Here is a 72,089-nt window from a genome sequence, read left to right as displayed (position 1 = left end):
AATTGCTCATGAAGAGAGATATGCTTGGTCCCTGATTATACTACACATCATCATATGTCCAGGTAGAGGGAGGATTGTATGTCACCAAATCCAAACACCAAAACCCAGATTTTACTCAAGTGTGAGAAGGGATTTCTAGCATGGTTTCATGTTTCCTTTTCCAAGGTTCCCATGAAACCCATTTTGCATTCAATCTCTTTTCTGAGTTAATTGAACACTAAGCATGAAAATCGAAATTCCTTCTAGCAAATCAAAGAGAAGATGAAGAGAAGAATAAAATTCACTATCATTAATCCATCAAGTACAATAGAACTCCCTCTCTCAATGAGAGGGAATTTAGCTACTCATAGCTCAGAGAGAAAGTACAAAAGATGGAAGAGATGAAGTGTGAAAACTAAACTCTGTGACTTGCTAACCCCTTTTCCAATACTTCCAAGGGTATTTATACTACTCCTAGATCTAGAAAGTAAAAGAAGATTACAAAAGTGAAAAGAAAATTACAATTTGGAGGGAAAAGAAACTCAACAAACATGATCTTCCAGCTGGCGTGTGACTGGCGCTTCTCTGGCGTGTCACGCTCCTTCTGTTTCTGATTTGGCGTGCCACGCCTCTTCATTCAAGTGGCACGCCGTCCTCTGTTTCACCCCTGGCGTGCCACACCTTCGAGCCTAAGTGGCACGCCCAGGACATTTTAAAGGGCAAAGCAACCTGGCGTGCCACGTCTTCAAACCAAAGTGGCACATGCAAGGCATTTTAAAGGGCAAAAAAACCTGGCGTGCCACGCCTTCGATCCAAAGTGGCACGCCCAAGGTCACTTCACTTATCTCTATGCTTCTGGAGATTTGTACCAGCGTGGCACGCCCAGGGTCTGGCATGCCACGCCCCTCTTAAAACTTCAACCCCTTGCCGGCGTGACACGCTTCGTCATCCAAGTGGCATGCCTGAGTTCATTGGCTCCTCTTCTTCCTCTCTGGAAAATACTACCAGCGTGTCATGCCTTGAGACTGGTGTGTCACGCCTTGTTGCTCAAGTGGCACGGCCATTCAATTGTGGATCTTATAAGCTTGGCGTGCCATGCCTTAGTCCTCAAGTGGCACGCCCAAGTGAACTCTGGGGTTGGCGTGCCACGCCTTCGACACAAAGTGGCACGCCATAGTGATGGCTCTTCTAGTAACGAGTTCGCGTGCCACGCTCCGCTCCTGGTGTGCCACGCCCCTTTGATGGTCTTCAATTTTGCTCTCTGGAATGTTGTACCAGCGTGACACGCCAATACACTTTTGTGGCATTTGTTCCAACTGGCACGCCTGCTTCACACGCCCCACTTGTTTTGTTGTTTTCTTTCCCATTTTTTGATTGCTTCTTCACCTGAAATCCAGCACAAATTCATTTCAAAGCAATGTACTATGATATTCATCAATTAAGGCATGAATTGCAATGATCAAATGAGATTATGCCTCTTTTATGATCCTTTTTATGCAAGAAAAAGGGTAGATGATGTAAGTCATCACAACACCAAACTTAAGCTTTGCTTGTCCCAAGAAAATCAATGTGAGTGGTCTTTTTGGTGAATTGAGACTTGACCTTGAATGTATGCACTATAACTAGGAATTGGACTAAGTGCTCAACACATGCATGAGTACTTTGAATATCGCAAAGAGCTCCTAGATCCTTAAGGGTTTTTCTAAGTATGTGTCTTAGGGGTCCTTTTCATTGATTGTCACCTTGAAGTAGTAAGGGATAACTCTTTCTTTCTCTTTTGTGCTTCTTTTCTGTTTATTGACCACGACTCTAAGTGTTTTGTCTCAAGACAACCCTTTAGTTAGGCTTTCAATCAACACTCCCAAGTCAGTTGACTTTAGGGTGCTAGGTGTTAAAACACCCCTGAGAATTCACTTGCCCAGGCCTCTTCTTGACTCATTGGTGGACGAAATTGTGATTCATTCTTTTCACTTCAACAATCCCAGGTAATGGCTCCAAAAACTTGGTGTCAATGCCATGGTTCACAACTTTGCACAACTAACCAGCAAGTGCACTGGGTCGTCCAAGTAATACCTTACGTGAGTAAGGGTCGATCCCACGGAGATTGTTGGTATGAAGCAAGCTATGGTCACCTTGTAAATCCCAGTCAGGTTAAATAACTAAATTAAGAGATTATAGGATTAAATTAAATAAACTGAAAATAAAGATAAAGTTACTCATGTAATCCAATGGTGGGAATTTCAGATAGGCGTATGGAGATGCTGTGTTCCTTCTGAATCTCTACTTTCCTGCTGCTTTCATCCAATTCTTCTTTCTTCTTTCCATGGCAAGCTGTTTGTAGGGCATCACCGTTGTCAATGGCTACATCCCATCCTCTCAGTGAAAAAGGTCCAAATGCTCTGTCACGGCACGGCTAATCATCTGTCGGTTCTCAATCAGGTTGGAATAGAATCCCTTGATTCTTTTGCGTTTGTCATCACGCCCAGCCTTCAGGAGTTTGAAGCTCGTCACAGTCATTCAATCCCAGAATCCTACTCGGAATACCACAGACAAGGTTTAGACTTTTCGGATTCTCATGAAGGCCGCCATCAATTCTAGCTTATACCACGAAGATTCTGTTGGGGAATCTAAGAGATATGCGCCCGGCCTAAGGTAGAACGAAAGTGGTTGTCAGTCACGCGCGTTCATAGGTGAGAATGATGATGAGTGTCACGGATCATCACATTCATCAAGTTGAAGTGCAACGTATATCTTGGATTAAGAATAAAATTGATTTGGATAGAAAATAATAGTAATTGCATTGAAACTTGAGGTACAGCAGAGCTCCACACCCTTAATCTATGGTGTGTAGAAACTCCACCGTTGAAAATACATAAGTGAGAGAGGTTCAGGCATGGCCGAATGGCCAGCCCCCAAAACGTGGTCACTGGATCAAAATACAATCCAGGGATCAAAACCAAGATGATAATATGATAGTAAAGAGTTCTATTTATAATAAACTAGCTACTAGGGTTTACAGAAGTAAGTAATTGATGCATAAATCCACTTCCGGGGCCCACTTGGTGTATGTTTGGGCTGAGCTTAGTCTATCCACGAGCTGAGGCTTTTCTTGGAGTTGAACTCCAAGTTATAACGTGTTTTGGGCGTTCAACTCCGGATCATGACGTGTTTCTGGCGTTTAACTCCAGACAGCAGCATGTACTTGGCGTTCAACGCCAAGTTACGTCATCAATTTCCGAATAAAGTATGGACTATTATATATTGCTGGAAAGCTCTGGATGTCTACTTTCCAACGCCGTTGAGAGCGCGCCATTTGGAGTTCTGTAGCTCCAGAAAATCCATTTTGAGTGCAGGGAGGTCAGATTCGAACAACATCAGCAGTCCTTTTGTCAGCCCTTTTCAGAGTTTTGCTCAAGTCCCTCAATTTCAGCCAGAAATTACCTGAAATCACAGAAAAACACACAAACTCCTAGTAAAGTCCAGAAATATGAATTTAACATAAAAACTAATGAAAACATCCCTAAAAGTAACTAGATCATACTAAAAACTACCTAAAAACAATGCCAAAAAGCGTATAAATTATCCGCTCATCACAACACCAAACTTAAATTGTTGCTTGTCCCCAAGCAACTGAAAATCAAATAGGATAAAAAGAAGAGAATATACTATAAATTTCAAAATATCAATGAATATTAATTCTAATTAGATGAGCGGGACTTGTAGCTTTTTGCTTCTGAATAGTTTTGGCATCTAACTTTTTCCTTTGAAGTTTTGAATGATAGGCTTCTCTAGAAACTTAGAATTTTGAATAGTGTTATTGACTTTCCTAGTTAAGCATGTTGATTCTTGAACACAGCTACTTATGAGTCTTGGCCGTGGCCCTAAGCACTTTGTTTTCCAGTATTACCACCGGATACATAAATGCCACAGACACATAACTGGGTGAAGCTTTTCAGATTGTGACTCAGCTTTGCTAGAGTCCCCAGTTAGTGGTGTCCAGAGCTCTTAAGCACACTCTTTTTCTTTGGAACTTTTTTTTTTAAATATATTTCTTTTTTTTGCCAATTAATTTTTTTTTTTCACAAGCTTTTGCTTTTTCACTTTTTTTTTTGCTTCAAGAATTAAATTTATGATTTTTTAGATTGTCAATAACATTTCTCCTTGTTCATCATTCTTTCAAGAGCCAACAATTTTAACATTCATAAATAACAAGATCAAAAGACATATGCACTGTTCAAGCATTCATTCAGAAAGCAAGAAGTATTGTCACCACATCAATATAATTAAACTAAATTCTAGGATAAATTCGAAATTCATGTACTTCTTGTTCTTTTGAATTAAAACATTTTTCTTTTAAGAGAGGTGAAGGATTCATGGAATTATTCATAATCTTTAAGGCATAGTTACTACATACTAATGATCATGAAGTAGAGACACAAAATATAGATAAACATGAAGGATAAAAACCAAAAAAACAGAGAAAATAAGAACAAGGAATGAGTCCACCTGAGTGAGGGTGGCGCCTTCTTGAAGATCCAATGGTGCTTTTTGAGCTCCTTTATGTCTTTTCCTTGCTTCTGTTGCATGATCCCTAGTGATTTTGGTGTTTTTATCCTTATTTGCTCCTAATAGTTGTGTGGAGGATAATTTATCCCCTGAGGTATCTCAGGGATCTCTTGATTTGCAGTCAAATATTCTACCACTGAGCTATAAACTCTTTAGATGAGTCTTTCCATCTCCCATGACTCGGAGGTGGAAGCTTTTTGTCTTTCCTTTTTCTCTTTTTTTTTTCTTTTTTTTTTGAGGTTTCTCTGAATTGTTGATTTTTAGTTTCTCTTGACTTCCTCTTCAGAGTCCTTTCAGGTTCATGATCTGCTTCAGTAAGAATGTTCTTGTCCTTGCTCCTGCTCATATAGGGAAGAAGAGAACAAGAAAAGAAAGAGGAATCCTCTATGTCACAGTAAAGAGGTTCCTTATTATTAGTAGAAGAAGAAAGGAATAAAAGTAGAGAATCCAATCACAATGGTGAGGATAGAGGCAGTGATTGGAGATGAAGAGAGGTGAAGAGAAGTGTTAGTAAATAAATAAAATAAATAGAAAGAGATGAGGGGGAGAGAAATTCGAAAATAATTTTGAAAAATGGGTTAGTAATTTTCGAAAATTAAAACTAAAATTTGAAACAATTAATTAATTAAAAAGAATTTTTGAAAAAGAGGGAGGTATTTTCGAAAATTAGAGAAGGAAAAGTAGTTAGGTGGTTTTGAAAAAGATAAGAAACAAACAAAAAGTTAATTAGTTAGTTGAAATAAGATATTAAAATCAATTTTGAAAAGATAAGAAGATAAGAAGTTAGAAAAGATATTTTAAAATTTTTTTGAAAAAGATAAAATTTTGAAAAAAATATGATATAAAAGATATGATTTAAAAAGATATGGTTTTGAAAAGATAAGATTGAAATTAGTTTTGAAAAAGATTTGAATTTTAAAATCACAATTAATGACTTTACTCACAAGAAATCACAAGATATGATTCTAGAACTTAAAATTTGAATCTTTCTTAACAAGAAAGTAACAAACTTGAAATTTTTGAATCAAAACATTAATTTTTGATGCAATTTTCGAAAATATGATGTAAAGATAAGAAAAAGATTTTGAAAATATTTTGAAAAAGATTTTTGAAATTTTCGAAAATGATGAAAAAATGGAAAAGATATGATTTTTGAAAAAGATTTTAAAAAGATAAGATTTAAAAAGATAAGATATTTTTTTATTTTTGAATTTTTTTTGATGAGAGAGAAAAACACTAAAAATACTCAATGCATGAAAATTTTGGATCAAAACACATGATGCATACAAGAACACTATGAATGTCAAGATGAACACCAAGAACACTTTGAAGATCATGATGAACATCAAGAACATATTTTTGAAAAATTTTCAATGTAAAGAAAACATGCAAGACACCAAACTTATAAATTTTTCATGTTTAGATTCTATGAATGCAAGAATGCATATGAAAAACACCATACAACACAAAACAAGAAAATATGAAGATCAAACAAGAGGATTCATCAAGAACAACTTGAAGATCATGAAGAACACTATGAATGCATGAATTTTTCGAAAGTTTTATGCAAGAAAAAGATGAACATGCAATTGACACCAAACTTATGACTTGACACAAGACTCAAACAAGAAACATAAAATATTTTTGATTTTTATGATTTTCTAATTTTTTTGTATTTTATTTGATTTTTCGAAAAAATTATAGAGAAAATAAAATAAGAAATTCAAAAAATTTTTAACAAGAATTCCAGGAATCATGCAATGTTACACTAAAGCTCCGGTCCAGGAATTAGACATGGCTCAATAGCCAGCCAAGCTTTAGCATCTGGGTCAGACATACAATAGCTAAATCATCAAATTAACTTGCCTCTATACTGATGGTTTGGAAGCCTCAGTCCAAAAGAATTTAGACATGGCTTTACAGCCAGCCAGGCTTCAACATTTTTCATGAAACTCCAGAATGCATAGTAGAAAAAATTTGAATAATTTTCGAAAATAGGGAGAAGATTTTGAAAAGATTTTCGAAAATTTTTTTTTTAAATAAAATAAAAATTACCTAATCTGAGCAACAAGATGAACCGTCAGTTGTCCATACTCGAACAATCCCCGGCAACGGCGCCAAAAACTTGGTGGACGAAATTGTGATTCATTCTTTTCACTTCAACAATCCCAGGTAATGGCTCCAAAAACTTGGTGTCAATGCCATGGTTCACAACTTCGCACAACTAACCAGCAAGTGCACTGGGTCGTCCAAGTAATACCTTACGTGAGTAAGGGTCGATCCCACGGAGATTGTTGGTATGAAGCAAGCTATGGTCACCTTGTAAATCCCAGTCAGGTTAAATAACTAAATTAAGAGATTATAGGATTAAATTAAATAAACTGAAAATAAAGATAAAGTTACTCATGTAATCCAATGGTGGGAATTTCAGATAGGCGTATGGAGATGCTGTGTTCCTTCTGAATCTCTGCTTTCCTGCTGCTTTCATCCAATTCTTCTTTCTTCTTTCCATGGCAAGCTGTTTGTAGGGCATCACCGTTGTCAATGGCTACATCCCATCCTCTCAGTGAAAAAGGTCCAAATGCTCTGTCACAGCACGGCTAATCATCTGTCTGTTCTCAATCAGGTTGGAATAGAATCCCTTGATTCTTTTGCGTTTGTCATCACGCCCAGCCTTCAGGAGTTTGAAGCTCGTCACAGTCATTCAATCCCAGAATCCTACTCGGAATACCACAGACAAGGTTTAGACTTTTCGGATTCTCATGAAGGCCGCCATCAATTCTAGCTTATACCACGAAGATTCTGTTGGGGAATCTAAGAGATATGCGCCAGGCCTAAGGTAGAACGGAAGTGGTTGTCAGTCACGCGCGTTCATAGGTGAGAATGATGATGAGTGTCACGGATCATCACATTCATCAAGTTGAAGTGCAACGTATATCTTGGATTAAGAATAAAATTGATTTGGATAGAAAATAATAGTAATTGCATTGAAACTTGAGGTACAGCAGAGCTCCACACCCTTAATCTATGGTGTGTAGAAACTCCACCGTTGAAAATACATAAGTGAGAGAGGTTCAGGCATGGCCGAATGGCCAGCCCCCAAAACATGGTCACTGGATCAAAATACAATCCAGGGATCAAAACCAAGATGATAATATGATAGTAAAGAGTTCTATTTATAATAAACTAGCTACTAGGGTTTACAGAAGTAAGTAATTGATGCATAAATCCACTTCCGGGGCCCACTTGGTGTATGTTTGGGCTGAGCTTAGTCTATCCACGAGCTGAGGCTTTTCTTGGAGTTGAACTCCAAGTTATAACGTGTTTTGGGCGTTCAACTCCGGATCATGACGTGTTTCTGGCGTTTAACTCCAGACAGCAGCATGTACTTGGCGTTCAACGCCAAGTTACGTCATCAATTTCCGAATAAAGTATGGACTATTATATATTGCTGGAAAGCTCTGGATGTCTACTTTCCAACGCCGTTGAGAGCGCGCCATTTGGAGTTCTGTAGCTCCAGAAAATCCATTTTGAGTGCAGGGAGGTCAGATTCGAACAACATCAGCAGTCCTTTTGTCAGCCCTTTTCAGAGTTTTGCTCAAGTCCCTCAATTTCAGCCAGAAATTACCTGAAATCACAGAAAAACACACAAACTCCTAGTAAAGTCCAGAAATATGAATTTAACATAAAAACTAATGAAAACATCCCTAAAAGTAACTAGATCATACTAAAAACTACCTAAAAACAATGCCAAAAAGCGTATAAATTATCCGCTCATCACAACACCAAACTTAAATTGTTGCTTGTCCCCAAGCAACTGAAAATCAAATAGGATAAAAAGAAGAGAATATACTATAAATTTCAAAATATCAATGAATATTAATTCTAATTAGATGAGCGGGACTTGTAGCTTTTTGCTTCTGAATAGTTTTGGCATCTAACTTTTTCCTTTGAAGTTTTGAATGATAGGCTTCTCTAGAAACTTAGAATTTTGAATAGTGTTATTGACTTTCCTAGTTAAGCATGTTGATTCTTGAACACAGCTACTTATGAGTCTTGGCCGTGGCCCTAAGCACTTTGTTTTCCAGTATTACCACCGGATACATAAATGCCACAGACACATAACTGGGTGAAGCTTTTCAGATTGTGACTCAGCTTTGCTAGAGTCCCCAGTTAGTGGTGTCCAGAGCTCTTAAGCACACTCTTTTTCTTTGGAACTTTTTTTTTTAAATATATTTCTTTTTTTTGCCAATTAATTTTTTTTTTTCACAAGCTTTTGCTTTTTCACTTTTTTTTTTGCTTCAAGAATTAAATTTATGATTTTTTAGATTGTCAATAACATTTCTCCTTGTTCATCATTCTTTCAAGAGCCAACAATTTTAACATTCATAAATAACAAGATCAAAAGACATATGCACTGTTCAAGCATTCATTCAGAAAGCAAGAAGTATTGTCACCACATCAATATAATTAAACTAAATTCTAGGATAAATTCGAAATTCATGTACTTCTTGTTCTTTTGAATTAAAACATTTTTCTTTTAAGAGAGGTGAAGGATTCATGGAATTATTCATAATCTTTAAGGCATAGTTACTACATACTAATGATCATGAAGTAGAGACACAAAATATAGATAAACATGAAGGATAAAAACCAAAAAAACAGAGAAAATAAGAACAAGGAATGAGTCCACCTGAGTGAGGGTGGCGCCTTCTTGAAGATCCAATGGTGCTTTTTGAGCTCCTTTATGTCTTTTCCTTGCTTCTGTTGCATGATCCCTAGTGATTTTGGTGTTTTTATCCTTATTTGCTCCTAATAGTTGTGTGGAGGATAATTTATCCCCTGAGGTATCTCAGGGATCTCTTGATTTGCAGTCAAATATTCTACCACTGAGCTATAAACTCTTTAGATGAGTCTTTCCATCTCCCATGACTCGGAGGTGGAAGCTTTTTGTCTTTCCTTTTTCTCTTTTTTTTTTCTTTTTTTTTTGAGGTTTCTCTGAATTGTTGATTTTTAGTTTCTCTTGACTTCCTCTTCAGAGTCCTTTCAGGTTCATGATCTGCTTCAGTAAGAATGTTCTTGTCCTTGCTCCTGCTCATATAGGGAAGAAGAGAACAAGAAAAGAAAGAGGAATCCTCTATGTCACAGTAAAGAGGTTCCTTATTATTAGTAGAAGAAGAAAGGAATAAAAGTAGAGAATCCAATCACAATGGTGAGGATAGAGGCAGTGATTGGAGATGAAGAGAGGTGAAGAGAAGTGTTAGTAAATAAATAAAATAAAATAGAAAGAGATGAGGGGGAGAGAAATTCGAAAATAATTTTGAAAAATGGGTTAGTAATTTTCGAAAATTAAAACTAAAATTTGAAACAATTAATTAATTAAAAAGAATTTTTGAAAAAGAGGGAGGTATTTTCGAAAATTAGAGAAGGAAAAGTAGTTAGGTGGTTTTGAAAAAGATAAGAAACAAACAAAAAGTTAATTAGTTAGTTGAAATAAGATATTAAAATCAATTTTGAAAAGATAAGAAGATAAGAAGTTAGAAAAGATATTTTAAAATTTTTTTGAAAAAGATAAAATTTTGAAAAAAATATGATATAAAAGATATGATTTAAAAAGATATGGTTTTGAAAAGATAAGATTGAAATTAGTTTTGAAAAAGATTTGAATTTTAAAATCACAATTAATGACTTTACTCACAAGAAATCACAAGATATGATTCTAGAACTTAAAATTTGAATCTTTCTTAACAAGAAAGTAACAAACTTGAAATTTTTGAATCAAAACATTAATTTTTGATGCAATTTTCGAAAATATGATGTAAAGATAAGAAAAAGATTTTGAAAATATTTTGAAAAAGATTTTTGAAATTTTCGAAAATGATGAAAAAATGGAAAAGATATGATTTTTGAAAAAGATTTTAAAAAGATAAGATTTAAAAAGATAAGATATTTTTTTATTTTTGAATTTTTTTTGATGAGAGAGAAAAACACTAAAAATACTCAATGCATGAAAATTTTGGATCAAAACACATGATGCATACAAGAACACTATGAATGTCAAGATGAACACCAAGAACACTTTGAAGATCATGATGAACATCAAGAACATATTTTTGAAAAATTTTCAATGTAAAGAAAACATGCAAGACACCAAACTTATAAATTTTTCATGTTTAGATTCTATGAATGCAAGAATGCATATGAAAAACACCATACAACACAAAACAAGAAAATATGAAGATCAAACAAGAGGATTCATCAAGAACAACTTGAAGATCATGAAGAACACTATGAATGCATGAATTTTTCGAAAGTTTTATGCAAGAAAAAGATGAACATGCAATTGACACCAAACTTATGACTTGACACAAGACTCAAACAAGAAACATAAAATATTTTTGATTTTTATGATTTTCTAATTTTTTTGTATTTTATTTGATTTTTCGAAAAAATTATAGAGAAAATAAAATAAGAAATTCAAAAAATTTTTAACAAGAATTCCAGGAATCATGCAATGTTACACTAAAGCTCCGGTCCAGGAATTAGACATGGCTCAATAGCCAGCCAAGCTTTAGCATCTGGGTCAGACATACAATAGCTAAATCATCAAATTAACTTGCCTCTATACTGATGGTTTGGAAGCCTCAGTCCAAAAGAATTTAGACATGGCTTTACAGCCAGCCAGGCTTCAACATTTTTCATGAAACTCCAGAATGCATAGTAGAAAAAATTTGAATAATTTTCGAAAATAGGGAGAAGATTTTGAAAAGATTTTCGAAAATTTTTTTTTTAAATAAAATAAAAATTACCTAATCTGAGCAACAAGATGAACCGTCAGTTGTCCATACTCGAACAATCCCCGGCAACGGCGCCAAAAACTTGGTGGACGAAATTGTGATTCATTCTTTTCACTTCAACAATCCCAGGTAATGGCTCCAAAAACTTGGTGTCAATGCCATGGTTCACAACTTCGCACAACTAACCAGCAAGTGCACTGGGTCGTCCAAGTAATACCTTACGTGAGTAAGGGTCGATCCCACGGAGATTGTTGGTATGAAGCAAGCTATGGTCACCTTGTAAATCCCAGTCAGGTTAAATAACTAAATTAAGAGATTATAGGATTAAATTAAATAAACTGAAAATAAAGATAAAGTTACTCATGTAATCCAATGGTGGGAATTTCAGATAGGCGTATGGAGATGCTGTGTTCCTTCTGAATCTCTGCTTTCCTGCTGCTTTCATCCAATTCTTCTTTCTTCTTTCCATGGCAAGCTGTTTGTAGGGCATCACCGTTGTCAATGGCTACATCCCATCCTCTCAGTGAAAAAGGTCCAAATGCTCTGTCACAGCACGGCTAATCATCTGTCTGTTCTCAATCAGGTTGGAATAGAATCCCTTGATTCTTTTGCGTTTGTCATCACGCCCAGCCTTCAGGAGTTTGAAGCTCGTCACAGTCATTCAATCCCAGAATCCTACTCGGAATACCACAGACAAGGTTTAGACTTTCCGGATTCTCATGAATGCCGCCATCAATTCTAGCTTATACCACGAAGATTCTGTTGGGGAATCTAAGAGATATGCGCCAGGCCTAAGGTAGAACGGAAGTGGTTGTCAGTCACGCGCGTTCATAGGTGAGAATGATGATGAGTGTCACGGATCATCACATTCATCAAGTTGAAGTGCAACATATATCTTGGATTAAGAATAAAATTGATTTGGATAGAAAATAATAGTAATTGCATTGAAACTTGAGGTACAGCAGAGCTCCACACCCTTAATCTATGGTGTGTAGAAACTCCACCGTTGAAAATACATAAGTGAGAGAGGTTCAGGCATGGCCGAATGGCCAGCCCCCAAAACATGGTCACTGGATCAAAATACAATCCAGGGATCAAAACCAAGATGATAATATGATAGTAAAGAGTTCTATTTATAATAAACTAGCTACTAGGGTTTACAGAAGTAAGTAATTGATGCATAAATCCACTTCCGGGGCCCACTTGGTGTATGTTTGGGCTGAGCTTGCTCTATCCACGAGCTGAGGCTTTTCTTGGAGTTGATCTCCAAGTTATAACATGTTTTGGGCGTTCAACTCTGGATCATGACGTGTTTCTGGCGTTTAACTCCAGACAGCAGCATGTACTTGGCGTTCAACGCCAAGTTACGTCGTCAATTTCCGAATAAAGTATGGACTATTATATATTGCTGGAAAGCTCTGGATGTCTACTTTCCAACGCCGTTGAGAGCGCGCCATTTGGAGTTCTATAGCTCCAGAAAATCCATTTTGAGTGCAGGGAGGTCAGATTCCAACAGCATCAGCAGTCCTTTTGTCAGCCCTTTTCAGAGTTTTGCTCAAGTCCCTCAATTTCAGCCAGAAATTACCTGAAATCACAGAAAAACACACAAACTCCTAGTAAAGTCCAGAAATGTGAATTTAACATAAAAACTAATGAAAACATCCCTAAAAGTAACTAGATCATACTAAAAACTACCTAAAAACAATGCCAAAAAGCGTATAAATTATCCGCTCATCACACATCTTCACCATAAGCATCTACTAGGGGTTTTATCTCTTTTTTGAGTTTTTCAACGTTTCTCTTCCCTCCTTAGTAGTTGATGCTCAGAGCCTTGGGTCTTTGTTGCTTACTACTTCTTGGTTCTATAGATATTCAAGGAGCACCCCTCAACTTCTACTTGTCATGCCTTCTAGGACTAGTTACTTTTCATGACTCATTTTTTTTTCTTTTCACTTCATTCAAGGTTCTTCGCTTAGTCTTTTGTTCTTTAGTTCTTTTGAATAAGCTTTCTTGGTCTTAGTCTCATTTACTCTTGTTCACACTCACAATAACTCTTATAGAAACAAACTCTACTTTATTGATGAAAATAAAGACTACAGTTATCATTGCATTTTCTTTCTTGCATATCAAAGGACTCACAAAAGACTTCAAGTAGAATAAAACATAAACTATCCTAACATTATCAATTATTCTCAAACATAAAGTAAACAGATAAAAACTTAAGTAGAATTCAGAAAGTTGGGAAATGTCAACCATGGAACTCAACAACCTTATGCAGCTTCTTCAGTTCATTGGCCCCTTGCCTTTGTCCTTCTTCTTGGAGGGGGGAGTCATCTCCACCCTTTTTGGAGGATCCTTCTTGTGCTTTCTTGTCCTTGGGCTTCCAGAAATCCAGCCTTACCATATAATCTCTTTCATCCTCCTTATGATTAGCTAGGATCTCCTCTTATCTAGCACTCAATTCTTCTAGCCCTTGCATGAAAGTTGGGTATCCGGGGTTGATGGCGGCCATAGCATTACACAATTGATTTAGCTTTGCCTCTGTGTTGATATCATATTGTCTCCTTGAAATGGTCTGGGCATCATAGAGATGCCTGAACTCAGCAAGGTTCCTCTGCTGCCATTTGTTTTGCTCTACCACCTTGTTAAGTGCACTTCGCACCTCACCCCCAATCAAACTCCTCTTGCTGCTCCTTCCTTGCTTGCTCAAAAGTTTCTTGGAGGTTGTGTATTTTCTGATTCACTTGGGTCCATTGCTCCCTTTGGCTACTTTGAAATTGGTTGACATCTTCCCTCAATTGATGCAGATCTCCCTTCATTTGGTGCACATCTCCTTGCAGCTGCTTCCAGTTCATTCCTTCAGGAAATTATTGGTATTGTTGGTATGGTGGTGGTTGAAGCGCCAGAAATTATGGTTGCTCCTCTGCCTCCTCTTCCTCTTGTTGTTGTGGTGGTGGCACCTGAGCGTGAGCTCTATGCTCTCTAGACCTTTAAAGTAGATTGACGGCCAACACCTTGGCCATCTTCTTGGCAGTTATAGGCTTATCTTGCTTTACCAACACCTCATCAATCAGCTTCTCAACTCCAGCGTCATCACATAGCTCTTGTATGATGCTGGGGAATGCCAATCTTGTGTCCTCGTTAGTGCTTTTCAGTATCTTCTTGATGTTGTTGGCATCAACTCCCCAACATTCACGTCCTCTCCCTTTATTATACTGTATATAAGTACAGCCCTCTCCTTGATCACCTCAGATGTGTTTGATGTAGAGATCAAAGATCTTCTCACAAAGTCTAACTACCCCCTAGCTTGGGGGCTCAAGTCCCTTCTTCTCAGCTGGTTGGGTTTTCCTTCATTCAGGATTTCGTCAAATCCTGGGTCTGGTTGCTTCATCCTCTCCCTTTACTATAGTCAATGGTCTTCCCCCGCACATAGCTAATATACCCATAAGTTTGCCCTGGATGTGGCATGGCATTGGGATAAAACTCCCTTATCACTCCTTCTACCACTTTCTTTGGTGGTTACAGAAGAGTGCCCAGCCCCTGTTGTTGATCTCAATATTGATCTCAAGGTGCTCATTCCTTCCTAGTTGAAAGCCGACCTCTGGGATGATCTCCCTCTCACTCACCCAACCATAGAATTGGTTTTGGTTGAATGCTGAGAGGAATTTGTACTCATTGAAGTTTGAGCTTGAGGAACCTGTGGTTGGTTCTTTGGTCTTTCTTTTCTTTGAGGTTGAGGATCTTGGTGGTGCCATAGGGTGGAGAGAGAGAGAGTGTTTGAAGGTTCTAAGATATTTTGCAAATAAACACAAGCAAAACAAGGTTTTGCCCCAACACCAAACTTAGCACTTGATTGTCCCAATCAAGAAGAAAGATAAAGTAAAAGAAGAACGAGAGGAGAAAGAAAGGTCTCTGTGAATTTGTTATGTGGAGGGAATGGGGAGGGTAGGGGATTTATAGGAGTGAAAGGTGTGGTTTGATGGTGGAAAAAGAAGGGAATTCAATGTTTTCCACTTGGAGAGTGGCGCCTAGCATGGGAAGAGGCGCCAACCCTTATCCCACTTTGCTCTCTGAATATGTTGAGTTCCAAAGTGTAAGTACAGTTTGACCTCCTTGTTATCTATCAAGTGGGCCCCATTCAATCTCCTGAAAAAAAAACAAAAACCCTATTAGTAATGACAAAATGATCCTCCACATTCCTTTTCAATGCTAGTGAATGGAGTTGCAACTGATGGGTGTCCCTTGGGACACCAAACTTAATTCATTTGTATCTCAATAAATTGGGTTCATCATTGGGTTTTTTATGTGTTCATGGGGAAGAAATAATTCCAATCTTTTCACATTCTTTGCGTCTAATCTCCCCTGAACACATTAAAATTCTTATTCAAGCCTCCATCAATGTATTAAATGCTTCCAAATTGAGTGGTATTGGGCTTGTTGATTGGTTCTCGTATGGTAGTGGCCACACCAAACTTAATCTCTGGGCTTACTCCTTAAAAATTTAATTTATCCAAATGCTTGTAAGCCTAGATCAAGTTGATGAGTGGCCACACCAAACTTAGCTTTTTAGCTAGTGTTTAGCCCAATCACTCATCATCATTAGTAAATGCTTTCATCCAGCTGCACTTTGAAAAATAGCACACAATTTACTCACAAAGCTTTCTTAACTATCAAAACTGAAATTAACTTCCTAAGCTAATATTTACAATCTACTTCTAATAAAGCAATGAATCAAAAGGATATAAAGTGTTGGGTTGCCTCCCAACCAGTGCTTCTTTATCATCACTAGCTTGACGTTCTTCCTTTTTCAGTTGAGGTGGTAGCTCACTCTTCTTTCATCCAGTGAGTCCCCCAGGTAATGCTTGAGTCTATGTCCATTTGCAGTGAAGGTTCTCTGTGTTTTGTCTTTCATGAGCTCCACTTGACCATACAAGTACACTTTGATGATGGTGAAGGGTCCAGACAATCTAGACTTAAGCTTCCCAGGGAAGAACCTAAGTTTAGAATTGTACAATAACACCTTTTGTCCTTCAGTGAACTCCCTCTCTACTATCTTTTGATCATGCCATCTTTTTGTGTTCTCTTTGTAGATCTTTGCATTTTTATATGCTTAGTTCCTAACTTCTTTCAGCTCGTTGAGTTACCTCAGCCTCTTTTCTCCAGCAGCTTGCTCATCAGAATTCAGTAGTTTTAGAGCCTAGAAGGCTCTATACTCCAGTTCAACTGGCAAGTGGCAAGCCTTGCCAAATACTAGTTGGTATGGTGACATCCCAATGGAGGTTTTGAAGGCTGTCCTGTAGGCCCATAAAGCATCGTCTAGCTTCTTAGACCAGTCCTTCCTTGAGCTTCCAACAGTTTTTTCGAGAATCCTTTTTAGCTCCCTGTTGGAAATCTATGCTTTCCTGTTGGTCTGTGAATGATAAGGGATTGCCACTTTGTGTTTGACTCCATATCTGAGAAGGAGTGTTTCCAGTTGTTTATTGCAGAAAAGTGTCCCTCCATCACTAATGAGTGCTCTGGGAACTCCGAACCTGCTAAAAATGTTCTTTCTTAAGAAGCTCATTACAACCTTGTTGTCATTTGTGGTGGTGGCAATAGCCTCCACCCACTTTGACACATAATCTACAGCCACAAGTATATAAATATTTGAGTAGGAGGATAGGAAAGGCCCCATGAAGTCAATCCCCCATACATCGAATTGTTCTAGCTCCATTATAAATTTCTGTGGCATCTCATTATTCCTGGGTAAATTGCCAGCCCTCTGGCATTCATCACACCTTGACACCAAGTCCTTTGCATCCTTGAAAATGCTTGGCCAGTAGAATCCACATTGGAGCACCTTGGCTGCTGTTCTTTCTCCACTAAAGTGGCCTCCATATGCAGATCCATGGCATTGCCAAAGCACCTCTTGTCCTTCTCCATGGGATATACACCTCCTCAAGATCCCATCAGCATACTTTTTGAACAAGTATGGCTCATCCCAGATATAGTATTTGGCATCTTTGATGAGCTTTCTCTTCATATGTTTGTTGATGTTCGTTGGTAGTTCCCCAATGGCCTTGAAATTGGCTATGTCAGCAAACCAAGAGGTCTCTTGTATCATCATCAACTGCTCATCCGGGAAGCTTTCATTCACTACAAGATGGTGTGCTCCTTCTTCCTCTTGTAGGATCCTTGAGAGGTGGTCAGCAACTTTGTTCTCTGCTCTACTCCTATCCTTAATTTCGATGTCAAACTCTTGGAGTAGCAGGATCCATCTTATTAGCCTTGGCTTGGATTCTTATTTTGTAAGCAAGTATTTGAGTGCTGCATGATCAGTGAATACAATTACTTTAGAACCAATGAGATATGATATAAATTTATCAAAAGTAAAGACAATGGCAAGTAATTCCTTCTCTGTAGTGGTGTAGTTCCTTTGATTTTCATTAAGGACCTTGCTGGCATAATAAATGACATGTACCAATTTATCCTTCCTCTGTCCAAAAATAGCACCCACAGCAAAATCTGATGCATCACACATCAACTCAAAGGGTAGATCCCAACATGGTGGTGCTATGATAGGTGCAGAGGAAAGTTTGTTCTTAAGCTCCTCAAAGGCTAACATGCATTCATTATCAAAAACAAAAGGCACATTAGAGACAAGTAGGTTGCTCAATGGCTTGGCAACCTTAAAGAAGTCTCTAATAAACCTCCTATAAAAACCAGTGTGTCCTAAAAAGCTTCTGATTGCTTTGGCATTGCACGGTGGAGGTAACTTTTCAATCACTTCTACCTTTTCCCTGTCTACTTCTATGCCCTTCTTTGAGATTTTATGACCAAGGACCACTCCTTCTGTAACCATAAAGTGGTATTTTTCCCAGTTTAAAACAAGGTTGGTCTCTTGGCATCTCTTTAGTACCAGGGCTAAGTGATGCAAGCAATCAGAGTATGTGTTACCAAATACAGAAAAGTCATCCATAAATACCTCGATGAACCTCTCAATCATGTCCGAAAATATGGAGAGCATGCACCTTTGGAATGTTGCAGGTGCATTGCACAGTCCAAAGGGCATCCTCCTGTAAGCAAAAACACCATATGGACAAGTAAATGAAGTTTTCTCCTGGTCCTTTGGGTCTACAACTATTTGGTTGTAACCCGAATAACGGTCAAGAAAGCAATAGTATTCATGTCCAGCCAGCCTCTCGAGCATTTGGTCCATGAATGGTAGGGGGAAGTGGTCCTTCTTGATGGCTTCATTAAGCTTCCTGTAGTCGATGCACATGCGCCAAATGGTCACTATTCTTATTGGTATTAGCTCATTCTTCTCATTTGGTACAACAATGATTCCTCTTTTCTTTGGAACTACTTGTACCGGGCTCACCCAAGGGCTGTCTGAGATGTGATAGATCACCGCAACTTGCCATAACTTCAACATTTCCTTCTGGACTACCTCATTCATGGTTGGATCCAACCTTCTTTGTTGTTGCCTTGAGGGCTTGGCACCCTCCTCAAGTAGGATCTTGTGCATACACATTGAAGGGCTGATCCATTTTAAGTCTGTGAGTGTCCAGCCTATAGCATCCTTGTGTTGTTTCAGCACTTGAATTAGCTCCTCTTCTTGCTGCTTGCTCAAGCTTGAGTTGATGATCACTGGGTAGGTGCTGTTGTCACATAGATAGGCATATTTCAAGCTTAGAGGTGGGTTTTTAGCTCTAGTTTTGGTGCCTCTTCTTCATTGTTGTCTTTGTGGTTTGTCATGATTGAACTTTCCATGGTTCCTTGTGGTGGTTCTTCACATGGTGCTTGTTGCTCCAATTCTATACTTTCTTCATATTGCTCTTCTTCCAAAACTCCTTGGACTATTTGTTCTATGGTGTCCACCATCATGCATTCTCCTATTGCTTCCTTGGGATAACTCATTGTCTTGAAGACATTGAAGACCATCTTTTCCTCATGTAATCTCAAGACTAGTTCTCTTTTTTGCACATCAATGATGACTCCAGAAGTAGCTAGAAATGGCCTTCCTAGGATAATTAAAGTGTTTGCCTCTTCTTCCATATCCAGCACAACAAAGTCAGCTGAGAAGATGAATTCTCCCACCTTCACCAATAAATCTTCTACCACTCTATGTGAAAATTTGAATGTTCTGTCAGCTAGTTGGAGTGCCATTCTTGTTGGTTTGGCTTCCTCAATTCTCATCCTTCTCATCATGTTCAAGGACATGAGATTGATGCTAGCTCCCAAGTCACACAAGGCCTTTTCAATAGTGATATCCCCTATGATGCAGGGGATTTGGAAACTCCCTGGGTCCTTCATTTGTTGGGGTAGTTTCTTTTATATGATGGCACTACATTCCTCAGTTAGGACTACAGTCTCCTTTTCACCCCAATTTCTATTTCTTGTCATGAGCTCCTTCAGGAACTTTGCGTAGAGGGGCATTTGCTCCAATGCTTCAGCAAATGGTATGTTGATTTAGAGCTTTTTGAAGATTTCCAAAAATCTGGAGAACTGGCTGTCCTTCCCATCCTTCCTTAACTTTTGTGGGTATGGTGCCTTTGGTACATAAGGCTTCAGGATTGGCTTTGGTGAAGATGGGCTAGGGGCCTCCCCTTTCTTCCTATTTTCAGGCTTTTCTGCAGCTTTTTCTTTGTGGTTTTCCTAGTTTTGGGTGGCTTCTTCTATCACTTTTCCACTTCTAAGTGTGATGGCCTTGCATTCCCCTCTTGCGTTGGCCATGGTGTCACTTGGAAATGTGTGTGTAGGCATTGGGATTTGATGAGCGGATAATTTATACGCTTTTTGGCATTGTTTTTAGGTAGTTTTTAGTAAGTTCAAGCTACTTTAAGGGATGTTTTCACTAGTTTTTATGTTAAATTCACATTTCTGGACTTTACTATGAGTTTGTGTGTTTTTCTGTGATTTCAGGTAATTTCTGGCTGAAATTAAGGGACTTGAGCAAAACTCTGAAAAAGGCTGACAAAAGGACTGCTGATGCTGTTGGAATCTGACCTCCCTGCACTCGAAATGGATTTTCTGGAGCTACAGAACTCCAAATGGCGCGCTCTCAACGGCGTTGGAAAGTAGACATCCAGAGCTTTCCAGCAATATATAATGGTCCATACTTTATTCGGAAATTGACGACGTAACTTGGCGTTGAACGCCAAGTACATGCTGCTGTCTGGAGTTAAACGCCAGAAAAACGTCATGATCCGGAGTTGAACGCCCAAAACACGTCATAACTTGGAGTTCAACTCCAAGAAAAGCCTCAGCTCGTGGATAGATCAAGCTCAGCCCAAACATACACCAAGTGGGCCCCGGAAGTAGATTTATGCATCAATTACTTACTCATGTAAACCCTAGGAGCTAGTTTATTATAAATAGAACTTTTTACTAGTGTATTAGACATCTTTGGGATGATTAGTTCTCAGATCATGGGGGCTGGCCATTCGACCATGCCTGAACCTTTCACTTATGTATTTTCAACGGTGGAGTTTCTGCACACCATAGATTAAGGGTGTGGAGCTCTGCTGTACCTCAAGTTTCAATACAATTACTATTACTTTCTATTCAATTCTCTTTTATTCTTATTCCAAGATATACGTTGCACTTCAACTTGATGAATGTGATGATCCGTGACACTCATCATCATTCTCACCTATGAACGCGCGTGATTGACAACCACTTCCGTTCTACCTTAGGCCGGCCGCATATCTCTTAGATTCCCCAACAGAATCTTCGTGGTATAAGCTAGATAGATGGCGGCATTCATGAGGATCCGAAAAGTCTAAACCTTGTCTGTGGTATTCCGAGTAGGATTCTGGGATTGAATGACTGTGACGAGCTTCAAACTCGCGATTGCTGGGCGTGATGACAAGCGCAAAAGGATCAATGGATCCTATTCCAACATGATCGAGAACCAACAGCTGATTAGCCGTGCTGTGACAGAGCATAGGAACGTTTTCACTGAGAGGATGGGATGTAGCCACTGACAACGGTGATGCCCTACATACAGCTTGCCATGGAAAGGAGTAAGAAGGATTGGATGAATGTAATAGGAAAGTAGAGATTCAAGAGGAGCACAGCATCTCCATACACTTATCTGAAATTCCCACTATTAATTTACATAAGTATCTCTATCCTATTTTATTTTCTGTTTATTTTTATTAATCATATTTGATTTTCTAAATTCCATAATTTTATCCTCCTGACTGGGATTTACAAGATGACCATAGCTTGCTTCATACCAACAATCTCTGTGGGATCGACCCTTACTCACGTAAGGTATTACTTGGACGACCCAGTACACTTGCTGGTAAGTTGAACGGAGTTGTGTCCACACATAAGTGCCATAATAATAATTCCATACAACAACAAAGAATACTACATTGATGTGATCACAATTTCGTCCACCAAGTTTTTGGCGCCGTTGCCGGGGATTGTTCGAGTATGGACAACTGACGGTTCATCTTGTTGCTCAGATTAGGTAATTTTCTTTTCAAAAATCTTTTTCAAAATTTTTCTTTTATTTTTCATTTTTCTAAACTTTATTTTCGAAAAAATTAATAAAAATTCAAAAAAATTCATAAAATCATAAAAATAAAAAAATTATTTTGTGTTTCTTGTTTGAGTCTTGAGTCAATTTTTAAGTTTGGTGTCAATTGCATGCTTTAAAAAATTTTCTTGCATTTTTTCAAAAATCCCATGCATTCATGGTGTTCTTCATGATCTTCAAGTTGTTCTTGACAAGTCTTCTTGTTTGATCTTGATGTTTTCTTGCTTTGTGTTGTTTGTTGTTTTTCATATGCATTTTTCGTTTGTTAGAGTCCATGCATTAAAGATTTCTAAGTTTGGTGTCTTGCATGTTTTCTTTGCATTAAAAATTTTTCAAAAATATGTTCTTGATGTTCATCATGATCTTCAAAGTGTTCTTGGTGTTCATCTTGACATTCATAGTGTTCTTGCATGCATCATGTGTTTTGATCCAAAATTTTCATGTTTTGGGTCATTTTTATGTTTTTCTCTCTCATCATTAAAAATTCAAAAAAATTCAAAAAATATCTTTTCCTTAATTTTCTCCAAATTTTCGAAATTTTGGGTTGACTTGGTCAAAAAATTTTAAAAATTAGTTGTTTCTTACAAGTCACGTCAAATTTTCAATTTTAAAAATCTTATCTTTTCAAAATCTTTTTAAAAAATCACATCTTTTTCATTTTTTTTATAATTTTCAAAATTTTTTTTTAAAAATATTTTTCAAAATCTTTTTCTTATCTTTTACATCATATTTTCGAAAATATAATCAGTAATTAATGTTTTGATTCAAAAATTTGAAGTTTGTTACTTTCTTGCTAAGAAAGGTTCAATCTTTAAGTTCTAGAATCTTATCTTGTAGTTTCTTGTTAGTGAAGTAAATAATTTCAAATTTTTAAATTAAATCTTTTTTATCTCTTATCTTATCTTTTTCAAAAAAAAAATAAAAAAAAATTTATCTTTTTATCTTATCTTTTTTTGATTTCAAAATATCTTATCTAAACTTCTTATCTTCTTATCTTTTCAAATTTGATTTTAATATCTTTTTCAACTAACTATTTGACTTTTTGTTTGTTTCCTATCTTTTTCAAAACCAACTAACTACCTATCCCTCTCTAATTTTCGAAAATACCTCTCTCTTTTTTAAAAAAAATTCTTTTTAATTGTTTTGAATTTTAATTTTAATTATATCTTATCTTTAATTTTTGAAAATTACTAACCACTTTTTCAAAATTATTTTCGAATTCTATCTCTCCCCTTTCTCTATTTATTTATTTATTTACTAACACTTCTCTTCACCTCTCTTCATCTCAAATCACTACCTCTTTCCTCAACCATTCTTCTTCAATACTCTACCCTTTCTTTTTCTACTAACAATAAGGATCCTCTTTACTGTGACATAGAGGATTCCTCTTTCTTTTTTCTTTTTCTCTTCTCTGTCACATGAGCAGGAATAAGGATAGGAACACCAAAATTACTAGGAATCATTCAACAGAAGCAACGAAGAGACATAAAGGAGCTCAAAAAGCACCATTGGACCTTCAAGAAGGCGCCACCTTCACTCAGGTGGATTCATTCCTTGTTCTTATTTCTTTCTGCTTTTCGGTTTTTAATGTTGTGTTTATCTATGTTTTGTGTCTCTACTTCATGATCATTAGTATGTAGTAACCATGTCTTAAAGCTATGAATAAAATCCATTAATCCTTCACCTCTCTTAAATGAAAAATGTTTTAATTCAAAAGAACAAGAAGTACATGAATTTCGAATTTATCCTTGAATTTAATTTAATTATATTGATGTGGTGACAATACTTTTTGTTTTCTGAATGAATGCTTGAACAGTGCATATTTTTGATCTTGTTGTTTATGAATGTTAAAATTGTTGGCTCTTGAAAGAATGATGAACAAAGAGAAATGTTATTGAGGATCTGAAAAATCATGAAATTGATTCTTGAAGCAAGAAAAAGTAGTGAACAAGAAGAAGCTTGCGGAAAAAAAATAAAAAAATAAAAATAAAAATATAGAAAGAAAAAGAAAAAGCAAGCAGAAAAAGCCAGTAGCCCTTAAAACCAAAAGGCAAGGGTAAGAAGGATCCAAGGCTTTGAGCATCAATGGATAGGAGGGCCCAAGGAAATTAAATCCAGGCCTAAGCGGCTAAATCAAGCTGTCCCTAACCATGTGCTTGTGTCATGAAGGTCCAAGTGAAAAGCTTGAGACTGAGTGGTTAAAGTCGTGATCCAAAGCAAAAGAGTGTGCTTAAGAGCTCTGGACACCACTAACTGGGGACTCTAGCAAAGCTGAGTCACAATCTAAAAAGGTTCACCCAGTTATGTGTCTGTGGCATTTATGTATCTGGTGGTAATACTGGAAAACAAAGTGCTTAGGGCCACGGCCAAGACTCATAAGTAGCTGTGTTCAAGAATCAACATGCTTAACTAGGAAAGTCAATAACACTATCCGAAATTCTAAGTTCCTAGAGAAGCCAATCATTCTAAACTTCAAAGGAAAAAGTGAGATGCCAAAACTGTTCAGAAGCAAAAATCTACAAGTCCCGCTCATCTAATTATAATTAATATTCATTGATATTCTGGAATTTATAGTATATTCTCTTCTTTTTATCCTATTTGATTTTCAGTTGCTTGGGGACAAGCAACAATTTAAGTTTGGTGTTGTGATGAGCGGATAATTTATACGCTTTTTGGCATTGTTTTTAGGTAGTTTTTAGTAAGTTAAAGCTACTTTTAGGGATGTTTTCACTAGTTTTTATGTTAAATTCACATTTCTGGACTTTACTATGAGTTTGTGTGTTTTTCTGTGATTTCAGGTAATTTCTGGCTGAAATTGAGGGACTTGAGCAAAACTCTGAAAAAGGCTGACAAAAGGACTGCTGATGCTGTTGGAATCTGACCTCCCTGCACTCGAAATAGATTTTCTGGAGCTACAGAACTCCAAATGGCGCGCTCTTAACGGCGTTGGAAAGTAGACATCCAGAGCTTTCCAGCAATATATAATAGTCAATACTTTATTCGGAAATTGACGACGTAACTTGGCATTGAACGCCAAGTACATGCTGCTGTCTGGAGTTAAACGCCAGAAAAACGTCATGATCCGGAGTTGAACGCCCAAAACACGTCATAACTTGGAGTTCAACTCCAAAAAAAGCCTCAGCTCATGGATAGATCAAGCTCAGCCCAAACATACACCAAGTGGGCCCCGGAAGTGGATTTATGCATCAATTACTTACTCATGTAAACCCTAGGAGCTAGTTTATTATAAATAGAACTTTTTACTAGTGTATTAGACATCTTGGGGATGATTAGTTCTCAGATCATGGGGGCTGGCCATTCGGCCATGCCTGAACCTTTCACTTATGTATTTTCAACGGTGGAGTTTCTGCACACCATAGATTAAGGGTGTGGAGCTCTGCTGTACCTCAAGTTTCAATACAATTACTATTACTTTCTATTCAATTCTCTTTTATTCTTATTCCAAGATATACGTTGCACTTCAACTTGATGAATGTGATGATCCGTGACACTCATCATCATTCTCACCTATGAACGCGCGTGATTGACAACCACTTCCGTTCTACCTTAGGCCGGCCGCATATCTCTTAGATTCCCCAACAGAATCTTCATGGTATAAGCTAGATAGATGGCGGCATTCATGAGGATCCGAAAAGTCTAAACCTTGTCTGTGGTATTCCGAGTAGGATTCTGGGATTGAATGACTGTGACGAGCTTCAAACTCGCGATTGCTGGGCGTGATGACAATAGCAAAAGGATCAATGGATCCTATTCCAACATGATCGAGAACCAACAGCTGATTAGCCGTGCTGTGACAGAGCATAGGAACGTTTTCACTGAGAGGATGGGATGTAGCCACTGACAACGGTGATGCCCTACATACACTTATCTGAAGGATTGGATGAATGTAATAGGAAAGTAGAGATTCAAGAGGAGCACAGCATCTCCATACACTTATCTGAAATTCCCACTATTAATTTACATAAGTATCTCTATCCTATTTTATTTTCTATTTATTTTTATTAATCATATTTGATTTTCTAAATTCCATAATTTTATCCTCCTGACTGGGATTTACAAGATGACCATAGCTTGCTTCATACCAACAATCTCTGTGGGATCGACCCTTACTCACGTAAGGTATTACTTGGACGACCCAGTACACTTGCTGGTTAGTTGAACGGAGTTGTGTCCACACATAAGTGCCATAATAATGATTCCATACAACAACAAAGAATACTACATTGATGTGATCACAATTTCATCCACCAGGATTTGCTTGGATAAGAACCCCACTTGTGCTTCCAGTTTTGAGATTGCTGCACCTTGGTTCTTCAAATTTGACCTGTATTCTTCTTGGTTGGCATCTATCTTCTTTTCAGCTTGTGCTTGCCTTTCCAAGATGGTGGAAATGGATCCTGTGAGCTATGATGATAGTTGTGCTATTGCGGCCTCTACTCTCTCAAAGTTACCCTTGATTTCACATGGTTGTGAGGTTGGGGTTAGTGTGTCTTGATGGTGGTGTGTTTGCTGGTTGGAAGGATATGATGTGTGAGGTGGATTGTGGTAAGGTCTGTTGTTATTTGACTGATGGTTGGAGTTGTGATTCTGGTATTGATTGGCTTGGTATGGTTTGTTGTGCTCTTGGTTGTGATTTTGTTGGTTCCCCCACCCAAAATTGGGTGGTTCTTCCATCCTGCGTTATATGTCTTAGAGTTAGGGTCATATGGTGGTCTAGAGGGGTTATGCACATAGTTTGCTTGCTTACATTCAACGTCTAGTTCATTTTCTTCTTGGGGTGGTGCTAGAGCTTGGACAACTGTAACTTGATTATTTCCCATTTTCTTGGTTAAGGCTGCCAATTGTGCTGCAATTGCCTTGTTTTGTGCCAACAGAGCATCCATAGAATTGAGTTCTAGCACCCCCTTCTTTTGGCCTCTTTCTAAAGCATAGAAGTAGTCATTCTCAGGTACAGTTTCAATGACATCTATGGCTTCCTCAATGGTCTTCTTCATGTTGAGTGAACCCCCTGAAGAGTGGTCCACAGCCTTCTTCGATTCATAGGTTCATCCTTCATAGAAAATGTGAAGCTGCACCCACTTATTAAACATATCCGGTGGGCATTTCCTTGTTAGATCTTTGAACCTCTCCCAGGCCTCATAGAGTGTTTCACCATCTAGCTGTCTGAAGGTTTGCACCTCAGCTCTTAGCCTGTTTATCCTCTGTAGAGGGTAAAATCTCGCTAGAAACTTGTTCACAACATCCTCCCATGTGGTTAGGCTCTCCTTGGGGAATGATTCTAACCACTTTGTTGCCTTATCTCTAAGTGAGAAAGGGAACAGAAGTAGTTTGTAGGTGTCAGGGTGTACACCATTGGAATTTACAGTATTGCATATCCTCATGAATGTGTTGAGATGTTGATTTGGATCTTCTTGAGCACCTTCTCCATATGAGCAGTTATTCTGGACTAGTGTGATGAGTTGAAGTTTCAACTCAAAGTTGTTGGCATGGATTATTGGCTTGAGGATGCTGTTACCACAGTTTCCTGGATTTGGGTTGATATAGGAGCCTAAGACTCTCCTCTCCTGCTCAACTTGATTTCCAGCTCCTCCTCCAACATCTTCATGCACTTCGTCTTCCATGGTGGTTGTTAGATCTTCTTCTACTAGTTCTTCTCCAACTATACCCTTGCCTCTAGCCTCCCTCCTCAATCTAAGGAAGGTTCTCTTAGGTTCACTATCAAAAGAGGATGAAGTCTCTCCTCTTCTACCTGTCATACAGTTAACACACAACAAGAAAAGAGCAAGTGAAGAAATCTCCTTAATTAAAATTAGTGATTAGCTTGAGTGATGCAATTAATCAAACAGTTAGAAGAGTGAAAGTATAAACAATGAATAGCTAAAGAAATCTCAGAAAGACAAGAAAGAAAAACAGAGATTAGAAAAGAATTTAAAGGTTACACTAGGAAATGAATAAAAAATAAAAAATGCTTAATCTAGCTCTCCAATTGGTTTGATCATTGTCAGATTCAAACCAATCCCCGGCAACGGCACTATAAAACTTGATGGTCAGAATTCACTACCCTTCCCCAATAATATTGATGAATCCGCTCTTGGCAAGCACACCAAAATTATCGTAAAGTATTAACCCACAGTGGAGTGGGATCGTATCCACAGAGATTAGTAGATTTGAGCAATTTTAATCAATTTGTGAATTAGTCAAGCTCAACAGAATATGTTGTGTGTGCAGAACTATAAATGGCAGAAACATAAATGGCAAAAGCAGTAAAAGAAAGCAATAAAATGCGGAAATGGAAATAACAAGAATGAAAAAGGGGAATGGGATTTTGCATAATGTAAATAAAGCTATAAAAGAATGGGAGAGATAAGAATGGGGGGATTCATTGGGATCATGAGATATTGTCTCTTTGGATTAATTCCAGCTCATATCCTCTTTAATCATGCAACTCATTGACCTCTTGGCAATCATGCTTGATTGAGCCCCAATCCCTTGGTGACTCAATTTCTCAAATATTGATCAATAGCCAATTCCTTGGTCTAATTGCTCATGAAGAGAGATATGCTTGGTCCCTGATTATACCACACATCATCATAGGTCCAGGTAGAGGGAGGATGGTATGTCACTATATCCAAACACCAAAACCCATATTTTACTCAAGTATGAGAAGGGATTTCTAGCATGGTTACATGTTTTCTTTTCCAAGGTTCCCATGAAACCCATTTTGCATTCAATCTCTTTTCCATGTTAATTGATGATGCACGAAAACTTGTCTTTCAATAAATTTCCCTTCGGCAAATATACCGAATTGTCGTCAAGTAAAAACTCACAATAGAGTGAGGTTGAATCCCACAGGGATTGATTGGTCAAGCAACTTTAGTTGGAAGAGTGTGCTAGTTGAGCTAAACAGAATGTAGTTGAGATTTGTAGGAAATTAAATGGCGGGAAACTAAATTGTAGAAAATAAAAGTGCAAAATCGTAAATGGGAAATTGGGAAGATGAACATGGAAATAGATGGCAGAAAGTAAAGAGAATGGGTAAGATCAGAGATGAGGATTCATTGGGCTTAGGAGATGTTGCATTCTCCGGATCAAGTTCATTCTCATCTCTTCCTCTATTAATGCATTCATTGATCTCCTTGGCAATTTTAAGTGATTCGATCCCAATTCCTTGGCAATTCAATCTCTCTAAGCTTGAACAATTGCCCAATTCCTTGATTTAATTGCTCATGGGAAGAGATGAAGTGTGGTAACTGATTATACCACATGTATTTCCAAATCAAAGTGTTGGGAAGATTACATATCATTATATCCGCCCAGACCTCAATTTGGTCCAACATGAGAAAGCATTTCTAGCATGATCTCCTCATCCATTTTCCAAGGCTCAGAGGAGATCCAATTATGGAGAGTTTTTTTCCAAGACAACTAACCAATTAAAGTAAGATCGAAAGCTTTCTAGTAAATCAAGAGAAAAGAAAGAGGAAGAAGAATGAAAACTATAATTGATCCATCAAATTACAACAAAGCTCCCTAACCCAATGAAAGGGGTTTAGTTGTTCATAGCTCTGAAAATGGAAATGAAAATGGGTCGAATAGAATACATGCAGTAAATATACAAAGTGTAATTCTCAAAAGTGCCAAAAAGCTCCCTATTAGTTCAAAGCTACTCCTATATATACTACTCTTCTTGATCTTCTAGTGAGTTCTCCAAGTCTTGGATATGGGCCTTTGATCTTGAGTTGAAGCAGTTACAATCTTCAGTGGGCTCAGCTTTGTTTGCAGAAAAGTGTGATTGAGGCATGGGCGTTAGTTAGGACGTTAATGGCATTAACGTTAAGTGAGGATGTAGGTTTGGGAACGTTAGTGACAATCACCTTTTCCCCTAACATTCCAACCCAAAATGATCAACGTTAACTTCAACGTTAGTGGCACTAACGTGACTACTAACGTTGCTTCTTGGTCCTTCGCGAACGTTATTAGGAATCACCTTTTCCAATAACATTGCCTTGTGCCCCATTTCCCTACGTTAGAGTTCACGTTAGTATAGCTAACGTGAATCTTAACGTGGGCATGCCTAAGCTTTGAGAGCGTTAGTGACACTTACCTTTGTCACTAACGCTCTAAATGCCCCTCCTTCCCACGTTAAAGCTCACGTTAATTAGATTAACGTAGCCACTAACGTGGTAGTGAATGCCATCACCAACGTTAGTGACAAAGGTGAGTGTCACTAATGTTGGCTTATCATGCATAGCTCCACGTTATCTCTCACATTAGTGGTCTTAACGTGATCGCTAACGTGGGCAATGTTGGCTTAATCCAACGTTAGTGACAAAGGTGAGTGTCACTAACGTTGGCTCTGTCTTCTCCTTCCACGTTAGAGTTCACGTTAACTGAGTTAACGTGACTCTTAATGTGGCCTTTGGGGTGTTAGTGGTATTCACTTTTACCACTAACGCTGGAGCTCCCTTTTTCTTCCACGTTAACTACACGTTAATGTAGTTAACGTGGCAATTAATATGGGCTATGATGGCTTCGAAGACGTTGTTGGTGATCACTTTTCTCATTAACGTTGCAAGCTCATTCCCATTCCACGTTAGTGGTCACGTTAATTAGTTTAACGTGGATACTAACGTAGTTCTTCATTGCTTCCTTTATCCTGAAATCAAGCAAATAAAGTGCATCAAAGCTCTAATCCAAGTTATGAGATCATACATTATCCAATTTATCATTTAATCCTTGCATAATCCTCATGAAATCATGTAAAATTCACAATGTTTGCTTGAATCAAGGTGTAAGTGTATTTTCATCCAAAACTTGCCTATTTACTAAGAAAATGCATGAAACTACCCTAAAACAGTAAAGAAAAGGTCAGTGAAATTGGCCTAGATGCCCTGGCATCACAACACCAAACTTAAAGCTTGCTTGTCCCTAAGCAAGTACTGAAACATGAGAATGATGAATGAAATGACAAGAGAAATGAGTCATTATTGTGGAAGTCAAGTCCTTGGTTTTATGGGGTTTCATGCATAGCAACTTAGGTTCATTCCTTCACTGGCTTTCAGGCCTTTATCATGCCTTGAACACTTGCTTGATTGCATCCTTTGAGACTTCTTATTATTGATCCTTCCTTCTTTTCCAAGGTTTATTGTATTTCTTTTTAGGCTAAGTGCTCTGTGAGAGGGAGACTCTTTATGATAAGCTTTCAGCCAACACTCCCGAACCAGTTGGTTCAAGGTGCCAAGTGTTGAGACACCCCTAAGGGCTTACTCCCTCAAGTCTCTTTCCCCCATATATACACACCACAGGCATATGGTTTGTCATTTTTCTTTCTTGAGACCTTGGTGTCCAGCACCTCTTTGGGTCACTAAGTGCTCTATAGCAAGGGTTATTCTTGATAGTGGACTTTCAGCTGATAATCCCAGATTAGTTAACCCAAGTTACCAAGTGATAAGGCACCCCTAAGAGCTTATTCATCCAAGCATATCCCTTGCACATGGACACCACAGACACATGCCTCAATATTCAAACCCTTGGTGCCTAGCATTATGTCTTATTGTTTTTCTTTCTTTTTCAAACTCTTTTTGTTTTTTTCTCTTCTCTTATTGGGATCTTATTGTTTGGTTAGTCTCATAGAATGTGTTTCAAGCATGTGGTTTAGAGCATATAGTTGCCTCTATACCTTGTAGGTGAACCAACTTAGCTAATCAATGACCATACCACAAACTTAAGAATTTGCTTCACAAGATAACTCCACTCTTGTTTTTCATAACATTTTATTTTTAATTGACTTAGAAGGGCAAGCATACATATAAGCAAGATGAAAATGAAAGCTAGGGCCTAGACTAGCACACCTCGATGTGAATAAAGAGGAACAAGCAGAAGATGCAGGTTTCTAGGACAATATTTAATCATTTTTCAATTAAAGTACTGCAACTCTGAGACAGTTCAATACAACCTCATGATGTCTTCCTTGGCATTATCATCCTAGCATTTTGCGTCCTTATTTTTCTCCTTGGATGATGAGGTATGATTATTCCCTGAGATTGATTGAATTCCTGTAACACTATTGGAAGTTGCTTGTTCCCCAAGCACTTGGAAAATAGTTAGCATGCATGTATGCTTGTGAATTTCTGAACTTAATTTGGTGTGTGAACACTAAACTTAGTTCCTTGCCTAATGCAGCAATTTAAATACATGCAAAAACCTCATGTGCTTTTATTAAGAAAACAATTATGAGCTTAAAAAGACAAACTATGCATTAGAGGTTAAACCTTTGTCAAGTGAGTTCTCTGGTTGTTAGACCAATGCTTTATCACTGAAGGGTTGCAATGCACTCTTCAGCTGGAGTCTTTGGTGGAATACCAAACTTAGAGTTCCATATTCACCCTTGAAATGTTTTGGTGTGCAACACCAAACTTAGCTCCTCACAATATAGAGAACTCAACTTGAAGTTTTTATTGAGACAATCATGAAAAGTGAATTACCTCAGGTTGGGTTGCCTCCCAACAAAGCGCTTTTTTAGCGTCGCTAGCTCGACGATTGCTTCTCTAGTTGAGGTTATACTTCTGTTTGGGGGCTTCCCCCATGCTGCCCAAGTAGTGTTTGAGTCTTTGCCCATTTACAGTGAATGTCCTCTTTGAGCTTTCTTCCATGATTTCTATGTGTCCATAAGGTGAGACTTTTGTGACTAGAAAGGGGCCGAACCATCTTGATTTGAGTTTCCCACGAAAGAGTTTCAGTTTGGAGTTGTAGAGAAGCACATGTTGTCCTTCTTTGAAACTTCTTGGTGCCAGGTTGAGATCATGTCTCTTTTTTCTTTTTCATTATAAATCTTGGTATTTTCATAGGCTTGAGACCTAAACTCTTCCAGTTCTTGCAGCTGCAAGATCCTCTTTTCACTAGCAGTGGTGTTGTCCAGGTTTAGTATCTTGAGAGCCCAAAAGGCTTTGTGCTCTAGCTTTAATGGTAAGTGACAGGCCTTTCCATACACTAGTTGATACGGGAACATCCCAATTGGTGTTTTGAAGGCTGTCCTGTATGCCCAAAGAGCATCATCTAGTTTCTTCGCCCAGTCCTTTCTTGATGCCCCCACAATCTTTTCCAAGATCCTTTTTAACTCTCTATTGGATATCTCGGTTTGCCCACTTGTTTGGGGATGATAAGGTGTGGCAACCTTATGCTTCACCCCATATCTTAGGAGTAGTGTCTCCAATGGTCTATTGCAGAAATGACTCCCTCCGTCACTGATGAGGGCTCGTGGGACTCCAAATCTGGTGAAGATATTCTTTCTAAGAAAGTTTATGACTACCTTGTTGTCATTTATTGGGGTTGCCACGGCCTCCACCCATTTAGATACATAGTCCACTGCTACCAAGATATACTTATTCGAATATGAGGTTGGGAATGGTCACATGAAGTCGATCCCCCATACATCGAATAGTTCAAGTTCTAGAATGTATTGCTGTGGCATCTCATTTCTCTTGGGCATATTTCCAGCCTTTTGGCACTCATTGCAGCTCCTCACCAGTTCCTTAGCATCCTTGAAGATAGTGGGCCAGAAGAACCCACATTGCAGTACTTTTGCTGCGGTTCTTTCTCCTCTAAAATGACCTCTATAGCTAGCACTATGACAACTCCACAGGACCTCTCGTCCTTCTTCTTCTAAAATGCACCTCCTAGGATTCCATCTGAGCATTTCTTGAAGAGATAAGGTTTATCCCAAATGAAGTACTTAGCATCATTGATGAATTTTCTTCTTTGATGTTTGTTGATCCCAGGGGGTAGGTCACCGGCTGCTTTAAAATTGGCAATATCTACAAACTAGGGTGCTTTTGTGAACCAACATTAATTGCTCATCTGGGAAAAACTCATTTACACTTGTAACATGTGTGGCATCTTTCTCACAAGGGATTCTGGATAGATGATCTGCTACCTTGTTCTCCATACCCTCTTTGTCTCTAATCTCAATGTTGAATTCCTACAACAATAAGATCCATCTGATTAGTCTTGGTTTTGACTCCTGTTTGGCAAATAGATATTTAAGTGCTGTGTGATCAGTGAAAACAATAATTTTAGAGCCAATGAGGTATGATCTAAATTTTTCAAATGCAAAAGCTATTGCCGGCAACTCCTTCTCGGTAGTGGTATAATTTCGTTGAGTGTCATTAAGGACCTTGCTGGCATAGGATATGACATGCACTAAATTTTCTTTTCTCTGTCCTAACACTACCCCAACTGTGAAATCAGATGCATCACACACATCAGTTTGAATGGCAGATTTCAATCAGGTAGGGTGATGATAGGAGCTGAGGACAGCTTCTTTTTCAAGTTCTCAAATGCAAGCATGCACTTCTCATCAAAGATAAATGGTGTATCAGTCATAAGGAGATTGCTTAAGGGCTTGGCTATCTTTGAAAAATCTTTAATAAACCTTCTGTAGAAGCCAGCATGCCCCAAAAAGCTCCTAATTGCCTTGACATCACTTGGTGGAGGTAATTTTTCAATTAGCTCCACCTTAGCTCTATCTACCTCAATACCTTGGTTAGAAACTTTATGGCTAAGGACTATTCCATCCGTCACCATAAAGTGGCATTTTTCCCAATTCAAGACCAAGTTGGTCTCTTGACATCTTTTTAATACCAAGGCAAGATGACTTAGGCAATTAGGAAAGGAGTCTCCAAATACTGAAAAGTCATCCATGAAAACTTCAATGAACTTCTCTATTATATCCGAGAAGATGGAAAGCATGCAGCGTTGAAAAGTTGCAGATGCATTACATATCCCAAATGGCATGCGCCTATAGGCAAACACCCCATATGGGGAAGTAAATAATGTTTTCTCCTGGTCTCTTGGATCAATCACTATTTGGTTATATCCTGAATAACCATCTAGAAAACAATAGTATGCGTGTCCTGCAAGTCTTTCTAGCATCTGGTCCATGAAGGAAAGTGGGAAATGATCTTTTCGTGTGGCTTCATTGAGTTTTCTGTAATCAATACACATCCTCCATCATGTGACAGTTCTTGTAGGGATCAGCTCATTCCTTTCATTGGGTACCATAGTAATTCCTCCTTTCTTGGGGACCACTTAGATGGGACTGACCCATGGGCTATCCGAAATTGGGTAGATTACTCCTCCTTGCCATAGCTTCATGACTTCCTTCTGTACCACTTCCTTCATAATTGGATTCAGCCTCCTTTGCTGTTGAATAGACGGTTTGGCATCATCTTCCAATAGTATCTTATGCATGCATATGGCCGAACTGATTCTCTTTAAGTCAGCAAGTGTTCATCCAATGGCATCCTTATGCTTTTGTAAGACTTGAAGTAACTCTTCCTCCTGTTCTTGGCTGAGGGCTGAATTTATGATCACTGGATAGCTTTCATTATCTCCTAAGTATGCATACTTGAGAGTGGGCGGTAGTGCCTTTAATTCAAGTTTGGATGCTTCTTTTCTTTTATTCTTCCCCTTTAGTGTGCCATGAACGTGAATTTCAGCTGTTGCAACCTCTTCGCTTGATGCTGATTTCTCTTCTTCTGTTAACCTCTCAAGTTCTTCTTCTTCAAGAGTCTCTTGCACCATAGTATCCACTGAGTTCAACCTCATACATTCTCCCAGTGAGTCTTGTGGGTAGCTCATGGCGTTGAACATATTGAATATCATTTTTTCCTCATGCAGTCTAGGGACAAGCTCACCCTTTTGGACATCAATGATGGCTCTAGCAGTGGCCAAGAATGGCCTTCCCAAGATGATAGAGGTCTTAGCTCCTTCCTCCATGTCCAATACTACGAAGTCTGCTGGAAAGATAAAGTCTCCCACCTTCACCAACAAATCTTCTACTATTCCGTGAGAAAACTTGAATGATCGGTCTGCTAGTTGCAGGGCCATTCTTGTTGGTTTGGCCTCCTCAATCCTCATTTTTCTCATCATTGCTAAGGACATCAGATTTATGCTAGCTCCTAGATCACATAAAGCCTTCTCCATTGTGATTTCCCCTATGATACAAGGGATTTGGAAGCTCCCAGGATCCTTCAATTTCTGGGGCAATTTATGCTGGATGATGGCACTGCATTCTTCGGTGAGTACCACAGCCTCATTGTTCTTCCAACTTCTCTTCTTGGTCATAAACTCCTTCAAGAACTTGGCATAGAGTGGCATTTGCTCTATTGCTTCAGCAAAGGGTATGTTGATTTGTAGTTTCTTAAAGATTTCCAAGAATCTTGAGAATTGGTTGTCCTCTCCCTTCTTCTTTAATTGCTGGGGGTATGAGGCTTTTGAAATGTATGGTTTTAGCACTTCTCCCTCTTGATGTGACTTAGGAGTGAAGACTTGAGTTTCCTCTTGTTCCTTTTCTTCTTCATCCGAGTTCTTCTCTAGTGGTTTCTTGTGGGTCTCTCTCAATTCCTTCCTATTTCTGAGGGTGATAGCCTGACACTCCTCCTTTGGAGTAGAATTAGCGTTGCTGTGAATGTTGTGGCCAGGGGCTTGCTTGAATAAGTAGCCAATTTGTGTTTCAAGTTTCTTGATGGTAGCATCTTGATTCTGCATATTGGATCACACTTCTTCCTGGAAAACTTTACTATCTTGAATTTCCTTACATATGTTTTCAAGTAGAGTCTCAATTTTGGAAAGTCTATCTTCGGTTGGTGATGGTGGGTTGAGATTAGGTGGGTGAGAATGGTGATTAGGTGGGTGTTGATAGGATCTCTGTGAGGTATGTTGGTAAGTTGCATTGTTGTTGGGATTGTGGTTGTGGCATCTCTGGTCTTGGCCTTGGTCTTGCTGATTTCCCCACCTCTCCAACCAGAATTATAAGTTTTGGAGTATGGATCATGGGTCTGTCTGGATGAGTTTCCAACATAGTTGGCTTGTTCCCAGTCACCTTCTTCTCCTACATTCACTCCTTCTTGAGCTAGTGATGAAGTGATGACTGCTGTGACTTGGTTTTCTTCCATCTTCTTGGTGAGATTTGCTAGCTGCTTGGTGATCATCTTGTTTTGAGCCAGCAATGCATCCATGTGGTTCAGCTCCATTACTCCTCGAGTATTACTTCTTTCAGAAGCATAGAAGTAGTCATTCTCAACGGCAGTCTTAATGACATCTATGGCTTCTTCAATGGTTTTTTTCTTGTTTAGAGAGCCCCCTGATGAATGGTCTACGACCTTCTTTGACTCATAAGAAAGACCTTCATAGAAGATGTGTAGTTGAACCCATTCATTGAACATGTCTGGTGGGTATCTTCTTGTTAAGTCTTTAAACCTCTCTCATGCCTCATAGAGAGTCTCACCATCTTGTTGCCTGAAAGTTTTGCACCTCAGCTTTCAGCCTATTAATTCTTTGAGGAGGGTAGAATCTTGCCAAAAACTTGTTTACCACGTCCTCCCAATTTGTTAAGCTCTCCTTCGGGAAGGACTCCAGCCACTTAGATGCTTTATTCCTGAGTGAGAAAGGGAACAAAAGCAATCTATAGACATCCAGATGAACACCATTAGACTTCACGGTGTCACATATTCTCAGGAAGGTGGTTAGATGTTGATTGGGGTCTTCTTGGGTACTTCCTCCAAATGAGCAATTGTTCTGAACAAGGGTGATAAGCTGGGTTTCAATTCAAAGTTTTTGGCATGTATGGTTGGCTTCTGGATTCTACTTCCACAATTTCCAGGGTTTGGATTGATGTAAGAGCCTAAAACTCTCCTTTCTTGCCCAGCATGATTCACAGGGCCTTCTCTGGCATGGTTGTGAGCTTCTCCTTCATGGTTTTTTTCCAAGTTCTCCTCCATGTTTGTTTCAAAGTACTCTTCTTCTTCCTCAGCACCAAAACTCTTTTCCCTCTTGCTTCCCTTAGTAATCTACAGAGGGTCCTCTCAGGTTCCGAATCAAAGAAAATTGAAGCTCCGCTTCTTCTCCCTGTCATACAACTAATAGAGCACACAATAAGAAAGTAAACGAAGTGATCATTCTTAGAGTGGCTGTTAGTGTGAGTGGTGCAAATTATCAAACAGTTAGTGGGTTAGTGAGCAGAATTATAGATAATAACAAAGAAAAAAGAAAACAACGAGGGGTGAGGGGGTGAGGAAGAAACTAAATAAACTGAAGGTAAATGACTAGATAAAATAAACAAACAAAAGAAAAATGCTCAATCTAATGAACTTCCAATTTAATCATTGTTGATACAAAATCAATCCCCGGCAACGGCGCCATAAACTTGATACACGAAAACTTGTCTCTCAACAAATTTCCCTTCAGCAAGTATATCGAATTATCGTCAAGTAAAAACTCACAATAGAGTGAGGTCGAATCCCACAGGGATTGATTGGTCAAGCAACTTTAGTTGGAAGAGTGTGCTAGTTAAGCTAAACAGAATGTAGTTGAGATTTGCAAGAAATTAAATGGCGGGAAAGTAAATTGCAGAAAATAAAAGTGCAGAATCGTAAATGGGAAATTGGGAAGATAAACATGGAAATAGATGGCAAAAAGTAAAGAGAATGGGTAAGATCAGAGATGGGGATTCATTGGGCTTAGGAGATGTTGCATTCTCCGGATCAAGTTCATTCTCATCTCTTCCTCAATCAATACATTTATTGATCTGCTTGGCAATCTTAAGTGATTAGATCCCAATTTCTTGGAAATCCAATCTCTCTAAGCTTGAACAATTGCCCAATTCCTTGATTTAATTGCTCATGGGAAGAGATGAAGTGTGGTCACTGATTATACCACATGTATTTCTAAATCAAAGTGTTGGGAAGATTACATGTCACTATATCCGCCCAGACCCCAATTTGGTCCAACATGAGAAAGCATTTCTAGCATGATCTCCTCATCCCTTTTCCAAGGCTCAGAGGAGATCCAATTATAGAGAGTTTCTTTTCCAAGACAACTAACCAATTAAAGTAAGATTAAAAGCTTTCTAGTAAATCAAGAGAAAAGAAAGAGGAAGAAGAATGAAAACTATAATTGATCCATCAAATTACACCAGAGCTCCCTAACCCAATGAAAGGGATTTAGTTGTTCATAGCTCTAGAAATGAAAATGAAAATGGGTAGAACAGAATACATGCAGTAAATATACAGAGTGTAATTCTCAAAAGTGCCAAAAAGCTCCCTATTAGTTCAAAGCTACTCCTATATATACTACTCTTCTTGATCTTCTAGTGAGTTCTCCAAGTCTTGGATATGGGCCTTTGATCTTGAGTTGAAGCAGTTACAATCTTCAGTGGGCTAAGCTTTGTTTGCAGAAAAAGTGTGAGTGAGGCATGGGCGTTAGTTAGGACGTTAGTGGCGTTAACGTTTAGTGAGAACGTGGGTTCGGGAACGTTAGTGACAATCACCTTTTCCACTAACGTTCCAACCTAAAATGATCAACGTTAACTTCAACGTTAGTGGCACTAACGTGACCTCTAACGTTGCTTCTTGGTCCTTCGCGAACATTATTGGGAATCATCTTTTCCAATAATGTTGCCTTGTGCCCCTTTTCCCTACGTTAGAGTTCACGTTAGTATAACTAACGTGACTCTTAACGTGGGCATGCCTAAGCTTCAAGAGTGTTAGTGACACTTACCTTTGTCACTAACGCTCCAAACGCCCCTCCTTCCCACGTTAGAGCTCATGTTAATTAGATTAACATAGCCACTAACGTGGTAGTGAATGCCATCTCCAATGTTAGTGACTGATGAGCGGATATTTTATACGCTTTTTGGGGGTAATTTCATGTAGATTTTAGTATGTTTTAGTTAGTTTTTAGTATAATTTTATTAGTTTTTAGGCAAAATTCATATTTCTGGACTTTACTATGAGTTTGTGTGTTTTTCTATAATTTTAGGTATTTTCTGGCTGAAATTGAGGGAGCCGAGCAAAAATCTGATTTAGGCTGAAAAAGGACTGCTAATACTGTTGGATTCTGACCTCCCTGCACTCGGAATGGATTTTTTGGAGCTACAAGAGTCGAATAGGCGCGCTCTCAATTGGGTTGGAAAGTAGACAACCAGGGCTTTCCAGCAATATATAATAGTCCATACTTTGTGCGAAGATAGATGACGTAAACTGGCGTTCAACTTCAGTTCCATGTTGCAATCTGGCGTTCAGCGCCAGAAACACGTCACGAACCAGAGTTGAACGCCAAAAACACGTTACAACTTGGAGTTCAACTCCAGAAACAGCCCAAGCACGTGAGAAGCTTAAGTCTCAGCCCCAGCACACACCAAGTGGGCTCCAGAAGTAGATTTCTGCACTATCCATTTTAGTTTACTCATTTTCTGTAAACCTAGGTTACTAGTTTGGTATTTAAACAACTTTTAGAGACTTATTTTGTACCTCGTGACATTTTTAGATCTGAATTTTACACTATTTGACGGCATGAGTCTCTAAACTCCATTGTTGGGGGTGAAGAGCTCTGTAGCGTCTCGATGAATTAATGCAATTATTTTTGTTTCTCCATTCAAGCATGCGTGTTCCTATCTAAGATGTTCATTCGCGCTTAACTATGTAGAAGGTGATGATCCGTGACACTCATCGCCTTCCTCAACCCATGAATGTGTGCCTGACAAACACCTCCGTTCTACATCAGATTGAATGAGCGTCTCTTAGATTCCTTAATCAGAATCTTCGTGGTATAAGCTAGAATTGATGGCGGCCACTCTTGAGGATCCGGAAAGTCTAAACCTTGTCTGTGGTATTCCAAGTAGGATTCAAGGATTGAATGGCTGTGACGAGCTTCAAACTCACGATTGCTGGGCGTGATGACAAACGCAAAAGAATCAATGGATCCTATTCCGATATGATCGAGAACCAACAGATGATTAGCCGTGCTGTGACAGAGCATTTCAACCATTTTCACTGAGAGGATAGGAAGTAGCCATTGACAACGGTGACACCCAACATACAGCTTGCCATGGAAGGAGCCTTGCGTGTGGGAAGAGGAGTACAAGAGAAAAGCTGAAATTCAGATGACAAAGCATCTCTAAAACTCCAACATATTCTCCATTATTACACAATAAGTATTTATTTTATGCCCTTTTTCCTTTTTCCATTGAACTTGAAAAACACTGTTTTGGCATCCTGACTAAGAATAATAAGATAAACATAGCTTGCTTCAAACGAACAATCTCCGTGGGATTCGACCTTACTCACGTAAGGTATTACTTGAACGACCCAGTGCACTTGCTGGTTAGTTGTGCGGATTGCAAAAGTGTGATTGCAATTTCGTTCACCAAGTTATTGGTTTGATTTGCCATGATCGCTGAGCTAAAACTCATCAAGATCAGGGCACCTAAGGGAACAGGAAGAGCAAGGATGTGACTTGAAGGAACTGAAGCGTCAGAAATTATCTCTTGAAGGATCAAGCATCCCACAGACTAGAGGAACACCCACTTCCCAAAATAAAGGTTGTTGAGTCCTAATCTTTGCCTTAACTCTGTGATAACTGTTCTTATTATGAATTTACCTTAGAAGTTATATATTAGTAGTAGTAATTAGTATCTCTATTTTGATTTTATCTCCAATTAAGCTTTAATTTATTTTTCTCATCATCATCAAACATGAATAAAATAGTATATTTTTAGAATAAAGAGGCAATATTTTTTCGAGTTCTTAATAAGGAAAATTCTAATTATTTATATGTGGTGGCAATACTTTTTGTCTTCTGAATGAATGCCTGAACAGTGCATATTTTTTATATTGAATTTTATGAATGTTAAAATTGTTGGCTCCTGAAAGAATGATGAACAAGAGAAATGTTATTGATGATCTGAAAAATCATGAAATTGATTCTTGAAGCAAGAAAAAGCAGTGAAAAACAAGCTTGCGAAAAAAAATGAAAAGTCAGTAATTTGCGAAAAGAAAAAAAAGCAAAAGAGGTAGAAAAAGCCAATAGCCCTTTAAACCAAAAGGCAAGGGTGAAAAGGATCCAAGGCTTTGAGCATCAATGGATAGGAGGGCCCAAGGAAATAAATCCAGGCCTAAGCGGCTAAATCAAGTTGTCCCTAACCATGTGCTTGTGGCATGCAGGTCCAAGTGAAAAGCTTGAGACTGAGTGGTTAAATTTATGATCCAAAGCAATAGAGTGTGCTTAAGAACTCTGGACACCTCTAATTGGGGACTCTAGCAAAGCTAAGTCACAATCTAAAAAGGTTCACCCAGTTATGTGTTTGTGGCATTTATGTATCCGGTGGTAATACTGGAAAACAAAGTGCTTAGGGCCACGGCCAAGACTCATAAAGTAGCTGTGTTCAAGAGTCAACATACTAAACTAGGAGAATCAATAATACGCTCTGAATTCTGAGTTCCTATGGATGCCAATCATTCTGAACTTCAAAGGATAAAGTGAGATGCCAAAACTGTTTTGAAGCAAAAAGCTACTAGTCCCGCTCATCTAATTAGAATCCGAGCTTCACTTAAAACTCTGAGATATTATTGCTTCTTGATTTCTTTATATCCCCTTTTATTTATTTAGTTGCTTGGGGACAAGCAACAGTTTAAGTTTGGTGTTGTGATCAGCGGATATTTTATACGCGTTTTGGGGGTAATTTCATGTAGATTTTAGTATGTTTTAGTTAGTTTTTAGTATAATTTTATTAGTTTTTAGGCAAAATTCATATTTCTGGACTTTACTATGAGTTTGTATGTTTTTCTATAATTTCAGGTATTTTCTGGCTGAAATTGAGGGAGCTGAGCAAAAATCTGATTTAGGCTGAAAAAGGACTGCTAATGCTGTTGGATTCTGATCTCCCTGCACTCGGAATGGAATTTTTGGAGCTACAGGAGTCCAATTGGCGCGATCTCAATTGGGTTGGAAATTAGACATCCAGGGCTTTCCAGCAATATATAATAGTCCATACTTTGTGCGAAGATAGACGACGTAAACTGGCGTTCAACGCCAGTTCCATGTTGCAATCTGGCGTTCAGCGCCAGAAACACGTCACGAACTAGAGTTGAACACCAAAAACACGTTACAACTTGGCGTTCAACTCTAGAAACAGCCCAAGCACGTGAGAAGCTTAAGTCTCAGCCCTAGCACGTGAGAAGCTTAAGTCTCAGCCCTAGCACACACCAAGTGGGCCCCAGAAGTGGATTTTTGCACTATCCATCTTAGTTTACTCATTTTCTGTAAACCTAGGTTACTAGTTTAGTATTTAAACAACTTTTAGAGACTTATTTTGTACCTCATAATATTTTTAGATCTGAATTTTACACTATTTGACGGCATGAGTCGCTAAACTCCATTGGTGGGGGTGAGGAGCTCTGTAGCGTCTTGATGAATTAATGCAATTATTTCTGTTTCTCTATTCAAACATGCGTGTTCCTATCTAAGATGTTCATTTGCGCTTAACTATGAAGAAGGTGATGATCCGTGACACTCCTCACCTTCCTCAATCCATGAACGTGTGCCTGACAAACACCTCCGTTCTACATCAGATTGAATGAGCGTCTCTTAGATTCCTTAATCAGAATCTTGTCTGTGGTATTCTGAGTAGGATTCAAGGATTGAATGGCTGTGACGAGCTTCAAACTCGCGAGGGCGTGATGACAAACGCAAAAGGATCAATGGATCCTATTCCGACATGATCGAGAACCAACAGATGATTAGCCATGCTGTGACAGAGCATTTGGACCATTTTCACTGAGAGGATGAGAAGTAGCCATTAACAACGGTGACACCCTACATACAGGTTACCATGGAAGGAGCCTTGCATTTATGAAAGTGAGTAAGCATTATGTTGCAGATATTCAGATGACAAAGCATCTCCAAAACTCCAACATATTCTCCATTACTGCATAACAAGTACTATTTAATCCATGCTTTTTATTTACTGCCAATTAAAACTAAAAATTATTATTGATATTATATCCTGACTAAGAGTTACAAAATAACCATAGCTTGCTTCAAGCCAACAATCTCTATGGGATTCGACCCTTACTCACGTAAGGTATTACTTGGACGACCCAGTACACTTGCTGGTTAGTTGTGCGGATTGCAAAAGTGTGATTGTAATTTTGTGCATCAGTGACAAAGGTGAGTGTCACAAATGTTGGCTTATCATGCTTAGCTCCACGTTATCTCTCACGTTAGTGGTCTTAACGTGACCACTAACGTGGGCAATGTTGGCTTAATCCAACGTTAGTGACAAAGGTGAGTGTCACTAACGTTGGCATTGTGTTCCCCTTCCACGTTAGAGTTCACGTTAACTCACGTGGCCAATTGCCAATTTGGGGCGTTAGTGGTATTCACTTTTACCACTAACGCTGGAGCTCTCTTTTTCTTCCACGTTAACTACCACTTTAATGTAGTTAACGTGGCAATTAACGTGGACTATGATGGCTTTGAAGACATTGTTGGCGATAACTTTTCTCATTAACATTGCAAGCTCATTCCTACTCCACATTAGTGGTCACGTTAATTAGTTTAACGTGGATACTAACGTAGTTCTTCATTGCTTCCTTTGTACTGAAATCAAGTAAATAAAGTGCATCAAAGCTCTAATCCAAGTTAGGAGATCATGCATTATCTAATTTATCATTCAATCCTTGCATAATCCTCATGAAATCATGTAAAATTCACAACGTTTGCTTGAATTAAGGTGTAACTTATTTTCATCCAAAACTTGCCTATTTACTAAGAAAATGCATGAAACTACCCTAAAACAGTAAAGAAAAGGTCAGTGAAACTGGCCTAGATGCCCTGGCATCAATTGAACACTAAGCATGAAAATTGAAATTCCTTCTAGCAAATTAAAGATAAGTTGAAGAGAAAAAGAAATTCACTATCATTAATCCATCAAGTACAATAGAGCTCCCTCTCTCAATGAGAGGGAATATAGCTACTCATAGCTCAAAGAGAAAGTACAAAAGATGGAAGAGATGAAGTGTGAAAACTAAACTCTGTAACTTTCTAACCCGTTTTCCAATACTTCCAAGGGTATTTATACTATTCCTAGATCTAGAAAATAAAAGAAGATTACAAAAGTGAAAAGAAAATTACAATTTGGAGGGAAAAGAAACTCAACAAACGTGATCTTCCAGCTGGCGTGTGACTGGCGCTTCTCTGGCGTGTCACGCTCCTTCTGTTTCTGATTTGGCGTGCCACGCCTCTTCATTCAAGTGGCACGCCATCCTCTGTTTCACCCCTGGCGTGCCACACCTTCGAGCCTAAGTGACATGCCCAAGACATTTTAAAGGGCAAAGCAACCTGGCGTGCCACGCCTTCGAACCAAAGTGGCATGCCCAAGGCATTTTAAAGGGCAAAGCAATCTGGCGTGCCATGCCTTCGAACTAAAGTGGCATGCCCAAGGTCACTTCCCTTATCTCTATGCTTCTGGAGATTTGTACCAGCGTGGCACGCCCAGATCTTAAAACTTCACCCCCTTGCCGGCGTGCCACGCCTCGTCATCCAAGTGGCACGCCTGAGTTCATTGGCTCCTCTTTTTTCTCTCTGGAAAATACTACGAGCGTGTCACGCCATGAGACTAGTGTGTCACGCCCTTCATTTGCCATGGTCCCATATGTTGGCGTGCCACGCCTAGATGTTCAAGTGGCACGCCAAAGTGATATAATTAAGCTGGCGTGCCATGCCTTCGATACCAAGTGGCACGCCCAGCTTTATTTGGCCTCCTTAGGTGCTGGCGTGCCACGCCTTGTTCCTCAAGTGGCACGCCTTAGTGGGAGTTCTTGAGTTGGCGTGCCACGCCTTCGATACCAAGTGGCACGCCCAGCTTTTGCATTGTCTCCTTGTTCACTGGCGTACCACACCTTGTTGCTCAAGTGGCACGCCCATTCAATTGTGGGTCTTATAATCTTGGCATGCCACGCCTTGGTCCTCAAGTGGCACGCCCAAGTGCACTCCGGGGTTGACGTGCCACGCCTTTGACACAAAGTGGCACGCCATAGTGATGGCTCTTCTAGTAACGAGTTCGCGTGCCACGCCCCGCTCCTGGCGTTCCACGCAACGCTCCTGGCGTTCCACGCCCCGCTCGTGGCATGCCACGCCCTTTTGATGGTCTTCAATTTTGCTCTATGAAATGTTGTACCAGCGTGCCATGCCCAGCTTCTGGCGTGCCACGCTAATACACTTTTGTGGCGTTTGTTCCAAGTGGCACGTCTGCTTCACACGCCCCACTTGTTTTGTTGTTTTCTTTCCCATTTTTGATGTCTTCTTCACCTGAAATCCAGCAAAACTCATTTTAAAGCAATGTACTCTAATATTCATCAATTAAGGCATGAATTGCAATGATCAAATGATATTATGCCTCTTTTATGATCCTTTTTATGCAAAAAAAGGGTAGATGATGTAAGTCATCAAACGCCAGCTAGGGAGCAGTCCCTGGGCGTTCAAACGCCAGTGCAAGAGAGCAGGAAATCTGAAATTCCCTAACCTCTCAAGACTAATGGGTCCCACAGAAGCTCCACCTACCCCACCTTCTTCTACCCTATTCTTCCCCATTGTTCATATTTGCTCAAGGACAAGCAAAACTCTTAAGTTTGGTGTTGCAAAAGCTTTGCTTATTGACTTCTACCACTCCTAAGTATGGTACCAAAGACTGGTGAAACCTCAAGGAAGACAAAGGAAAAGGCATTTGCCCCCACAAGAAGAGGATGGAGCAAACTAAAAACCATGCACATGAGCCTGTGCAGCAGCCTTAACAAAGACAAAGGAGTGATATTGAAAAGATCAAGCACTACATGGGATCCTCAAGGAGGAGCACTAGCCACCATCATTCAGGTGGACTCGTTCTCTTTTACTCCTTTCCTATTATTTTTCTATTTTCTGTCTATTTATTTATCTGTTCTCTTGTTCTTATTACAAGATCATTTGCATTGATGTCTTAAAGATGTAAAATGTTCAATATATCTCTCACCTTGCTTAAAAGAAAATTTTTATTGAAAAAAAAACTGAGAGAAACCTGAATTTCAACTTTAAAATAAGAGTAGTTCAATTATTTTGATGTGGTGGCATTGCTTTTGTTTTCTGAATGTATGAATGAACAGTGCATATTTGAAGTTGAAATTTTAGAATGTTGGCTCTTGAAAGAATAAGGAAAAAGAAAAAATATTATTGATAATCTGAAAATTCTAAAATTGATTCTTAAAGCAAGAAAAAGCAGTAAAAAGAAAAAGAAAAAGCTTGCATGCGAGAAAAAAAAAGAAAAGAAAAAGCAAGCAGAAAAAGCCAAAAGCTCTTTAAACCAAAAGGCAAGAGCAAAAAGCCAGTAACCCTTTAAACCAAAAGGCAAGGGTAAAAGGATCTAAGGCTTTGAGCATCAGTGGATAGGAGGGCCCAAAGGAATAAAATCCTCGCCTAAGCGGCTAAACCAAGTTATTCCTAACCATGTGCTTGTGGCGTGAAGGTGTCAAGTGAAAAGCGTGAGACTGAGCGGTTAAAGTCGTGATCCAAAGCAAAAGGAGTATGCTTAAGAAGTCTTGACACCTTTATCTGGGGACTCTAGCAAAGTTGAGTCACAATCTAAAAAGGTTCACCCAGTTAAAGTGCCTGTGGCATTTATGTATCCGATGTTAATACTGGAAAACAAAGTGTTTAGGGTCACGGCCAAGACTCTGAAAGCTGTGTTCAAGAATAAAAAAAAACTTAACTAGGAGAGTTAATAATATCATCTAGATTCTAAGTTCCTAAAGATGCCAACATCTCTGATTTTCAATGGATTGTGAGATGCGAAAACTATTCAGAAGTAAAAAGCAACTAAGTCCCGCTCATCTAATTGAAACTAAGCTTCATTGGAAACTTAGAAATTTATTTAATTTTCTTTTTATCCTACTGTGGTTTTAGTTGCTTGGGGACAAGCAATAGTTTAAGTTTGGTGTTGTGATGAGTGGATATTTTATACACTTTTTGTACAATTTCAGGTAATTTTTGGCTAAAATTGAGGAGTTGGAGCAAAAGTTTGATTTAGAGACAGAGAAAGCACTGCAGATGCTGTCTGGATCTGACCTCCTTGCATTCCGAAGAGCTTTTCTGGAGCTACAGAAGTTCAGAAGGAGCGTTCTTAATGGCTATGGAAAGCTGACTTTCAGAGCTTTCCGGCAATGTATAATAGTCCATACTTTGCTTCGGATTAAAGGCCCAAAATTGGCGTCCAACGCCTGCTTCCTGCCCCCTTCCTGGCGTCTAGCGCCCAAAGAGCAGAGCCAGCGTCCAAACCCCCAAAGAGGACCCCCTAGCCAGCGTTCAACGCCCTAGAGGTCCCCTTGCACGTGGATCTCATCAAAGCTCAGCCCAAATACTCACCAAGTGGGCCCCAGAAGTGGATTTTAGCACTAAATAGACTATTTTACCCTTACTAGTCATATGTTTAGTATTTAAAGTGTATTTTACATAATCATAAGAGACAACCATTATTTTCAAGTTTTACTTTGTATTTTACATCAGTATGAGTTTCTAAACCTCCTAGGTTGAGAGGAGGAGCTCTGCCGAGTCCTATGAATTAATAAAAGTATTACTGTTTCTTCTTCGATCCGTGTTTGATTAATTCTAAGATGTATATTAGTACTTCAACGGGGTGGATAGGATGATCAGTGACAATCAGCTCTGTTCATCACATTAAGATGTGATGCCAAGGCATCTTAGGCTAGTTTCACTAGCATTTTTCTGTTAGTTTTAGTTGTTTTATGCATTTTCTTGAGCTTAAAGTAACCAAGAATGGTTAAATGAACAACAAAGTGATGAACCATCCAAGCAATATAATTTTGATGCAAATTCCATGAGTTTTAGTTATATTACTTGAATGCTATGAATGGAAGATTTCTCATGAAATTTTGCAAGACTTTGATGCAATTGTTTGGATGATTTCAGGGAAGAAGAGGCTAGGCAAAGAAGCAACAAAATCAATAAAGGAAGCTTGAAGATCACATGTGCCAAGCATATAATGCTGTAACTGGCGTTTAACCGGTTAAACTGGAGGTTAAACGCCAGAAAAAGGAAAGGCATCAAAGCTGAAAGAGGCGTTTAACCTTCAGTTTAAGGTTAAACTGAAGGTTAAACGCCAGAATCATGAAAGCTGAGAAAAGAGGAAACTGGCGTTTAACCTCCAGTTTGACCTTAAACTGAAGGTTAAACGCCAGAATGAGAATGGCACCAAGGGAGTATTTCCACGTTTAACCTCCAGTTTGATCTCAAACTGGAGGTTAAACGTGTTCGAACCTCATTATGCACCAGGAAGCCATTTCCACGTTTAAGCTCCAGTTTGACCTCAAACTGGAGCTTAAACGTGTTCGACATTTTTTCTCCTCCAGGGTTGCCTTCTCATTTTCCACGTTTAACCTCCAGTTTGACCTCAAACTGGAGGTTAAACGTGTTCGACCCATTCACACTCTTGGGCTATTTCTTCATTTCCACGTTTAACCTCCAGTTTAACCTCAAACTGGAGGTTAAACGTGTTCGACTCAAATTGCCTCCAGGGGTTGCTTTCTTCAATTCCACGTTTAAGCTTTAGTTTAACCTTAAACTAAAGCTTAAACGTGTTCGACCTATACACAACCCATAGTTGCTTTCTTCCATTTCCACGTTTAAGTTTCAGTTTAACCTTAAACTGAAACTTAAACTTCAACTTAAAAGCCACTTTTTGAAAGGGTTTCTGGGCCAAATATATTGAAGTTTAAGTTAGCATTTGAGCACAAATATTAACTTAAACATATTATGGTATGAAACCCAATGGAATATCATGGTTTATGGGATTGGGCCTGAAGAATTGATGAGTCTGGAACTTCAAATTGTTGAGTCTTGTGTCATTATGTGTTTATCACTAAGTTTGCTCAATGAATGTTACAGAATGGGATCAAAGCCTCATCAGGATTATGGACCATAAACCCAAAGCAAAAGGAAATCAAGGAAAAGCCTCAAAGCCCAAGAAACACACCAGAAGCTCAATTTAGAAAGTGTATAAATAGGATAGAATTTAAGTTAGAAAGGACCTTTTGAGTGAGACTTTTGACACTTTAGAACTTTTGATCATTTTTGGTTATTTTTACTTTGTAATTGAATTCAGAGCTATGACTCACTAAACCCCCTTCATTGGGTTAGGGAGCTCTATTGTAATTCAATGAATCAATAATAGTTTTATCTTCTTCTTCAATCTTTTCTCTTGAATTTTGTTAGAAAGCTTCTCGATCTAATTCCATTGGGTAGTTGTCTTGGGAAAGAAACTACCCATAATTGGAATCCTTCGGAACCTTGGGAAAGGAATGATGGATTCATGCTAGAGAAGCTTTCTCACAGTGAATTGGATTGGGGTTTGGATGGATATTGTGACATGTAATCCTACCAAATTGTGGTTCATGAAACTGTGTGGTATAATCAGTGATCAAGCATCATCTCTTCTTATGAACATTTAAACCAAGGGATTGGGAATTTGTTTGTTTTTAGAGAGAATTGGTGAGCCAAGGAATTGGGATCCAATCATATAAGATTGCCAAGCAAGATTCAATGAATGCATTGGTTGAGGAAGAGATGAAAATGTTTTGATTCGGAGATTTCAATATCTCCTGACCCCAATGAACCCCTCTTTCTGATCTACACTTTCTATTTACATTTTGCAAATTTCAATTCATGCAATCACCCCAATTCCCTTTTAATTTCAGCAATTTACTTTCTCGCACCTTAATTCTCGCAATTTAAGTTTATGCAATTTCAATTCCTTGCAAATTTACGTTTCCTGCCACATTTACTTTATGCAATTCACATCCAAAAGTTGATTCTGCTCAACTAAACAAACTTCTAATTCGAATTGCTCATTCAACCAATCCTTGTGGGATTCGACCTCACTCTATTGTGAGTTTTTACTTGACGATAACCGGTGCACTTGCCGGAAGGAATTTTGCCGTTCGTGCAATTTCCTAAAATCGTAGCATATCAAGAATATGCACGCATCAAGTTTATGGCGCCGTTGCCGGGGATTGGTTTTCGATTGACAATTCTCAAATTGGAAGTTAACTAGATTGAGCATTTTTCTTGTTTTGTTAATTTAGTTCTAGTTTCTTGTTGAATTTTAAATTCTGCACTCTGTTACTTGCTTTTTCTTTATTATGCCTTTCAATTCTAGCAACTAACTCACTAACCCACTAACTATTTGAATTAATTCCTCAACTGCTCTAACCATACTCTTCCATTAACCAAGAGTATTCCACTTGTTTGTTGCTTGTGGTGTGTTCTTGTATGACAGGTAGGAGAGGAGAGGCATCAACTCCTCCATATACCGAACCAGAGAGAACCCTTCATAGACTTAGAAGGGAAGCAAGAGGGAAGAGAGTACTGAGAGAGGAAGAATCTGAAGGAGAATCTGAGGACAACTTTGAGGAAGCTCTAGATCTCAACATGGATAGAGAATTTCACAACCATGAGAGGGTTGATGGAAACAATGCCATTCCTGAGAGGAGGGTTCTTGGTTCATACATAAACCCAACCTCTGGGAATTGTGGTAGCAGCATTCAGAAACCACCCATTCAGGCCAATAATTTCGAACTCAAACCACAGTTAATATCACTGGTGGAGAACCATTGTTCATTTGGTGGGAGTGTTAATGAAGACCCAAACCAACATCTCACAAAATTCCTGAGAATTTGTGACACTGTGAAGTCCAATGGAGTCCAGGAAGATGCCTATAAACTGCTCTTGTTTCCATTTTCACTTAGGGACAAGGCAGCTAAGTGGCTGGAATCATTCCCAAGGGACAGCCTAACAACCTGGGATGAGGTGGAGAGCAAGTTTCTGGCACGTTTCTACCCCCCACAAAAGGTCAATAGGCTTCGATCTGAGGTTCAGACTTTTAGACAACAAGATGGTGAGACGCTCTACGAGGCATGGGAGAGGTTCAAAGAATTGACAAGGAAATGTCCACCCAACATGTTCCCTGAGTGGGTGCAATTGCATATTTTCTATGATGGACTTTCTTATGAATCAAGGAAGGCTGTAGACCATTCATCAGGAGGTTCATTGAACAGGAAAAAAACTGTGGAAGAAGCCATTGAAGTGATTGAGACAGTGGCTGAGAATGAGTATTACTATGCTTCAGAGAGACACAACACTAAGGGAGTCATGAAGCTGAACCATGTTGATACAATTCTAGCCCAAAACAAGGTGTTTGCCAAGCAACTAGCAGAACTCACCAGGAAATTAGACACAAAGCAAGTGGCTGCAATACACACACAAGATCAAGAGGAAGTAAGCATTGAAGGAGGTGATTGGGAAGAGGCCAACTATATGGGAAATCAACAAAAGCAATCATATGATCCACACTCCAACACTTACAACCCAGGTTGGAAAAACCACCCAAACTTTGGGTGGGGAAACCAGCAAACCCAACCACAAAACCACAAACCTTACAACCACAACCAACATAACAATTCCACATACCAAAACTCCAACCAAAGATCATACCAAGCCACACAAAACACTTACTCCCAACCCCCATATCATGGCCAAAATAATCAACCTGCCCAATCCAATCCGAACCAACAATTTCAAGATCAATTAAACAGGATAGAAAGAATGCTTTCAACCATGAGTCAAGACATAACCGAATTGAAAGCCTTTAAGGAAGAAGTAAATTCCAACTTGCAAAACCAAGGAGCTGCCATCCAGAAGCTAGAAAATCAAATTCTGTATTTGTCTAAGCAAACCCCTGGGCCAAGCATTTCTCATACTGCCAAGGCTATTGCAAGGGAAGAATGTAAGGCCATAACCCTCAGAAGTGGAAAGAAGCTAAAGGAGATCTCAAAGGAAACCACAGAGGATGAAGCAAAGGAAAATGTGAGAGACAAGGAACAGAGACGATCTTTGACACCGTGTTCAACAAAAGAAATAGAAAAAGAGGTCCTGAAGCCTTATACACCCAAAGTACCATATCCTCAACGTTTGATGAAAGTTGAAAAGGATGGCCAATTCTCCAGATTCTTAGAGATTTTCAAGAAGCTTCAAATCAACATACCGTTTGCTGAGGCAATAGAGCAAATGCCACTCTATGCAAAATTCTTAAAGGAATTAATGACCAAGAAGAGAAGCTGGAGAAATGAAGAAACGGTGTTGTTGACTGAAGAATGCAGTGCCATCATTCAACACAAATTGCCTCAGAAATTGAAGGATCCAGGCAGTTTCCAAATTCCCTGCATCATAGGAGAAGTCATGGTGGAGAAGGCCTTGTGTGACTTAGGGGCCAGTATCAATTTGATGTCTCTAACAATGATGAGAAGAATGAAGATTGAGGAAGCCAAACCAACAAGAATGGCCCTCCAATTGGCAGATCGAACCTTTAAATTCCCTCATGGAATAGTTGAGGATTTGTTGGTGAAAGTGGGAGATTTTATATTCCCTGCCGATTTTGTGGTGTTAGATATGGAGGAAGAAGCCAAAGCTTCAATCATTCTGGGAAGACCCTTCCTGGCTACTGCTGGAGCCATCATAGATGTCCAAAAGGGTGAACTCACTCTTAGATTACATGATGAGAAATTGGTGTTTAACGTATTCAAGGCAATGAGTTATCCATCAGAATCACTAAAGGAATGCATGAGGGTGGATGTAGTGGACATTGCAGTACAAGAAACCTTTGAGGAAATAACAAAGGAAGTGGCAGAGGAGGAGTTCACCAAGGATATGGAAGTTAGTGACATCAAGGCTACTGAAACAACCATGCCAAGCATGCCAGAAAGAGTGAAAGAAGAGAAGGAAGCACCAAAACCTGAGCTCAAAGCATTGCCCCCTAATCTCAAGTATGCATACTTGGGTAGTGATGAGAGCTATCCTGTTATCATTAGCTCTGCCCTGAGCCAAGAACAGGAAGAAGAATTGATCAAGGTGCTACAAACTCATCAAGATGCCATTGGATGGACCCTAGCTGATTTGAAGGGGATAAGTTCATCCATATGCATGCATAAAATCTTGTTAGAAGAAGATGCTAGACCCTCCATTCAAGCTCAGAGAAGATTGAATCCCGTCATGAAAGAAGTGGTACAAAAGGAGGTCATGAAGTTATGGCAGGCAGGGGTAATCTACCCCATTTCGGATAGCCCATGGGTTAGTCCCATCCATGTAGTTCCCAAGAAAGGTGGCATAACTGTGGTACCAAATGAGAGGAACGAACTCATACCCACAAGAACTGTCACTGGGTGGAGGATGTGCATAGACTACAGGAAGCTCAATGAAGCCACCAGAAAAGATCATTTCCCACTCCCATTTATGGATCAGATGCTTGAAAGACTTGCAGGACATGCTTACTATTGCTTTCTGGATGGATACTCAGGCTATAATCAGATAGTAGTTGATCCAAGAGATCAAGAGAAAACATCATTTGTTTGTCCATATGGAGTATTTGCGTATAGACGCATGCCCTTTGGATTGTGCAATGCACCTGCAACTTTCCAAAGGTGCATGCTGTCCATCTTTTCGGACATGATCGAAAAGTTTATTGAAGTTTTCATGGATGATTTTTCTGTGTTTGGAAATTCCTTTCCTAGCTGCCTACACCACCTTGCCTTGGTGCTTAAGAGATGCCAAGAGACCAACCTAGTATTAAACTGGGAAAAGTGTCATTTCATGGTCACAGAAGGAATAGTCCTTGGCCACAAAGTCTCCAATAGAGGCATTGAGGTGGACAAAGCTAAGGTGGAACTCATTGAAAAACTACCTCCACCAAGTAATGTCAAGGCAGTTAGGAGTTTTTTGGGACACGCTGGCTTTTACAGAAGGTTTATTAGAGACTTTTCTAAAATAGCCAAACCTTTGAGTAACTTGCTTGTCTCTGATACACCCTTTGTATTTGATGAAAATTGCATGCTAGCCTATGAACTTTTGAAGCAAAAACTTTCCTCTGCACCTATCATTGCCCCACCTGATTGGAACTTACCTTTTGAACTGATGTGTGATGCATCAGACCTTGCTATTGGGGCAGTGTTAGGACAAAGGAAAGACAATTTGGTACATGTGATTTATTATGCCAGTAAGGTCTTGAATGATAACCAAAGGAATTACACAACCACTGAAAAAGAACTCTTGGCAATAGTCTTTGCATTTGACAAATTTAGATCCTATCTCATTGGATCTAAAGTCATTGTTTTCACTGATCATTCAGCTTTAAAATACTTACTTGCTAAACAAGAATACAAACCAAGACTTATTAGATGGGTTCTTTTGTTGCAGGAATTTGACATTGAAATCAAAGACAAGAAGGGTGTAGAGAACAAGGTGGCAGACCATTTATCAAGGATACCATGTGAAGAAGGAAGCACACAAAGCACACATATAAATGAATGCTTTCCTGATGAACAACTCATGATAATTCACAAAGCACCCTGGTTTGCAGACATAGCAAACTTCAAAGCCACTAGGAGTTTGCCGTTGGAATTTAACAAGCATCAAAGGAAGAAATTGGTAAATGATGCCAAATACTTCATCTGGGACAAACCATACTTGTTCAAAAAATGTTCTGATGGCCTACTCAGAAGATGCATATCAGAGGAAGAAGGAAAGGAAGTCTTATGGGACTGCCATGGTTCCACTTATGGAGGACATTTTGCAGGAGAAAGAACAGCAGCTAAGGTGTTGCAGTGTGGATTTTATTGGCCCACTATCTTCAAAGATGCAAAGGAACTAGTGAAGCGCTGCCATGAATGCCAGAAAGCGGGGAACCTACCAAGAAGAAATGAAATGCCACAACAATTCATTCTGGAACTTGAATTGTTTGATGTATGGGGGATAGATTTCATGGGACCCTTCCCCACCTCATACTCAAATAATTACATTCTTGTAGCAGTAGACTATGTCTCCAAGTGGGTTGAAGCAATAGCAACTCCAACCAATGATAATAAGGTAGTCATGAACTTCCTCAGAAAACACATTTTTTGCCGTTTTGGGGTTCCAAGAGCAATCATCAGTGATGGAGGAAGCCACTTCTGTAACAAACCATTAGAGGCATTGCTTCTAAAATATGGAGTCAAAGACAAGGTAGCCACACCATACCATCCACAGACAAGTGGGCAAGCCGAAATATCTAATAGGGAACTCAAAAGAATCCTGGAAAAGACTGTGGGAACTTCAAGGAAGGACTGGTCGATTAAGCTAGATGATGCTCTTTGGGCATATAGGACAGCTTTCAAAACACCAATTGGAATGTCTCCTTACCAACTAGTATATGGAAAAGCCTGCCATTTACCACTGGAGTTGGAGCACAAGGCATTCTGGGCCTTGAAACTCTTGAACTTAGACAGCAAAGCTGCTGGAGAAAAGAGGATGTTGCAAATTCAAGAGTTGGAAGAATTCAGAGCTGAAGCTTATGAGAATGCCAAAATTTACAAAGAAAGAGCAAAGAAGAAGCATGACAGCAACATAGCCCCAAGAAAATTTGAAGAGGGACAAAAAGTATTGCTCTACAATTCTAGGCTGAAGCTATTTCCAGGGAAGCTAAAATCAAGGTGGTCTGGACCATTCCTTGTCACCAAGGTCTCCCAATATGGACAAGTAGAAATCATGGAAGAAAAGTCACAACGAACCTTCACTGTGAATGGTCAAAGACTCAAACATTACTTGGGAGATGTGGAGGAGAAGGACAAGGTTAAATATCACCTCAACTGAGGGACAACCATCAAGCTAGTGACGTTAAAGAAGCGCTTGTTGGGAGGCAACCCAACCTGAGGTAATACTCTTTTGCTGTTTCTTTTATTTGTTTCAATAAAAAGGTGAAGTAGTTTCTGTGCATTGCAAAGAATTAAGTTTGGTGTTTCACACCAAACAATGAATTTGTGGATCAATAATTCAAAGGGGAATGTGTGACTCTAAGTTTGGTGTTCCACCATACAGATTAACTGAACACAACAACCTTTGAATTATATGAAAGGAACAACCATTCTAAGCAATCACAGAAATGCTTAAGATCCTTAGCAGCAACTTCATTCCAAGGAGAATTCAAGGATTCAAAGAGCAGAGGAGTAAGTAGGAGGCTAAGTTTGGTGTTCACACACCAACTTAAGACTCAGACACTTGCCCATATATAGTGAGCTAACCATTCAAGTGCTTGAGAAACAAGCAACTTCGTCACTCTTTGCAGGAAAGGAAACAAGGATCTTAGAAAGAACATGATGCAATAACTAGTAGAAGAAGGAGAAATCAAATTATTTCCTGGCAACAAAGAGAAAACAAGAAATTTCACAAGGTGGTGTTGTTCCTTGACCTTTCTTTAAAAGGCAAACAAAAGCATGCTTGTTCTGGTTTAAACTGAAAATTGTTGAATCTTTCTGGAATATGAAGTTGTTAGTATGAGTGTTGATTTACTGCTTTGAATAAAGTGAATGCCTAGATGTTTGGATATAACTCCACCTTCTTAAACAAATGCTTGCCATGCTTGTTCTATTTCCAAAAATTAAAAGAAAAGTTTGAACAAAAGTAACTTGGCTCAATTAGTGACAAATCAAGTAGAATTAAGTGGTGGTATGCATGCTTGATTGTTTAGTTAGCTCACTGTAATTTGAGTGTAGAATTATCATTTTTTGTGTAGAAGTTGAATACTGTCTATGGATCTTGATGAATAAATGTCTTTGGCCATGAAAAAGGAAGAAAAAGAAGAAGAAAAGCCACTGAAAAAGGGCAACCAAAAAGCAAAAGAATTAAGAAAATAAAGCTAGGCACCAATGGTTTGAACTTTTGAGACATATGCCTGTGGTGTTTATGTACTAGGATCTGCTTGGATGAATAGGTTCTGTGGAGTGTTTCAACACTTGGTAACTTGGGTTAACTAACCCGGGATTATCAACCAAAAGTCCATTATCAAGAGCAACCTAGCTACAAAACATTTAGTTACACAAAGAGGTGCTGGGCACCAATGTCTCAAAAAGAAATGTGAACTAAAATGCCTGTAGTGGATATGTGTACTGCACTGATAAGAAAAAGAAATTGCCAAAGGCTTGTGCAACACATGACACTGAGCAAACAAGGAGCAAAGGAGCTCTAAGAAAAAGAAAAACAAAGAAAGAAAAAGTGCCAAGGACATAAGAATAACAAGAGGCCATAGCAGTGCTTGATGGATGCAATGAAAAAGTGATAATCTTCCCTGATAAGAATGAAAAAGTGATGCTGCAACTTTCTGCATAAAACCCTTCTGATGAACTTCAAATGCTTGCTAATATAGCCAATGTAATTGCTTTCTGTTTCATACTTTCTTCTCAAATATCTCAGGACTTGCTTAGGGACAAGCAAGTATTAAGTTTGGTGTTGTGATGCCAAGGCATCTTAGGCTAGTTTCACTAGCATTTTTCTGTTAGTTTTAGTTGTTTTATGCATTTTCTTGAGCTTAAAGTAACCAAGAATGGTTAAATGAACAACAAAGTGATGAACCATCCAAGCAATATAATTTTGATGCAAATTCCATGAGTTTTAGTTATATTACTTGAATGCTATGAATGGAAGATTTCTCATGAAATTTTGCAAGACTTTGATGCAATTGTTTGGATGATTTCAGGGAAGAAAAGGCTAGGCAAAGAAGCAACAAAATCAATAAAGGAAGCTTGAAGATCACATGTGCCTGATGACAAGTCATCATATACCCATTTTTCAAGCTAATTTCACTTGTTTTGTTAGCATTTATGCACTTTCTTGCATCCTAAGTAAGTGATTTGGAGTGAAAATGCATAAACTCTTTAAATCAAGCAACCACCATGAAATTAATGTTAATCCATGAGGTTTAAGCTAATTTTAATTGAATTTTAATTGATTTATAAGCCTCTTGAATTTAGTGATACTTTGAGTGGTTGTTTGGTTTATTATAGGTGAAGAAAAGAAAAGAAAAGGAAAAGCGTGGCATAAAAAGTGTAGCCCAAGAAAAGAAAAGCGTGGCCAAAGAGGAGAGAAGCGTGCCGCACTACAATGGGGGAAGCAACATTGCCCTCCACAAGGGCAGACTGCCCTCTAGGAGGGCAACATAGAGAACCAAATAAGAAAAGGCAACTCTGCCCTGCCCACTCCAAGGGCAGAGCACAAAATGGTGCCTTGGGACCAAGAGAAAGCAAACTCTGCCCTGCCCTTGTGGAGAGCAGAATCGGGCTCCATAAGGAAGAAAATCAAAGAGAAAAGGTCACCCATGCATGCCACAAGGTTCGAACAAGGAACCATGAGGAAGCCAAGCTCTAAGACCCATTGCCGTGCCAAGAAATCAAGAAAATTAATGAAGCGTGTGTATTCGCCCAGGTTCGAACACGGGCGTGCAATATGGCAACTCTGCCCTGCCCTTGGCGCGGGCAGGGCAGCAATTGGACTGGCGCACCACACAAAAATTTCTGGCGCACCAAATTATCGTCCTGGCAAGCATCTGACGCGCGCGTTCCTCCCCTGGCGCACCAAAGCCTTCCTGCCCTGCCCTTGGCGCGGGCAGGGCAGCATCCCACGCACCAACAAGCATCTCGCGCGCGCACGCTCGTCCCTGGCGCATCAACCTTTTCCCGCCCTGCCCTTGGCGCGGGCAGGGCAGCTTCTCAAGCACCACGCCGTGCCAGACGCGCACCACGCAGCACCAACTTGCACCAAGGCCGCACCAAGCTTGTGCACCATGCATCAATTTTCTGCCCTGCACTCCACAAGGGCAGGGCAGCCTCCTGGAAGTGATTTTTGGGCCAAAATTCAAATTAAAAATTCATTTGAATTCATTTCTTCACCAATTCAAAAGCCCATCCAAATCCCATTATCCAATAATAGAAAGTGTATAAATAGGAGTTAGTTTGATGTAATTAGGACCTTTTTAGCTACCTTTACTTTGAGCTTTGGATTTTTGCTTTTACCTTGGCTTTTGAATTTCAATTTCTTTGAGCTTTCTTGAGAGACTTGTCCGAGCACGAAGAGGATCAAGGGAGAATTGATTGATCTCCTTCCTCATTCTCACTTGGGCAAATCTACTCTCTTCTGTTTTTCTGAGTATTGGGTGTGTGAAATTGGGGAAATTCTGTCCCAATTCCCATTCAAGCTCTTTGCACTTTGTTTTCTGCATAATTAAATTCCAATTCTGTTCTTCTATTGCTTCTTCTTTAATTTTCTGTCAATTGCTTAGATAATTCAGATCTGGGAAGGAAATTGGGTTTTAGGCTCTGCTACCTAAGCCCTTGGGATCCTGAGATCACAATTCATTTTGGGTTCTTCTGTGAACCTTTGCTGCATTTTATTTTCTCTCTGTTTGAATGCTCTTTGCTTCTGATTTAAATTCTGCTCAATCAATTGCTGCAATTTACTTCTTCTTTGTTTAGATCTTGCAATCCCATTCCTCAATTCCCTTTTATATTCAAGCCATTTATCTTTCTTGCCATTTAAGTTACTGCAATTTAAGTTTCTTGCACTTTAAGCTTCAGTCATTTACTTTCTTGCTCTTTAAGATTCTGCAACTTTACAATTCTGTTCTTCAATTTACTGCACTTTTCCCTTCCCCCTTTACATTTACTGTCATTTACTTTCTGTTAAACACAAATCACTCAACCAAAACTTGATTCGCTTGACTAAATCACCCACTAAACTAAAATTGCTCAATCCTTCAATCCCTGTGGGATCGACCTCACTCATGTGAGTTATTATTACTTGATGCGACCCGGTATACTTGCCGGTGAGTTTTGTGTTGGATCGTTTTCCACACATCAAGTTTTTGGCGCCGTTGCCGGGGATTGAAATAGATTGACAATGATTAAGTGAAGTGGAGGTTTAGATTAAGCATTTTTTTTTCTTTTTCTGTTATTCTAACTCTTACTAACACACTAACTGTTTGAGAAATTGCTTCTATTAACTCACTAACAATTTATCTCAAATAACTGCACTTAATTCTCAAGCGTGTTGTTGTTTGGTCATCCTGATTGTTTACATGCCACAGGAAATCAAGTTTCTACAGACAAGGGGTATCATGATATGAAGCCACCACTCATCACACTCATCAAGAATAATTGTTCCTATGACGGAAATCCATCGGAAGATCCTCAGCAGCATATATCCACCTTTCTAAGGACTTGTAATGCAGTCAAAACCGATGGTTCAGACCATGATACTTATAAGATCCTGTTATTCCCCTTCTCATTAAAGGGTGAAGCTGCACAATGGTTTGAAACTTTTCCTCAAGGAAGTATCACTAGTTGGGATGATTTGGTTACTAAATTTCTGGCCAAATTCACCTCATCTAGACAGATTATCCAGCTGAAAAAGGAGGAACATCTATTCACACAAGGGGACGAAGAACCACTCTTCAAGGCTTGGGAAAGATACAAGAAAGCAACTGACAAAGTGGGCTTCCGAGCTTTCTATGAAGGATTGACCCCAGAAACAAGAAAAGCAGTGGACTACTTCTCAGATGGCCTACTCAAAGCGACAACAAGTGCTCAAGGAATTACAGACTTCAATGACAAAGGAGTCAACAACCAACATCCATCTGAGAAACCACAGAATGCAATCTCAGAAAAAGAAGTGGCAAATTTTGAAGGGGTGAATGCGTTCAAGGACCAAAACAAACAAATGCACCATCAACCACAGCAAAACATAGAGTTGTTTGCTGCAGTGAATGCCAAATTTCCACCATGGAGACCTCATTCTTATCTGAGAATGAGGGAGCCTCAACATCAAGAACAAGGAAGTTTCCTTCAGGACAATTCTATGACCACAACCAATCAACATCCCCCACCCACTAATACCACCCAAAGCCAATACCCACAACACAGACACTCCCAAACCCATCTCAATTGGAGAAGGAGTGAATACCAAAATCACAAACCAAGGGAACTCCATTATAACAACCCGAACTTCATAAATCATCAAAAACACCATTACAGCAATAACAACCATTACATGCCTCCACCACACCCACCCTTCCTACCTTCAACATGTCATCACCAACCAACTTCACAAGACTCTCAGAGAATCACAAACTTGGAGATCCTAATGGAGAGAATGATGAAACATCAAGAAGAAACAACAAAGAACCAAGAGATGTTAATGAGAGGGATTGAGGAGCAGATAGCTCAACTAGCAAAGCACTTTGCAGAAATGGGTGAGAAGAAATCAGATATTTTCTTCAAAACCATTGAAGATAAACCAACCAACAACAAAGATGCTACAAAGAAGGAAGGATGGAAAGGGATCATGGAGGACAACGAGAAAATACTGGACAAAGGAAGCACCAGCCAAGAAAAACACAACAAGGAATTCTTTCAAGAGGAAGCAGAGGATAGAACTAAAGAAAAGCACAAAATCCTCACTGGAAAGTTTTCACTAGGGGATCGAGTGATGATCAATATTCAACCCTTGAAGGTATCCCCACAGTTGTCTGAACACTACACTGTGACTAAGATCCTTCCACAAGAATGTATAGAAGTCATCAAAGAGGAAACCGGAAGGAAGTTCACAGTGAAGACAGACAAGCCAAGGCACTGTGATTTCCGACCTCCATGATAAGCAAAAATGAAGATGTCAAGCTAATGACAATAAAAGAGCGCTTGTTGGGAGGCAACCCAACCTAAGGTAGTTTCTTTTCATAGCTTTTTCAATAAAAATGTTGAGTAATTGGCGAGGATTGCAAGGAGCTAAGTTTGGTGTTGCACACCAAAACAATTTGAGGGAGAATGAAAACTTCTAAGTTTGGTGTTCCACCAAAAATACCATTTGAAAACACATTCTCACCTCTTGCATGATTCTAGCTCCAAGCAATCAAACATATTATTCAACTATTGAATTGTTTTCTAGCTTTAATTCCATTAACCTTTAGCAAGGATACATGGTTTCAAATATGGTTAACTTGTTGTATCTGAGACAGTGGCAAACAATTAAGTTTGGTGTTCCCACACCAAAATAAATCCAAGAGCCACATTCAAGGTATGCATATTAACCATGCACTTAAAGGCTTGAGAAGCAAGCAACTTTGAGGATTATGCAGGACAAGAGTCAATAATTGAAGACATTATGCATCTTAACTCAAAGAGGACACAACAGAAGGAAAAATCAAAGAGCTGCAACTTCAAAGGTTGTATCTGAACTTAATCCATGCTGTTGTGTGATGTTTTGAATTTGGGAACCTTTGTATGTCGTGCTAAAGTGTTTATATAGTTGCAAGTGAAATTGTTTGCTGAAAATGCCAAGTCTGCATAATGCTTGTATCCATCACTTAGCTTAAATATTGCTTTGTTTCCCATATGCTTAAATAAAAGAGTTTGGTTAGAATTGAAAAGTAAAATATCCAATGTTGCATGAGTATGAATGGAAGTTGGTGGTGGCATATGTGTTTGATTAAATGCATGACTCATGAAATAAGTGTTGCATAATATCATTCTCATTCAATTGTGAGTTAGCTTGCTGTTATAAAAACTCCTATCAAGAATGAAACAACCCTTGGTAACAAAAACAGAAAGAAAAAGGGAAAGAAAAAGCCAAAATGGCAAGAAAAACAAAGAATAAAGGTTGGACACCAATAGCTTGAATCTTAGGACATATGCCTGTGGTGTTCTTGTACTAAGATCTGCTTGGATGAGTAAATTCTAAGGGGTATTTTGAAACCTGGTCACTTAGATCAACTGATTTGGGATGGCCAATTGAAAATCCACAATAAAGAGCAACTTAGATACAAAGCATTTAGTTATCCAAAGAGATGCTGGGCATCAATGATCCTAGGAAGAATTAGCAAGCCAAGTGTCTGTGGTGGAGAGATGTTGAGCAAAAAGAAAGAAAAAAATAAAGCCAAAGGCTATGCTGCAGCATTTGACACCCAACCTATGAAAGAATAATAAGCTTGTTAAGCTCTGTAAGCCAAGAAAAGTTAGCAAGGGAGAGAGTAACAAAGTGAGTCTTATAACAGCAAGTCTAGCAAACCTTTGATGCAAAATGTGTATTATGCAGCAGCAACAATAAATGAGTTGTCATTGTCTGCATAAATGCCCCATAGATCAAGTTCTGCTATCTGCATAATAAGGATATATACTCTTTTCTTATTCATTCCATTTTCTCTTAGTTTTGATGCTTGCTTGGGGACAAGCAAGGTTTAAGTTTGGTGTTGTGATGACAAGTCATCATATACCCATTTTTCAAGCTAATTTCACTTGTTTTGTTAGCATTTATGCACTTTCTTGCATCCTAAGCAAGTGATTTGGAGTGAAAATGCATAAACTCTTTAAATCAAGCAACCACCATGAAATTAATGTTAATCCATGAGGTTTAAGCTAATTTTAATTGAATTTTAATTGATTTATAAGCCTCTTGAATTTAGTGATACTTTGAGTGGTTGTTTGGTTTATTATAGGTGAAGAAAAGAAAAGAAAAGGAAAAGCGTGACATAAAAAGTGTAGCCCAAGAAAAGGAAAGCGTGGCCAAAGAGGAGAGAAGCGTGCCGCACTACAATGGGGGAAGCAACATTGCCCTCCACAAGGGCAGACTGCCCTCTAGGAGGGCAACATAGAGAACCAAATAAGAAAAGGCAACTCTGCCCTGCCCACTCCAAGGGCAGAGCACAAAATGGTGCCTTGGGACCAAGAGAAAGCAAACTCTGCCCTGCCCTTGTGGAGAGCAGAATCGGGCTCCATAAGGAAGAAAATCAAAGAGAAAAGGTCACCCATGCATGCCACAAGGTTCGAACAAGGAACCATGAGGAAGCCAAGCTCTAAGACCCATTGCCGTGCCAAGAAATCAAGAAAATTAATGAAGCGTGTGTATTCGCCCAGGTTCGAACACGGGCGTGCAATATGGCAACTCTGCCCTGCCCTTGGCGCGGGCAGGGCAGCAATTGGACTGGCGCACCACACAAAAATTTCTGGCGCACCAAATTATCGTCCTGGCAAGCATCTGACGCGCGCGTTCCTCCCCTGGCGCACCAAAGCCTTCCTGCCCTGCCCTTGGCGCGGGCAGGGCAGCATCCCACGCACCAACAAGCATCTCGCGCGCGCACGCTCGTCCCTGGCGCATCAACCTTTTCCCGCCCTGCCCTTGGCGCGGGCAGGGCAGCTTCTCAAGCACCACGCCGTGCCAGACGCGCACCACGCAGCACCAACTTGCACCAAGGCCGCACCAAGCTTGTGCACCATGCATCAATTTTCTGCCCTGCACTCCACAAGGGCAGGGCAGCCTCCTGGAAGTGATTTTTGGGCCAAAATTCAAATTAAAAATTCATTTGAATTCATTTCTTCACCAATTCAAAAGCCCATCCAAATCCCATTATCCAATAATAGAAAGTGTATAAATAGGAGTTAGTTTGATGTAATTAGGACCTTTTTAGCTACCTTTACTTTGAGCTTTGGATTTTTGCTTTTACCTTGGCTTTTGAATTTCAATTTCTTTGAGCTTTCTTGAGAGACTTGTCCGAGCACGAAGAGGATCAAGGGAGAATTGATTGATCTCCTTCCTCATTCTCACTTGGGCAATTCTACTCTCTTCTGTTTTTCTGAGTATTGGGTGTGTGAAATTGGGGAAATTCTGTCCCAATTCCCATTCAAGCTCTTTGCACTTTGTTTTCTGCATAATTAAATTCCAATTCTGTTCTTCTATTGCTTCTTCTTTAATTTTCTGTCAATTGCTTAGATAATTCAGATCTGGGAAGGAAATTGGGTTTTAAGCTCTGCTACCTAAGCCCTTGGGATCCTGAGATCACAATTCATTTTGGGTTCTTCTGTGAACCTTTGCTGCATTTTATTTTCTCTCTGTTTGAATGCTCTTTGCTTCTGATTTAAATTCTGCTCAATCAATTGCTGCAATTTACTTCTTCTTTGTTTAGATCTTGCAATCCCATTCCTCAATTCCCTTTTATATTCAAGCCATTTATCTTTCTTGCCATTTAAGTTACTGCAATTTAAGTTTCTTGCACTTTAAGCTTCAGTCATTTACTTTCTTGCTCTTTAAGATTCTACAACTTTACAATTCTGTTCTTCAATTTACTGCACTTTTCCCTTCCCCCTTTACATTTACTGTCATTTACTTTCTGTTAAACACAAATCACTCAACCAAAACTTGATTCGCTTGACTAAATCACCCACTAAACTAAAATTGCTCAATCCTTCAATCCCTGTGGGATCGACCTCACTCATGTGAGTTATTATTACTTGATGCGACCCGGTACACTTGCCGGTGAGTTTTGTGTTGGATCGTTTTCCACACATCAGTGCCAAGCATATAATGCTGTAACTGGCGTTTAACCTCCAGTTTAACCTTAAACTGGAAGTTAAACGCCAGAAAAAGGAAAGGCATCAAAGCTGAAAGAGGCGTTTAACCTTCAGTTTAAGGTTAAACTGAAGGTTAAACGCCAGAATCATGAAAGCTGAGAAAAGAGGAAACTGGCGTTTAACCTCTAGTTTGACCTTAAACTGAAGGTTAAACGCCAGAATGAGAATGGCACCAAGGGAGTATTTCCACGTTTAACCTCCAGTTTGACCTCAAACTGGAGGTTAAACGTGTTCGAACCTCATTATGCACCAGGAAGCCATTTCCACGTTTAAGCTCCAGTTTGACCTCAAACTGGAGCTTAAACGTGTTCGACATTTTTTCTCCTCCAGGGTTGCCTTCTCATTTTCCACGTTTAACCTCCAGTTTGACCTCAAACTGGAGGTTAAACGTGTTCGACCCATTCACACTCTTGGGCTAGTTTCTTCATTTCCACGTTTAACCTCCAGTTTAACCTCAAACTGGAGGTTAAACGTGTTCGACTCAAATTGCCTCCAGGGGTTGCTTTCTTCAATTCCACGTTTAAGCTTTAGTTTAACCTTAAACTAAAGCTTAAACGTGTTCGACCTATACACAACCCATAGTTGCTTTCTTCCATTTCCACGTTTAAGTTTCAGTTTAACCTTAAACTGAAACTTAAACTTCAACTTAAAAGCCACTTTTTGAAAGGGTTTCTGGGCCAAATATATTGAAGTTTAAGTTAGCATTTGAGCACAAATATTAACTTAAACATATTATGGTATGAAACCCAATGGAATATCATGGTTTATGGGATTGGGCCTGAAGAATTGATGAGTCTGGAACTTCAAATTGTTGAGTCTTGTGTCATTATGTGTTTATCACTAAGTTTGCTCAATGAATGTTACAGAATGGGATCACAGCCTCATCAGGATTATGGACCATAAACCCAAAGCAAAAGGAAATCAAGGAAAAGCCTCAAAGCCCAAGAAACACAACAGAAGCTCAATTTAGAAAGTGTATAAATAGGATAGAATTTAAGTTAGAAAGGACTTTTACTTTTTTTTGGACACTTTAGAACTTTTGATCATTTGGCTATTTTTTTCATACTTTGTAATTGAATTCAGAGCTATGACTCACTAAACCCCCTTCATTGGGTTAGGGAGCTCTATTGTAATTCAATGAATCAATAATAGTTTTATCTTCTTCTTCAATCTTTTCTCTTGAATTTTGTTAGAAAGCTTCTCGATCTAATTCCATTGGGTAGTTGTCTTGGGAAAGAAACTACCCATAATTGGAATCCTTCGGAACCTTGGGAAAGGAATGATGGGTTCATGCTAGAGAAGCTTTCTCACAGTGAATTGGATTGGGGTTTGGATGGATATTGTGACATGTAATCCTACCAAATTGTGGTTCATGAAACTGTGTGGTATAATCAGTGATCAAGCATCATCTCTTCTTATGAACATTTAAACCAAGGGATTGGGAATTTGTTTGTTTTTAGAGAGAATTGGTGAGCCAAGGAATTGGGATCCAATCATATAAGATTGCCAAGCAAGATTCAATGAATGCATTGGTTGAGGAAGAGATGAAAATGTTTTGATTCGGAGATTTCAATATCTCCTGACCCCAATGAACCCCTCTTTCTGATCTACACTTTCTATTTACATTTTGCAAATTTCAATTCATGCAATCACCCCAATTCCCTTTTAATTTCAGCAATTTACTTTCTCGCACCTTAATTCTCGCAATTTAAGTTTATGCAATTTCAATTCCTTGCAAATTTACGTTTCCTGCCACATTTACTTTATGCAATTCACATCCAAAAGTTGATTCCGCTCAACTAAACAAACTTCTAATTCGAATTGCTCATTCAACCAATCCTTGTGGGATTCGACCTCACTCTATTGTGAGTTTTTACTTGACGATAACCGGTGCACTTGCCGGAAGGAATTTTGCCGTTCGTGCAATTTCCTAAAATCGTAGCATATCAAGAATATGCACGCATCAAGATGAACGTGCCTGACAAACACCTACGTCTACTTGGGTTCGTGTGAATACTTCAGTGGAAAGCACGCACCACCAACTTGAATCATACATCTCTCAGACGGCTAATCCACGACTTCGTTGGGGACTTCTGGAGACACCAGTTCAACTGATTTTGGGGAGATTATGGTCTCTATGGTAGAGGCTAGAACCCTATGATGCAACATTCTCTAATCCGGAAGATCCGACCTTATCTGTGGCATTTTGAGTAGGATCATTAAGAAAAATGGATTGTACGTGCTTCACCCTCAAGCAGAGATGGATCCACACTAATCCTGGGGTTCAGATTCAGAGGAGTATTGACGACCTCTCAATAAAGGCACCAATCACTTACAGCCTGCCATTAAAGAGATTACTCACAAGCAATAAAGACAGTAATGCCAGAGTTAATTCAGAAGGACAAAGCAACTCCAATCCTTAACCATATTCCTATCTCTGTTTATATATTAGACCTTTTTCATTCTATCAACCCAACAACCTTCTGATCTACCTGACTAAGACCTGCAAGATAACCATAGCTTGCTTCAAACCACAATCCTCATGGGATCGACCTTGACTCAGTCAGGTATTACTTAGATGATCCAGTGCACTTGTTGGTACAGCTGTACAAAAGTGTGGGGATTTACGCACCAACGGGTTCAGAGGTCGGTTTCAATCTTTTGGAGCTTTTCTTCGATCTTTCTGTGTCGTCTTACTTCTCTTCTTAGCTCTTGCTCGGCTTCCCGCCGGCGAACGGCTTCGTGTTTGACCTACCTTAGGCGATCCTGTTGTCCACGAACCACGCTTAATATCTCTATTGCTGGAGGGTGTTTCTCCCCCTTCAGGGTGACATGCATCCGAGTGAGTTTTCTTCTAGTGGGAGTTTTCTTGGGGGGTAGGTTTCCCATGGTGTGGTGGTGGAGGAGGGTGCACGACATCGTAATCTTTTGTTTGTGCTCCTTCCTCAGCTTCAGACGCAACGTGACCATCATCTGGTTATTTATTCGCCATGGCTGTATGGTGGCTTCCAGGTTCCCCAACAACGGTGTCAATGTTCTGAGTGTTACCTGAAACATTGAGTTCGGTCTGACCGTGATCTCCAAGTTCCATCAAGCTGGCAGTGTCCAACTTGTTCGCGTCAAGGTGCTGCCTATCCAAGTTCCTCGTGAGGAGGTGAGTTGTAGTACCTGCAAGAGACTCCGATGCTTAAGTTAGCAAGGGCTTTAAGTGGAATTTTAGTAGAATTGGAGTATGAGTTATGCCTAGGTGCTCCAGTATATTTATAGTACAGTTGATGAGCTCCCTAGGAGAGGATCTGTATCTTATCTTATATATTTTTTTGGGATCTTATCCTTTTGGTCACCGCCTTTCAGAAGGCGGTGATCTCACTATATCTGGGCCGTTTTGGGACCACTGGTTGATATCCGACCTCTTTAGAAAGGTCAGGTGGTTGTAGGAGGGTTCCCCTTAGAGGTCGGTCCCTTAGCCTTTATCGGCCCGGACCCCATTCTCGGGTCATGGTATGAACACACTTCATAGCTTGCGTTGTTGCAGCAGTGCTTGCTTGCATCAAGTTAGCTAGGTTAGTCATCCACACTATCTCTTCGTGTACGTGATCGACCTCATCTGTCAGTTGCCATTTAGGTTTTCTTTCCACACCATACAATCGATATCAAGGTGATAAGTATCAATATCTCAAGCTCATTGCTTTAATTATACCAAAAGTACTCACAAACAAGCATGCTATGCATATCAAATAGATGCCCTAAATAGCACGAAAAAAAATGACCTAGAGTGTGCAATGAAGCACAATCAGTCTATCCTTCAGGATCTCAATGATGAACCGTTCTGATACTACTAAATGTAACACCCTATTACCCTAAGCCTTACCTCATACCGTAAAACAAAGGATAACAAAGTGCCACGATAGTTCTAAAGCTCGTATAATAATATATATAGAAGGAAATAATAATACTAGAAGCCCGATGAAGAAATAAAGCTCGATGTCGCATAAAGGGGAACTACAAAGCGCGAAGCATTCACACACAATAACTAAATGCGTAGGCAAGATAAGAACAGAACATATAAATATACAACTTTGCATTAAAGCCCCAAGATATAAGGTAGTAACTAATAAATAAACAAAGATAAATATATATTATATTCAAAAGGAACTAGTTACAGCCTGCAGAGTTTAGGCTAACCAGTCAAGAAGTACAATAGAGTTTTAGAAAGGTTTAACGACATACATCCTATCTCTCAAATTAAGCCTGTAAGGCAACAAGGTATAAGATACAAAAGTGAGAGAACTATAACAAAAGAAACAGAATATAAAATATAAAATAGCAAGAGATTTTCCGCTCTGTCACCATCCCGCAACTCAATGAGGTAGGTTGCGACTTGCATCTCAAAAACAACAACAACATATGGTATGAGAACCGGAGGTTCTCAGTATGGTAACAGTGCCTAATATATAAGATATAAGATTTCGGGACGCCAAAGGCAATCCTAGAACTTTACATCGATGCAATTATTCAAGCTTAACGAAATATAAAATATAAACCATAAATAGGGTATTCTAACTTAAGGGATTTCAAAATACCATAACACTGTGGTCCCACAGCCTTTGTCCGCCTAACCTCCATGAGATCCCATCACCACCGCCTACCTAGCCTCCTCAATCCCAGCAGAAAACACAGGTAATGCAAGCAAGTAAAGCACAAGTAATATACATATACAACAAGTAAACCAAATAGCAAGTAAGCATGTGATTCATTTATGCATAACAGAATTTAAGCAAAGCAAACAAACATATAGAAGATGCATATGCTGAATGCGTGTCCTATTGGCTCATTGATGAGCGGATATTTTATACGCTTTTTGAGGGTAATTTCATGTAGATTTTAGTATGTTTTAGTTAGTTTTTAGTAGATTTTTATTAGTTTTTAGGCAAAAATCATATTTCTGAACTTTACTATGAGTTTGTGTGTTTTTATGTGATTTTAGATATTTTCTGGCTGAAATTGAGGGAGTTGAGCAAAAATCTGATTTAGGCTGAAAAAGGACTGCTAATGCTGTTGGATTCTGACCTCCCTGCACTCGGAATGGGTTTTTTGGAGCTAAAAAAGTCCAATTGGCGCGCTCTCAATTGGGTTGGAAAGTAGACATCCAGGGCTTTTCAGCGATATATAATACTCCAAACTTTGCACGAAGATAGATGACGTAAACTGGTGTTCAACGCCAGTTCCATGTTGCATTCTAGCGTTCAGCCCAGGCACGTGAGAAGCTCAAGTCTCAGCCCCAGCACACACCAAGTGGGCCCCAGAAGTAGATTTCTGCACCATCTATCTTAGCTTACTCATTTTCTGTAAACCTAGGTTACCAGTTTAGTATTTAAACAACTTTTAGAAACTTATGTTGTATCTCATGACATTTTAGATCTGAACTTTGTACTCTTTGACGGCATGAGTCTCTAAACTCCATTGTTGGTGGTGAGGAGCTTTGCAGCGTCTCGATGAATTAATGGAATGATTTCTGTTTTCCATTCAAACATGCTTGTTTCTATCTAAGATGCTGATTCGTACTTAACTGTGATGGATGTGATAATCCGTGACACTCATCACCATCCTCAACCCATGAACGTGTGCCTGACAAACATCTCCGTTCTACATTAGATTGAATGAGTATCTCTTAGATTCCTTAATAAGAATCTTTGTGGTATAAGCTAGAATCCATTGGCAGCATCCTTGAGAACCCGTAAAGTCTAAACCTTGTCTGTGGTATTCCGAGTAGGATTCTGGGATTGGATGACTGTGATGAGCTTCAAACTCGCGAGTGTTGGGCGTAGTGACAGATGCAAAAGGATCAATGGATCCTATTCCGACATGATCGAGAACGGACATATGATTAGCCATGCTGTTGATCGGGGTAAAACTTGTCTCTCAACAAATTCCCATTCGGCAAGTGTACCGAATTTGTCGTCAAGTAAAAACTCACAATAGAGTGAGGTCGAATCCCACAGGGATTGATTGATCAAGCAAATTTAATTAGAGGAATGATCTAGTTGAGCGAATCCATGAATAGAGTTG

The 72,089-nt window shown here is 39.2% G+C and overlaps 4 protein-coding genes across 4 annotated transcripts; 1 reads left to right on the top strand and 3 right to left on the bottom strand.

Annotated features, from left to right (window-relative positions):
- Positions 1 to 14,332: 14,332 nt before the first annotated feature.
- LOC130975170 (uncharacterized) lies at positions 14,333 to 18,855 on the bottom strand. Its single transcript, XM_057899996.1, has 4 exons — positions 18,279 to 18,855; positions 17,803 to 18,173; positions 16,912 to 17,559; positions 14,333 to 14,557 (listed from the first exon to the last, which is right to left on the bottom strand). Exons 1-4 carry the CDS (start codon positions 18,853 to 18,855, stop codon positions 14,333 to 14,335), a joined length of 1,821 nt encoding a protein of 606 aa, XP_057755979.1.
- A 158-nt stretch (positions 18,856 to 19,013) lies between these two features.
- LOC130975169 (uncharacterized) lies at positions 19,014 to 19,637 on the bottom strand. Its single transcript, XM_057899995.1, has one exon. It carries the CDS (start codon positions 19,635 to 19,637, stop codon positions 19,014 to 19,016), a length of 624 nt encoding a protein of 207 aa, XP_057755978.1.
- A 15,541-nt stretch (positions 19,638 to 35,178) lies between these two features.
- Positions 35,179 to 36,015, bottom strand: LOC130975168 (uncharacterized). The gene has a single exon (XM_057899994.1). It carries the CDS (start codon positions 36,013 to 36,015, stop codon positions 35,179 to 35,181), a length of 837 nt encoding a protein of 278 aa, XP_057755977.1.
- Positions 36,016 to 55,986: 19,971 nt separating this feature from the next.
- LOC130975167 (uncharacterized) lies at positions 55,987 to 56,448 on the top strand. Its single transcript, XM_057899993.1, has one exon. It carries the CDS (start codon positions 55,987 to 55,989, stop codon positions 56,446 to 56,448), a length of 462 nt encoding a protein of 153 aa, XP_057755976.1.
- The last annotated feature ends 15,641 nt before the right edge of the window (positions 56,449 to 72,089 follow it).

This window comes from Arachis stenosperma, chromosome 4 (assembly GCF_014773155.1).
Source record: "Arachis stenosperma cultivar V10309 chromosome 4, arast.V10309.gnm1.PFL2, whole genome shotgun sequence".
NCBI classification, from domain to species: Eukaryota; Viridiplantae; Streptophyta; class Magnoliopsida; order Fabales; family Fabaceae; genus Arachis; species Arachis stenosperma.
This window is presented reverse-complemented; position numbering and strand designations above follow the sequence as displayed.

Excerpts from the sequence above, each read along its gene's own strand:
- LOC130975168 (XM_057899994.1), bottom strand. The coding sequence starts at position 36,015 with ATGACCAAGAAGAGAAGTTGGAAGAACAATGAGGCTGTGGTACTCACC.
- LOC130975167 (XM_057899993.1), top strand. The coding sequence starts at position 55,987 with ATGTCTCCTTACCAACTAGTATATGGAAAAGCCTGCCATTTACCACTG.
- LOC130975170 (XM_057899996.1), bottom strand. The coding sequence starts at position 18,855 with ATGTGTATGCACAAGATCCTACTTGAGGAGGGTGCCAAGCCCTCAAGG. Across the intron at positions 18,174-18,278 it reads GGATGACTTTTCTGTATTTG|AAGGAGTGGTCCTTGGTCAT; the intron begins GTAACACATACT and ends TTATGGTTACAG. Across the intron at positions 17,560-17,802 it reads GACAGAGGAAGGATAAATTG|GATAGGAGTAGAGCAGAGAA; the intron begins GTACATGTCATT and ends ATCGAAATTAAG.
- LOC130975169 (XM_057899995.1), bottom strand. The coding sequence starts at position 19,637 with ATGAAGGACCCAGGGAGTTTCCAAATCCCCTGCATCATAGGGGATATC.